The sequence below is a fragment of the Poecilia mexicana genome, unplaced genomic scaffold (genome assembly GCF_051168715.1).
Source record: "Poecilia mexicana isolate PSO_F unplaced genomic scaffold, ASM5116871v1 scaffold_12, whole genome shotgun sequence".
Classification (NCBI taxonomy): Eukaryota; Metazoa; Chordata; class Actinopteri; order Cyprinodontiformes; family Poeciliidae; genus Poecilia; species Poecilia mexicana.
The window spans coordinates 11,122,234-11,174,583 of NW_028263381.1; the positions used below are offsets into that span (position 1 = coordinate 11,122,234).

The 52,350-nt window shown below is 38.4% G+C and overlaps 2 protein-coding genes across 2 annotated transcripts; both read right to left on the minus strand.

The window, feature by feature from the left end:
* Positions 1-4,692: 4,692 nt before the first annotated feature.
* Positions 4,693-7,405, minus strand: LOC148155990 (uncharacterized). The gene is made up of 3 exons (XM_088010920.1): positions 5,475-7,405; positions 5,205-5,373; positions 4,693-5,124 (listed from the first exon to the last, which is right to left on the minus strand). The coding sequence occupies exons 1-3, from the start codon at positions 6,316-6,318 to the stop codon at positions 4,989-4,991; spliced, it is 1,149 nt and encodes a 382-aa protein (XP_087867046.1). The 5' UTR covers positions 6,319-7,405; the 3' UTR covers positions 4,693-4,988.
* A 19,803-nt stretch (positions 7,406-27,208) lies between these two features.
* On the minus strand, positions 27,209-37,094 carry lhx3 (LIM homeobox 3). The gene is made up of 6 exons (XM_014999821.2): positions 36,140-37,094; positions 34,116-34,287; positions 33,782-33,984; positions 32,138-32,289; positions 31,061-31,232; positions 27,209-29,801 (listed from the first exon to the last, which is right to left on the minus strand). Exons 1-6 carry the CDS (start codon positions 36,234-36,236, stop codon positions 29,368-29,370), a joined length of 1,230 nt encoding a protein of 409 aa, XP_014855307.1. The 5' UTR covers positions 36,237-37,094; the 3' UTR covers positions 27,209-29,367.
* Between the last annotated feature and the right edge of the window lie 15,256 nt (positions 37,095-52,350).

A 52,350-nucleotide genomic window follows, 5' to 3' on the forward strand; every position in this document is an offset into this window, starting at 1 on the left:
AGATGCACCTCCAATCTGTTTCAGAAAACTGGTTGATCGTTGGTTGAGCTAATGGTTCATACACTGACCTGTTAGAGAAACTCAGGACTCACTTGGGAGCAATTTACCAATTCAGGACAGATTTAGAAAATAATAGAATATAAATTAATTAATATATGATTCACATTATGACAACTTTAAGACTTATGCATGTTAAGACTTACACAATGAACTGATGCTATTTTGGAAGTTGAGAATTCAACACAGACACGTTGTTGTCCTGTTGTCCTCATTTTCTGTATACACCCTTTATCCTCCGGGTCAAAATGACCCGTCTTCAATAAACCCCCAATATAAGCAGCTTAATTGAATTTTAAACACCAAATTCTATCTTGTATATTGTCACTCACCACAAAATGTGTGAATACTTGACTTTTCCCTCTCCACTTGAATTTCTATAGCTTAAGAAAAAAAATGTGCAAAATGAGTTTCGAATGCATTTTTATTCATCACAGTGACTAATTTTCTTTTACTTTTCTCCAGTGAACAAGAGGATGTACAATACAAAAATATGAAAAATAACATAACCCATTCAACTAATTGGCACATGTAGGGCAGTATGCAAGTGCACAGCCTTTGCAGATATATTTCTTACACCTGCAGCACACAGTATGTGTTTTACAGTCTGAGGGCAGAACTGACATCTCTTCCTCTTACTTGGCTTAGCTGAGGAAGTGGCTGTGGTAGATGGATCCTCAGGTTGATCAGGAGCTGCTGCACTCTGAATAGCTTTCACAACTGCTGCTGAGGCTTCTGTGTGGGGGACATGCTTCCTTCTTTCAATGAGTGGAGTTACAAGTGCCTTTCCTAGCTGCTCCAGGAACACCCTCTTCTTGTTGTGCTTATGAGACATCCAGGTTGGGTTGATCTCTATCCAAATCACAAAGGCATTGTAGGAGGACACATCAATGATGTTGTGGAAGATGACCAGGGGCCAGCGGGCAGTCATTCTTCTGCAGCTATATGCTCCAATCACCTTATCTAGGTTGTCCACACCTCCTTTGTTTCGGTTTTATTCCAGGATGATGATTGGCTTCCTGTCCTCACGGTCACTAATGTCGCCGTCTTTGTGCAGTGTGCTCAGAAGAACTACATTCTTGTTTTTCTTTGGGAGGTAGGAAACTAGAGTGGTGGTGGGTGTGAAGGCAAACTTTGAGGAGAAGACCTCTCTCTCCTTTGACCCAAGCAGTGCAGGTGGGAGCTCAGGCTTGTTCTTTTGAACTGTACCAACCATGGTGATCTTCCTCTTCAGGAGCTGCTGTCCGAGTTCATAAGAGTTGAAGAAATTGTCACATGTCACATTGTGACCCCTCAGTCCCTCTGTCACATCAAGCACAACTCGCAACCCCTGGTTCTTCTCTGGGCATCCACTGGTTGACTTCCCAGTATAGACTTGCATTTTCCAAGCATAGCTTGATTCAGAAGCCACCCATGACTTGATCCCATATTTTGCTGGCTTGCTGGGCATATACTGCCGGAAAGGACAACAACCTTTGGACAAAAGACATTAGCATCAGTGATTAGTATCAGTGTCACAGAAAACAGTCAAAGAAATCAATAGTGAAAATCACTTTTATTACAAATATGAAAACAGATTACCTCTAAATGGAACCAGTTGCTCATCCACTGTTACATCAGGCTCTGGATTGTAGAGGTAGGGCAACCGCTCCACCCACTTGTCCCATACCTCTCTTATGGCTGCAAGTTTGTCTGTCATACGTCTTGCTGGTCTTGATTCACGGTCATCAAATCGCATCAGTCTTGAGTAGGTGTGAAAGAGTTTGACTGGCATTGTGGCTCGGAAAATTGGCCTTCCACTCTCTGCTCACTTCTGCTACTGATTGATCTGAGACACAACTAAAACTTTGTAACATTTTATGGTTTGTAAATAACTCTGTGACCTTGATTTCAACTCCATTTGCCTCACGGGTCATTTTGACCTGAAGACCATCTTTGTACCTTTTTTTGTACAGCTTACATGGAAATGAGAATAAAAGCAACACTGAACTTTTTCTATTGTCTGGGCCAATCTAGGAAAAGTCTTAAAATCTCAAGTTAAAAAAATTACATTTAGGGGATTTTTTGGGGGGGGGGGGGTTTAACACAGTGGCGGGTCATTTTGACCCGAGGACAACAGGAGGGTTAACATATTTTGATCAAGACGATAAAAGCAAATTACAATTATAAAAGCATAGAAGTGTACATAACCAGCTACATGATGTACAAAAGCAAAACTTGCAAAACTAATTTTTTTGATGTGCAGAAGTGACACAGTAATTTGAAGATTGAACAGGTAGTTTTAAGAATTTCAATTCTGTTCTGAGAGATGCACCCAAACTGAGAAAAGCTGTAAAATATTAATATTTAAATTCTCTTATCTTCAAATCCTTCAACTGTCATGGACCCAGTGACTTTAGTGCAAGTATTTTGGGTGTGAGAGTCAAGAGGTCAAAGGAAAATATTAAATAATATCTCTGATGCCAAGCTTTATACTTCTAAGTATTACCAAAGTATTGAAACAAAAGCTAACATGTTCTTCAGAGATTTAACTTGCATGCATGAACATTTCACACTCAAAGTAATTCAAATTAATTATTGAACCAAACTTGGAAAAAGTTGCTTCTGCCATTAACAATAACTTTAAGCACATGTAGTCTGAAGTAGACCAGAAATATAATCTATGCAGCCGTTCCTACAGAAACATTAATGGAAGTGTTGCATCTGTGAAGATTAAATGTTCCATATAGTAAAAATATCTAGCTGCAGTGCATGTACATAAACAGCATGGCTCAGAAACTACACATTTCTTTGTCAGTTGGTTAAAGTTAGCTAACTTCAGTTGAAACCGTGAAAGGGACTCACCTGTGATGTGTTGCCCTTCTCCTCCTGAACGTGCAAAAATAGCAGAAATTTGATTTCAAAGACAGTAGCAGCATCTTGACAAGGACCAGGCCTACTGGGCTCTCAGCACCCTAGTTAGCAACCTTAGTTAGCACAGTGACTTTACTGTGTTGAGTTCAGGACACCACTACAGGAACAGAGTTAAAAGAATCTTGCTGCTGATGCTGAAGGATCAAGCAGCAATGCAAACTAGATAATTATTTGTTTACATGACAAATAACAGTCTCCATTTACTGTAAACCCTACTATTTATCACAATAACAAAATGAAAAACTCTCTAGACCAGGGGTCCCCAAACTACGGCCTGCGTCATTTGGTCTGGCAATGCCGGATCTGGCCCGCCTCCTCATACCAGAGAGCATTCAGTGTATTTTTTCATATATTGTATTTTCTGGTTTGTGGATTTCTCTTCAACCACCAGGGGGCTCTTGAGCAGATGTTAAACTAACTTTCCCTCAAATATATACTAGTCAGTCCCAGTCACCGTTTCACTCACGGTTTTTTCCATTTCCATTCTGGGTAAAAATCTATCTAAAAGCGACCGCGAATGTGTCGTAGTCAGCAACCCCCCCCCCCCCCCCCCCCCGTCGACAGTTTCAAAGACAGAACAGCCCCCCCCCCCCCCCCCCCGCCGACAATAAGTTTCTAAGGTATCTTTCTCCAAAAACTAAGACCGGCCCCCGAGCAGAGAAAGGAACAGCTATGTGGCCCTCGCAGGAAAAAGTTTGGGGACCCCTGCTCTAGACTATTCTCTACTAATAGCACAATATTTAAAACCAAGTGTGGGATTTGTGAAACTTCAATGATGGGTGACTTTACAACTTGTATGATTTTGGATAACACTAGAATTGTTCTTTATTGAAGTTTCACAAATCAGATAAAGGTTTTACAAATCCCACACTTGGTTTTAAATATTCTGATATGAGTTGAGAATAATCTAGTCCAGATTTGAAGAGTCTAGGTGTTGTAGTTTTTTAGCTAGAGTAAATTAAAGATGCTGATTGCAGTGAAAAATTAGGTGGAATTGCCCTTTAGCCATTTCCCAAATTGGAAGCAGCAATTGGAAACCAACTTCAGCTTCATTCAAGCAAGAGGGGCTAACATACAGTTCTCTTAATGTTAATGATCAAATGCTCTCATAAATGATGGTGGCGTTGGCTGTAGGAGTTTGCTTTGCAATCGGTGGATCGCCAGATCGATGCCTGGTCTACTGCTGAGATTTCAGTTTGGTGTATTAAAGGCATTATTAAAAAAGAAACCAAAATATCACACCAGCATTCTGTTCTTTGTAAAAAATTATTTTGCAGTCTTGTTTACGCTTTTACATTGTAGATCTAAACATCAGCAAAATTTGTAATTTTGGCTGATTGCTACTGTTAAGTTTAGGGTAATTAACTGCTGGCAATATTACAATTTTTTAAGAACTTTACAATTACTTATATTTTTACACTATATTTCTGTATTTTCTACATTCGTGACTGTCACAATTATTTAGGATATATGTTTATTCAGTTATGATAATGCCATGTATTTTCTACGGCAGTATAATGCTGTGAATATTCTGGTCAGTAACTGCTGGCATTTTACAATTTTTTACCGTAAATTTACTGACTTACAGTGCAATTTTGTATGGGTTTCAATGATTGTCATATTTATTGATAGCCAAAAGAATCATTAGTTGCAGTCCTGGCTGAGATATTAATGGAGCATCTAAATTAAATGAATCTACAATTTTAAAATAAATAATACAAGTCACTCTTCTCTCATTTTACTGAACTAAAGGAACAGCCTCTCACAATGATGGAAAAAAAAGTAGCTGTTGTCTTGAACTTGTCTACATATTCAGGCATTTATAATTACCGCAAAACATACAGCAAGCCTGTTAAAATAAATTCAATAGATCCTAAAACTAAGAAATATGAAAACTAAATGTAAATTCTATCCATCCAGATTGCAAACCATATTCTTGCAGTGAAATTTGTATTCTGCTCTATAAGTGGTGTGTAAGAAATCAGAATTTACATTTCTGCTGGACTATTATGTCCATTTTAATATGTCCCTCTCCATTCATGATCTGCGATTTCAGAGATTAGGGTAAGGACCCTTGGGTTCACTGACACGTTCTTCTTATTCTTCTTGGTTTCAACTTTTGTCCCCCGGTCTGGATTGATGTTTAGGAAGCACCTATTCAATACATGAAAATCAACCACTGTAATGAAATATGACTTCATCTAAATGAGGGAAGGAAAACAAAAGAATATTACCTCTGAATGAAATCAAGTGTGGAGGCCAGATGAGTCGGATAATGAATGTTGAAGCAAAAGTAACTTGCTAACATTAGACATATAGCGGATGTGAAGGTTGGTATTTGGTCATTCACAACATTGCCGTCAATGCCAAGCATAAAATTCTTGGAAGTATAACAGGAGGTTCCTGACAAAAAATATTCCAGAAAACAATTAGTCTTATACAAACTTTAACCAGTGTAATATTTCTTTCTTAAAATTACTCAGTGAATATTCATATTTACTTACCACATACAATCAAGCATGGTGTGACAGGCAAGTTGTCCACTTTTACTTCTCCTGCTAGGCATGTCTCATCTACATAGTGGAAGAGGGTTTCCTCTTTGTCATTGAAATGAGACAGAAGGAGGAGGACAAGATCTTTCAACTCTTTAGAGCAGCCCTGGACCTGTCCTCTCAGAATATCCAGGTTTCGGACAGTTTGAAGAACTCGTTTAATTTTGTGGGCCGAGACAGTCCTTAAGTAGTCCAGAAGTCTTTTACCCTTTTTTTCGAGATTTTTATGGAAAGTCTCTAGTAGATTTACTCCAGTAAGCTCCTGGAAGTGGATCGTCATACCAATTTCCTGAAACAGGAAGGGCCACTCCTTCACCATAATTTGTAGGTCTTTTCCCTGGTTTATTTCTTTCCTTTGAGTGTAGTAGGTTCTCTGCATAAGATCTCTTATCTCGTCCGAATTTAAGTTATTTTCTTCACTTAGCATTTTCAATTTGACTTTTTTCTCTTTCTGTGTCTCTGCTGTCTCCTGGATTGGCATGACTTCCATGTCCCACTTTATACAACCGTAAATGTCCTGAACAGCTGCATTTTGCTCTGGTGGGACTGTGCCATCTTCATCTAACATGTTTTTACGCTTCCTTATTTTTGGTTTTGAAACCCGTCTCAAATTTTCTATACGATTTTGTAGTTGCTTGACGAGTGAATAATACCCTGGGCCCACTATATCACCTTCAATAATATCTTGGAGTGAAAGTGGATATTTTGCTATCAATTTTTTCGCCACTTCTGTGGTTTCTTGCTTGCGAGGAGAAGCACACACCTCCATCATTGAAGCAACAACAATCCGAATCATTTCTCTTCGAAGGTGGGGTTTCGGCCTTGCCTCATTCTCAAAACACTCAATCAAGTTCTCTGGAAACCTGTTCCAAGGAATTTGAAAAGTGTCAACCCAATCTACTGGCGTGGAATGTATAGAAAATGAAGAGGCAGACGATGTGCTGGTTGTAGAAGGAGATGACAACGACAGAGATGGCTCACTGGAAATTCCACTGGTCTGTGCTATATGATAAAAGGTATATAGTAATGAACAAAAGGTAAAGATAGGCTGCTATATCTCTGTAATAATGTACCTACTGGTTTGTTTCGAAGCTTTCAGTAACTTCCTTGCTTGAATTGGTGTTAGTACAGATCTCAGATCATTTTCATTAATATACTGAAAATCTTCATTGGTCTCCACCCCCAAAGATTCTAGTGTGTCCTCCAAAGTCTGTAGAGTTGAGACTGGGAGATCTGCCAACCCCTCATAAATAACCCTGCGTGTGAGGCTTCGGGAGTCATCATCCATATCTGAGAACAAAACAGTTAAAGAACTCCAGTTAACACAAAAATAACAACCTAAGACTTCTTCCAAAACATCATTAGTATGGCGGTGTCCAAACCTTCTGTCCTAAGGTGCAAAATATTGAAGTTGAAAGAAGTGAAGGGCCAAAGAAAAAAAGTGATAGAAAAAAAGAGGCTAAAAAGAAAAACTAATCAGTTTTTCTTACTCAACTGAGAAAAAGTGATCCACTATGGACATTTTAAAGGTCTCCAAAATTGAATAAATTCATTCAAAGTAAATCTGGGTGCAGCAGGGCTTGCTGGATACATGTGGTCCTCACAAGAGAATGCAAAAAGTTTTGATACTTTAAACTTTTAAATGTGTAGGCAATGTTTTGTGGTAATAGTTAATGTTTTCTGCATTCATTTTGCCTTAATTAAAACTAAAGACTCCATCAGTCATGCTGGATTAGTAAAACTGTTTCATTAGGGGATTATCGTCATTGGCAAAAGATAAAAGAAAAGAAAAACAGTCAAAAGGCTGCAAATGGGTCCTGGACTTAACTTTTCAAAACCCCGGTTTAATGTGACAGCACACTGTGTTTCAGTGGAACCATTTTGTTTCCATTCTTTATGTAAGATGGTAATGGATAGAAATCTATCAAGTCACAGATGTTTAGACACTGCATCTTTTCATCATCTTTCCTAACAGAGTACATGTGATACTCGGGAAGGAATTCTGCTATATACACCGAGACCAGAACATGGACAGTTTCATTATTTATCAATATAAGCTGTAGTTCACCAAACTCCACTGCCTCCATGCTCCCTGTTACAAGAAATTGGCCTTTTTTGTAAGACGTTCCCTTGTAGAGTATTTCAAATGAGACATTTGTGTTGGTCTCAGTGAAGTCAAACTGCCTAACTGCATCTTGAATTGATTTACTGTATAATGTTGAGTAAAAAGGAGAACCAGACTTAATCTGTAAGATAGTCTGACCGCTTTGGCCTGCTGAAACATAAGCCTGCAACATCTGATGTCTTTCAGAGAGGGTGAGGCAGAGATTTTTGAAATTCTTCAAATGTCTAGCACACCTCTTGAAATAACTGTGCTTACTTTCAAAACGCATTGTCCATAGTCTAATCAAGGGTCCAAATTTTATAATCAGAGCTGGATAGTGGCGTAAATAATGGTGCTTTGGTTTTAGATTACATTGTGGGAAAAGCGCTTTTCTTGTCTCCAAATACTCTTGAATAACAACGTCAAGATATGCAATCTGAGCCAAAGAAATTTTCTGAGCACATATCAACTCTACAGTATCTTTCAGCTGGAGAGTCAACTGCCACACATCATCTGCTGTATCTTGTACTTTGTCGCCAATAATGAGGGGCAACAGCCTTAGAAGGTTCCAGTTCTGCGTAGCCTGTCCTGAGAGCTTTGCTGCGTTATAAGTGACTTCACACGGCTTCGAGGAGGCATCAGAGTCACAATATTTGAACTGTTTAATGCGCCTGTTCAAAGTGGAGTAAGTGAACCATCCCTTTTTCTTAATTAAATATTTCAGGTACAATGCCAGGTCATAAGATACAATTCCCTCAAAGAGGTCATGACCTAGACAAGGAGGTAAACCTGGAAGACAGACATGAAAGTATTTCAAAGAATTAAATATTGACCTGAACTTTACACCTTCTACGTCCGGTTCCTCAGCTGTCTGGAGTTCATCAAGAGCAGAGTTGTACCTCTCAATAGTGCGGAGTGGTCCACACACATTTGGGTCCTCACCCTGAAATTCTGATCGGGTTATTAAGCAGTATCTGCAGAAATGCTGTGTGCGACTGAAATTTTCAGAGAACCCACCAATGCAATGTGAGCCTAGATTATCTCCAGCAATGCAAAATACAGTTCCTTTAACTACCGTTTCATCAACCATTACAATCCCATTTTCCTCCAACAGCCTCAGGTCTTCTAGTAACTCAGAAAGAACTTTAGAATGCCCAAATTCCTTGAAATCTTTTTCCTTGCACAATAAAACCAGTGACATGTGGTCTGTGTCAGACCGTACATGAAGTGGCAAGTTGGCAACAGACACATACACGGCTAATATCTTATGTCTCGTCTTTGCTGAGCCTAAAGGATTAACCACTTCAAATGCATCTTGGTACAGTATTAGCTTGAGACATGATGGATTCTCCACAAAAAAGTTGTTGAATTTGTATATCTGACCATCATTAATGTCACTTAAAATGTCTGAAGGAGACTCAGACGTGTGCTGCCTTGATTTCTTCCACAGATCAGACTCCAACAAACATTTCAAAGTCTTCCTCAGAGGAACATAGTAGGCAAACCTATCTGTTCTGTTTTCATCTCTTCCTAAAAATATTTTCTTAGGCTCAACATAGTTGAAGTTTTTTTTGAAGGTTTGCACTCTTGAGTGTGCTGTCCTCATCGGCCCAGTATGGCATATAGAGAATAGATCAGATCCCTTGACAGACTCACAAATGTTGGTGATGTCTTCATCTGATAATGGTGTCTCATTTTTTAGCAGTGACCAAAGTTTGCTCAAACAGTATGTCTGGCCCAACTCGTGTATATTTTGTATCTCCTCAACAATATTCTGGATGGTTGAAGCTGGTAATAGAAACTGCCCTTGCAATTTCAAGTAAAATAGAGAGACATTTCTAAAAAAAAGATCACTGAAATCCTCAGTAATATCATTATCACTTTCATTTGGAGCTGTCTGTAAAATAATCTCATTTCCTTGCGACTCGATGTTATCTGGATCATTGTGAACAGATAATGACTGAGAACCAGAACATTTGTATGAGTCATGGATATTATCTGCAAGATCTCTGTGTTTCCGGGAAATGTGGGCAGTAAACGAGGACTTCACATGAAAAACTTTTTTGCATCCTCTGAAAGGACAATTCACAACACGCCCTTCCACAATATGATGCTTCAAGTGAGCTATTAGAGCCTTAGTAGTTTGACACTGGTGGTCACACAATGCCAACGAGCATTTAAAGTCGGTAACAACCGTTCCGACGCTACTAGGACCAGAGGTGTTGTGTTTCCGATAAAAATGAGCCTTCAACGCTTCATAACGCAAGAACGTGTCTTTGCAACCAGCAGCAGCGCATTTAAATAAACATCGCGGCTCATTTCGATGTAGCTTACAATGAAGTAAATAAAGTCTTAATGTTTTAGCCAAATTGCCACAGAAATTGCAAGTAAACATTTCCTTTGTAGATTAGTAAATTAGGGTTTAATCGGAGCAGGTCCTTACCTGGAAACGGCACGGGGCAGAACCTGAGAGGTGTCTTATTCCCTTTGAGTAAGACAGAGAGCAGCGGTTTTCTGCTCCGGAAGTGGCAGACACGTGATTTATCTCTTATATATTTATTTATTTAATAGGTTATTTCAAAATGCTGTGCTATTTTAAATTTTAAAAATATGTATTTCATTTCGTAATAAAAATAAAATGAAATATATTTTAATTATTTTTTTCAGCACTGTTAACTTGCGTTTGGAACATGCGCACTTCACAAAAGACCCCGTTTAAGAAAGTGGGAGGAGTGAAAATTCTAAGGAAGTTAATAAGGGTAAACACAGTTGCGCAACCACACATTTTTCAGGTGGACGCGAAAACATAAATCGGCGCCCCACCCCCGTCAGAGGAAGGAGCGCTGTCTTGGGGGGCGGGGTGAAGGAGCGATGCTCACTCGCTCAACCCCCCCAGCCCCGAGGCAACGATACGTTCTCATTGTATGAAGAGGGTTACAATTAGATGTTTTGGAATTCTCGGGCTATTATATTTTCAAATCTTATTGTTTTTCACCAGTTTTTTTCCGTTTTATCTATAATTTCAGCCCTCACACCAGTCATTAATACAAGGACATTTGTGCTGCACTTCACTTTAATGCCAACAGGATCCTGTCAGGTGCTAATGTACAGGAGATGTGCCAAGTAGTTGGATCTGAATCTTTCACTCGAGTTGAAGGAAAATAGCACACTGGTGCTTGTCTGCACTTCTCCTTCAGAATACCTGGGTTCGATCGTCGGCACGTGGTCAAGATTAAATCTCTTCTGTTTTTGTCCTATGTTCTTGGTATTAAAGACAACTACGTCCTTATGTAAATTATATTCCGGACCTTTTTAGACAAGAGACCTCCCACCGTCAGACTGCATCATAACTAAACCGCAGTTAACATATCAAGCAACTTGGGTAATCGATTGCAACCGCTGTCCCGCTTGTGCTTAAATACTCAACAGAAAATGGAGAACTCTGTGTTTATGTAAGGATTGACGGTACATGTAAATTCTGTTAGTGGTGTAATATTTACGCACGATTTGATTGTTTTGAACGACACATTTTCATGGACACTAGGACTCAAGTCTCAGTGAGTGTAATGCTCTTCACACACTGTAGCTGCTATTATTCTATTTCTTTTTATTTAATCGGCGAATGAACAAAACACTGCGTATGGTCCTTACTCTGTTTATAAAACATGTCATGGGGACACATGAAGATGAGTGGGGAGGAGCGATCTTGTACGGGTGACGTCACTCAGAAACAATTCTCTGTTAGCCTAAACATGCAGTACCCTTGCGGTGGCTCAGAAGTAACACACAACAGAGAAGGTTCTTGACGCTGTAGTCACAGGTTCGAGTTTAGGTCTCACCACCCAAGATGCATGTCTTCACCCTCCCTCATTACCATTTACTGGTCCTATCAGACCACGTTCAATGAACGGTCACTAGAGCTTCTATTTATCTTAGAAATGTTGACTAGAACAGGATTCCCGAGGTAGGGAGTCGAAAGATGAAAATCATTGTGATGTGACCCCTGAAAGATATGGACAGTGGCGCAAAAAGTGGGTATGCAGTGTATGCAACGCATAGGGGCGCAGCATCCACCTGAATAATGTGCAGTTGCGCCACTGGGTATGGAGAACCTTATGAGTAAAAAGAGAAAGCTTGAATGAATAACTATGAATAAATATATTAATATTTCCCAATAAATGATTAAATAATGAAAGCAATTATTTTGCTAAGCAACTGTGTTGCATTGTTTTAAAATGCTTATGATTGAGTCACCCTATAACTATTTACTAAATACAATATATAGATTTATAAGCAGAACATTTTGAGAACCCCTGCACTACAAGTCAATAGAAGAGAGTAATATATTTTAAGATGTATTTGTAGAAATCAATTATTGTAATGTAGTTCTATGCAACATTTTGCTGATTAACTTCAACAAACTTTGTAATTTGGGAAATTAGTACCATTGATTATTAATTACTGGTAAAGAATACAATTTTTCTATGGATTTTACCATTTCTATTATTTTTACAATCCTTTTTTTTATTGCTCATGACTGTCAAAAATTCATGATATATATGTGTATTGACTTACGGTAGTTCCATGTAATTTCTACGGTAATGCAATGTTTTTGGATACGACGGTCAAAAACTGTTGGTCTTTTACCATTTCTTACCATAAATTTACTGACTTTCTTTGCAGTTTCGACTTACGGTAGTTCCATGTAATTTCTACGGTAATGCAATGTTTTTGGGTACGACGGTCAAAAACTGTTGGTCTTTTACCATTTCTTACCGTAGATTTACTGACTTTCTTTGCAGTTTCGACTTACGGTAGTTCCATGTAATTTCTACGGTAATGCAATGTTTTTGGATACGACGGTCAAAAACTGTTGGTTTTTTACAGTTTTTTACCGTAAATTTACTGACTTTTTTTACAGTGCACCAATAATTTATGTCTGAAATTCATAATTACTGGTGGCATTAAATCACTTAAATCACACATTTAGATACACATTCTGACAAAGTACAGCACAATCTGGATCTCAGGGTAAATACATTATTTGAAGGACTGGCTGTTAGAAGAAAACTATGAGAATGTTAAGAGACAACAGGGAGAACACCAAGAGAGAGAGGGGGGAGGTCTTAAGGAGAGAATCTTCTGCAGGAGAAATTGTGTCTCAGATTAAGAGTGAGGCGATGCTCCAGTGGAGAGGATTAGGTCTGCAAAACAGAAGCAACTCTTGCAGAGGACAATTCGGCAACATGAAAAACGCACTGCCACGTGCCCACCCAGAAATTCACATGTAGCAAAATTCAAGAAAGGGGAGAAAAGAAAAAAAGACACCAATGTAAAGCAACAAGAGAGTTCAATACATAAACCCTTCAAGGTAAATTGGAAACTCTGGAGCAAAAGCACATCCTGCTTTTGGAAGTATTTAATTATGTTATTGCAATCATTCAGAAAACAACAACAACAAAAAAAAAAAACAGAAGAATTGCTAAATGCAGAAATGTTTTGTATAAATTGTCATGAAATGTAGAATAAATAAAGAACAGGATAAGATGCCTTAACAAAACTTAAATTTGAGGTTGACATCCTGCTCTCCTTGGCTCTATAATCCCCATTCTCTGACTGGGCTGCTCAGTATACGCACCAAGAGCCTTACTCCCATAAGACCAATCTCTCTGACATCTGGGCCACTGCCTTTCTCTGGGCTCTAGACAGATGTTTGGATGATTGTTAAGCTCCCAGGGTTCTTAAGAGAGAGGAAGTGAGAGTTGCTCTTGGTTTGACAGCACTCTCAGAACAGCTCTGTGGCAATCACTCATGTAATCACGATGTAGGGTTTGTACAGATGGGGTTCTTTACAGTAGTTTCAAATCCAAAGGCACTCGAGTCACCCAGACCACTAGTATCACTTTGTTTCCAACAGTTAATTTTCTTTGTATTCAAACTGAGAGAGTCGATTCATTTCCATCTTTCACGTTACACGTTTGAGACCAAAACCCCGACCACTGTTCATCCTATATACTAGGCAGCTGGTGGCAGGCGAACAAGACAAAACTTAGCAACAGCTCTTTACTTTGACTAACTTTTCATTCTGTCTGGTTCAGCTTATCAGTTCTGTTTACACAAACACATTATCCAAAACTGATCACCTGACTAAATCTGAATTTTATTTATGTTCAGCCCTAAGTAGAACAGCCTATGGCAAGAGCTGTGAGAACATATTTGCCTCCTGATAGATTTTTTTTTGTTTTTTTCCCAAAGACATAACCTTACTTAATGCAGAATGCTTTTTCCAAATGATGATTCAGTGTATCAAGGTAGAAATCTCTCCAAACAAACCTGGCCCTATGAAAAACGAATTGCCCCAAAACCTAGAGACTACTCATGCCACCCTCAGCAACGACATCAAGCTTTTATGCTAACTAGCAACATGTCTTTTCCATCCTCGTTGGAGTGTTTTTTGCCAATGACTGTTTGCACAGATGCTTAAATACATTGGAGAGTTTGGCCTGGCTACAGCAACCCAATGAGATTTAATTCCAGACATTGACTATGCCACTTCAAAGCTTTTATTTTGTTTCGTTTGTTTAAACATTCAGAGATTGCTGATGTTGGTGTGTATCAGATAATTATCCTGCTGCACACTCCAGGTCAAATTACCACTTCTTAAATTTTCGGTCCAGCAATCCGCAAAAAAGTGGACACAAAAAAACACCACTCAGATTGTGTCTGTGTAATCCTTAACCTGTTATATTTTGCATGCCGATGTTTTCTAGATCACATATTCTCCATTTTATACACACCAGTATAAGTGTTTTCCATTTTTGTTGAATACATTTTCTCCTGTTTTTTTTTTTTATTTTTTATTTTTTAGTTTGTTCAAAAGAAAAGTGTTACCTACAGACCGACATTCCTCACCTCATTCATAGATCGAACATCCACAATTCAATTTAATCATGTTCTTCGGACCTAATTCTTCTTGGATAACCACACTTTTTAAATGCTTTGTCAATGGCTGCCAGCGGATGCAGGTAGCAGTCTTATATTAAGGTGAAATGTTGGTGTCCTGAGCCCACCTTTTTTACCCAATAATGTCCAGTTGTCTCCATATAATGATTATGATGTAGTTTGATTGGTGGATTAAACACTTATCCCTCCCCTCTACCCACCTTATTGATTTTTCTTCCCCCCCCCCAGCGTGCCTCAGCTACCCACCCACCCCCCTTAAAGGTGAGGTGGATTCATGGCCTGATAAATAGCAGAGGATTGATTCGTATTTAATTAACAATTTGTAGGAGACTCTCTCTCTCTTTCACCTCTCTACTCCCTATTCCACCCCTCTCTTCCTCCCTCTATAAGGTCTCGGACGGCTTGTGAGACAAGCAATGAGCGGAGGAAAGGTGATGCATGGATAATTTATAGTCTGATCGATAAGTCCTGGCCTAACATCTACAACGCCTGAATATGGGGGCCGGAAGGAGTGTCAGGGTCCACAAATGGGGAAGAGGGTGAACAGCAAAGAAGACAACAGTGACAAAAACTGGGAAGACTGATCAAGTGTCGCAGTGAGTGAAAAGGCAGAACAGTGCAGACAAAAACACCCCCCACCCCCCTGAAATCTAAAGGAAACAATGGCTTGCATCCTGTTTGTAAAAACTTTCCTCCTGCAAGGCAACACAGCTACCAACTGTACCACCATGCAGCCTGCAGGCGGCATGCTGTCGTAAAATCGGGACACTGTCCATGACAAACTGGTACAAGATGTCTTTGAAAGTGAGGAGAGAGTAGAGAGTCAACTTTTAAAATGTTTTAAAAATATTCAAAGTATTCTAATAATATAAAATATGTAAAATATGTTGTTTTTTTGTTGTTTTTTTTTCAAAAATGATTTACAAAAAAATTAACTGCTGATTGGCATTTATGAAATCTGTGTCGTCATTAATTTTAACTTTGAAATGCAAGCCTCGGATATTTAAACTTTGCTGTGTAGTGATCTAAAAAGCCGTCTGCGTTCTGAAATAATATTGTGGCAACTTATGAGTGTGGTGAGGGATTTAAAACAGTCTCACATTTGAAATGAGCCACGTCTTCTGCTTGCAGATGGAAAACAGACTTCTCAAGGTGAGGACGAAAATAAAGCACACTAGTAGAAAACGATAATCACAATTTGTTCATCTTTCTTTACATAATTAACTGCATTTACTGTCTAATTCTCGTGATATTCCTAACTGAATTACACATTTACTCTTCTGACTGCTCGAGGTGCAAGTATTGTTTTTCTGCAACACATCCATTAGAGGGCAGTGCTGAGACCACATTCACCATGCGCCCCGCTCGGTACTCCATGGAAAGTCCTGTGAAGACAAACGTGGCATGTCTTCCATTAAGCCTGCTGATAAACACTCATCGTAATGTAAACGCCTTCGATGTGATCAAATGCCTCGACAGAAAACAGACTCATAAAACGGATCTTCTTCGAACAAAAAAGGAAAATCTACATAACTTATTTCTCAGCTCTTTCCAATGATGTGAAATAGGACAAAAAAAAAAAAAAATCACCAAAGGCAAAGCAGCACCAAGGTGAAAACAAAGACAATTAGTAGGAGCTGCTGCCCCCCAACTTAGGATCAGTGGACTCCAACCTCTCCTCAATCACACACACACACACACACACACATACACACAGATGAAATGGGCTGCTGAGGGGGCACCATGTGCGATGAGACTCCGGCATTAACAGCCTTCCCCATAAAAGTGTTTTATCACGTATCTTGTAATGCAACACATTAAGGGTTGCTGTTGTTATTTCCAGCAAGGTCATTTTTTCCCCCCCACACTCTTTCCCATCGCTGCAATGCAACGTTCTACCTGTGCATCACCATCTCCCTCGGTTCTCCGACTGCTGGCTGCCCGCAGCTGTTGTGAGACAGTAGCGTTATCACACCAGTAAAAGTGTGGGTACTGTGGAAACCTAGCCAAATTTAACAAAAGGCTTTCAGAATCTGGCCTACTTTTATAAACACTGGTTGCTCTTCATGTCTGGGTTTGCATGTTAAATCTATTTTTACCCCTTCAGCCTCTGTGCACGTTTTTTATTTATTTATTTTTATTTAGGGCTTACAAGTTCTGCACTGTGTGTAATAAACTGTGCTTATGTTCCCCTAGTCTGTACTGTCTGTCGGTGAACTGCTTTTGAGCTTATCTCAGATTTATAATCGTGCTGAACCTACTTTTATCTGTATTTCAAACCCATCTTTGAATCCATTCAGTCATCATCTTAATGAACACGTATATGTATTTTTTTTTGTTATTCCTCTCTTCATATTTAAGTCCCCAGGCTTTTCCAGTAATCTCATCAGTTTGGCCTTACCCCACTGCTAACCCTCTGACCCTCAGGCAGCTTCAGCAGTAATAAAAGAAAAGCATAATCCAGCATTTAGAAATATGAGTTTTGCTCGTGAGAAGCGGGCAAAACCTGCTGGATTAGAAATGGCCTTGACTGGTCCAGAAGTGGTAGCTCTGTGCCCCGTGGGTGATCGGGGGTTGAATGGAAATAGGAAAAAAATATATATATAATACATATTTTCCACCTTTAGTTTGTGATTATTACTTTGAAAAAAATATTTGTCCCATTTCCAGTACAAGTCACTGGTTATGTGTTAAGCGAGTCTGGTGAGTGTGTTGGAGGTGGAGGGGGTTTCTTTCTCTAAAGGGGGTTTGATAGAGAACAAGAGGGTGTGCGTTCTTGTTATTTATGGCACCCAGTATTTGAGACGATAGAGCACAAAATTGGGCTGCTTTTTCATTTTTTTCCCTCTCTATCCCGTTTCACCTCACCTCACTCATTTATTTAATAACCTCTAAAATGCAAATCCGTATGCACGCATGCATCCCAGACAATGCTGCCGATGCGGATTTTATGTAAAACGTGCCCATAACTCTAGTGTACGGGGTAACATATGAGTTTATGTGGTTTCATTACTTAAAAGGATTTTTTTTGTTTGTTTGGGAGTCGTATGCATATGTGTAGCTGTGCGTGTGTGTGTGTGTGTGTGTGTGTGTGGTAATGTCAGTGTTTGCACATGAGCATATGCATGTGGCTGGGGGTTAAGTAGATGGAAGGAATGGTTTCTAGTGAAGCCCTATGTTTGTTTGTGCCATGCCTGCGTGGGGCTCACTGCAGGTAGCAGGAAGTGCTAAGTGGAAAGAGACATTAAATAATAAGAGCGCTTTCATTGACATTAAAAATAACCTAAACATTTTCCTTTGATACTTGCTTGTTGATTTTACTTTTAGGATGATCATTGAATATCTATAAGACTGAATCACAGGTTAAATGATTTCTAATATCATGAGTAAAATAAAAGGTTTTATATGACCACTACCTCAATAAACCTAATGAGAAATATGTTGATAAATTACAGTTGTGCACTATTTTTTACATTGTGTTGATGTTCAAAGCTTATAAAATAGCTAAATGCTGGTAAGGCACACATGTTACAACATTTAATTATTTTTGATATCATACGTTTAAAAGTGTAATTTTTGTTTCAATTAAGGTCATGTTTACCTTCGTATTAATTTTAATCGTGCATGTTTTTATGTCAATCTTTATTTTTTTGAAGATATGACATGTTTATTGTGTGTGAGCAGAAATATACCACTAACTCCAAGCAGACAGCTACATATACAGAGAATAACATGCATGCCTCTGCATCAGACTGACCCAAATTAATGTTGATCATCAAAAATTTTAAACCTCAACTGCATCTTTTCTAAATTGTTGTCAGGATGATTTAGTGCAGAGTTTTGTTATTAAAGCTACAAGTCCATTCCTCTTGATGTACATGGGCATGTACAGATCCTCTTTACACATGCAATGCCGCTCATACGTGTCCACTAATGAGAGGGACAGATTAATAATTAGCTCCACTTTTATCCTTTATATGCTGAACAGAAAAGCTTGAGCCAGTATCTCTTTAGTTTGAGCTTTTTCTGATGTTTTTTTAAAAATAATTTGTTGGAGGAAATATGTGGTTTGCACAGTAGGCAGGATATGAAAGTGCTATTTTTTTTCTTTTCTTCGGGTTTTATTTTCACACCCTTTTTCAAGGATGCAAACAACATGGATCATACACAAGCAAAATGTCTTGCAAACTTTATTGTAATATTGCGGAAATGATAATTATACCAATTTGATCTGAAATCTACTGTATTTGCATGCCTTCATGCTTCTCTGCTGTTCTAGTGTGTACCAGACACTTTAGTCCATTGGATTGAGATTCATTTGCTATTTAAGGGTCAGGGTTCGGGCCACATGTCGGTTGCATGCTTCGCTGATCAATACCTTCATCACACATTCTGCTTGACCCCGGCGTTTTGTCACCGTAAATTCCCAAGCCACCTTTTTTTCCCCCTTCCCTGCTTCCCGCCCCCTTCTCATCATTCTTCTTCCTTCCTTCTTTCCCTTCTCAAGTCATTTAAAGAAGTGATGGAGTCAGGAGGGAGCGCTTTGTTAGATCTAAATACATTTAATGCAGCCAGGGATGCCAGGGATGGGGGTTTGATAGGGAGGGATGGGTTTCATCTCGGGAGGGATGTGCCAAGAAGAAGAAGATATTTTAAGTCCTTCATCTTTTTGGGACCAGATTTGTTTGAGGTGCTGATCAAAGGGAAGAACTTTGATGTAAGAATCAGGGCCGAAGTAAGTCTTGTATTCGCTTGAAACGTCTCACATTTTTTTCCTCATTGCCACCACAATTGTCATTTTAAAGTTGAAATCTAGAAAGGATGATGTGAATTTGTATGAAATCCATTGCAAACAATTATAATCAGAAGTCATTTAATAAGTAATTAATATCCATTTGTGTGCGTTGTAGAGCCAATGTGAATACAGCTTTTAGTAGGACATTTGCTGGAGAACATTGGTGAGTAAACATCATGAAACTCTGGAACAATTCAGATAGGTCAGAGATTAAGTTGATCAAAAACTTTAAGGAAAGAGAGCTTTAATCAGAAACAGCAAAGAGCTGCACGGTAACTTCAGAGGAGCTGCACTGATCCACCTCTCAGGTTGACATGTCTGCGAGTCATGAACTTTAATCCACAAAAATGTAATTTGAAGAAGAATGGCAAGAGGAAAAGCTTGTGTTAAAAGAAAGTCATAAAAGGCTTTTTTTTTTTGTTGCTGTTTGCCACAAACCAAGAAGGGGGGCGCGGCAGTCATGAAGATAAAGATGATTATGAGAGGTCAGACTAAAATTATTTGCTCTATGCAAAATGCTATATGTGGCAGCAGCAGCGTGGTGTGGGTATAATCCTTTTTTTTTCTAGCTGTAACAGGGGTGCTGATCAGAGTTAATAGGAAGATAACTGGATTAAATGCAGGGCAATTAGGAAAAAAGAAACTGCTAGAGGCTGCAAAAGACTGAGAGCAGAGCAGATATCCATATTTGAGCAAAATTGCAACCCTAAACACAAAACTACAATAGAGCAGAGCATATTCATGTGTTTTAGTGTAGTCAAAGTCCAAATCAAAATCTAATCGGGAATCTGTGGAAAGTCTTACCGAATACAAATGCACACCACACTTTTCAGATTGATGTTTGTGGAAAAAAATCCTAAAAATCAGGGGGGGTTTTCTGCTCTGCCTAGCAAATAAAATCCAAATGAAATGAAACAAGTTAAAACTTTGCAAGAATTATTATTATTTTTGTTTTTGCAAAATGTCAAAATCCAAACACAGTACTCACATAGTCCATTTAGTCCAAACCAGGATTCCAGTACAACCAGTGCATTTGCATGTCCCTTCTGCCTTTCCCATACCCTTCATCATCCTCTTCCTCCCATGAAAATTGCAGACCAGCTACTCCTTCATCCCATAACATGTCTTCTCCACGTCCTGCCCTCCCTCCTCGCCTCCATCTTTCTTTTCCTACCAACTTGAGGCTTCCTGCGCTGGATGCCACACTGCTCAGACATCTGTCTGCCTGCCTGCTTTGATATAGTAGCACAAGGTGTGTCTGATGACAAAGGTCAGGGACAAACAGTCTATTCAATCCACTCATCATTATTAGGGGTATCAATAAATTTGGTTGGAAGACTACACCTTGAACTCTGCACCTTTAACCTCCCTTTGAATGTATCTCTTTTTATCCTTTTTTCCTCACCCTGTTGCTCGGTGACAAAAGGTGTCTCTTCCTCAGCATCTTCATCTGCCTCGGGCCTGAGAGCCCAACGGATCCATTAGCTGAATGAGGTTAATGCTTCCACTCTACATATGCAAGACTTGGAAACGCAGAGCATTCAGCGAATACCAACATGACTGTGGTGTTGAGCTGTGGCGTGTTTTTTTTGGGGAAAGCGGACGGCTGTGCCATTTCGATTTACAAAATGCTTCACTTTTGCAGCGAAATGATCAAACAGAAGAAATCCAAAATGATAATCACTGCTGTGCTTGGTCACAGCGTCTCAACTGATAGGTTCAAGTAAAGACTTTACAGCAGGCAAAAAATTTGTAAATATTTGCTTGATTTATTTTTTTTTTATTTGTACATCTCTCCAAAACTCACCACCCTGCTCTGTGCTCCCGTATTAACAATAGCTCTGCTTCTCCCTCTTGTCTTTGTCCCTGATCTCTCTCCCCGCCCTCCCCACCCGCAGAAACTAAATTATAAAATCATCGAGAGCATGATGAGATTGCTGCTCCGTTATTAATCTTCAATAAATACATCTTGACCCAGGGATTAAGTGTATGCCCTCTCCACCCCCTTGTCCTCTCCATCCGCAGTCACCCCCTCCCATCCCAACACACACACAGCACCACTCGTCTCTCCAGAAATCCTGTGACATAAATTATGAAAAAAAAAAAAAAAATGGGGAAAGAAAACAACAGACAAGTGTCGCAGGACAGAAAGAGAGAGAGGAAGAGAGAGAGAAAGAGGGCGAGCGGCTTGAACAGACGTTCCAACCCAGATTGAGTGCTGCTGAACGACGCCACCGACCTCGGTGATGCTGGTTAGGCCTTTTGGCCGGGCGGACGGAGACGTCCGATTCTGTCCGTGAAAGACAAATAGGAACAGTGAAAACAAGATTGAATTAAAAACTAAGTACTTATATTTACAATTCCCATGCAGAATCGGCACAAAGATGATGAAAATGTAATTTCACGTCGCTGAATTTGTAGGATTCTCCTCATTGTTCATTTGCTTTCCCAAAATGATTACCTGTTAGAAAACAAGTTCCAAATGACAGCTCAGAATTAGAACACTGTCATTGTTCATAAAATATGAATAATGAAACTGAAATGAAATAAAGATTAGATGTAAAAGAAGCTATTTCAAAATACTGACCTGATTCACTTCACCTACACATTCATATGTTTTGAACCTTTTTGAAGCCTTATCAAAAAATAAACGAGATTTTCAGTTTAACTTTGGCATGAATGCAATGAAAATGCTACATATTATCTCCCTAAACAATCATGCAGCAATCATGTTGCAAATTAGCAATGTTTTTCCTATTTATTTCAATTTAAAACACATTTTAGAATACATTTTGTATTGTTATGCACTGCATCAATTTATTTTTTGCAAAATTGTTTTCACCCTGTTATTATTTTTCTTCTGTAAAAAATCTGTACATAAAAAAAAGATAAAGAATAAATCGAGTTCTTTTGAGCTTTTGCTCAAAGGAAGGAGCAAAATATAGAACAATGTTACAATGAACAAGTCTGGTGACAATTTATAAACTGAATATTTTTTACAAATATATATATATATATATATATATATATATATATATATATATATATATATATATATATATATATATACACACACACACACACATATATATATAATTTTTTTTTGTATATATATATTTTTTAATAGAAAACACTCATTTATTTTTCCCCTTTTCTCCAACAAAAACCTCCCTTCAACCTGACACTTGAAAACCTGCCTTTAATAACAACAATTATACTAAGTGATTTATCACCTCCTTCAGCTAAAGATCAGAGGCGTCTGCAGCAGGCGGACCCTCTTTGATGACAGCGTACATGGAGGCTATGCTGCTGCTCTTGTTGCTGCATCCAGGAATGTTTTTTTGTTTTTTTTTCCCTCCAACATCTCTCTCCTCTTCCCCTATTTGCCACGTCGCTGAGACAGTGACAGTTGAGCAATGGCTGCAGCAATAATTGAAAAGTGTGGTGGCTGTGCTGCCGGTGCAGAGACCATCTGTGAGTCTGAGTGGTTTGCGTTCGTGGGCGGGGGAGGTCGAGGGTTATGAGAGAGCCAGACAGCCTTCCCCAGGGAGCTGTTAACACCTCATAGATGCCAAAAAGCCCCAAGACGGCCCTTTGCTTGGCCAAACCTGCCAATGAGAAGGAGGGTGATTATCCCTGTGTGAGGCAAATATAAACATGTGTTGCTACGAATCCCAGCGGTAAAGGTGGTAAGTATGTAAAAGCTAAGTAGAAATATGACTTTTTATTTATTTATTTTTATTAAATATTGAAAAAAAAAAAAAAACTTCTTATGTAATCACTGCTGACCTTTCATACTTTGACTGTAGCAGCAGAAACTAAGAAGAGTCTTTATCACAGCAGAGAGCCGGACCAAAACATAAGCAACCTAAGCAGCTGGTTAGGCTCTCTGAGCCACCAGCATGACCTGGCATGAGTCTAAATGTCACATTTTTTTCTGTAAGTCACTCGCAATGTGTCATTCAAGCCTTTTCCTTTGTGCTGGGAAAGTTTCACAGTCATACAGGTCTTACAATGACAACTCCTTTATTAACCTTTCACCTTTTAGATCAAAGTTAGGAAGTAGTGAGTTTATTTTGTCTATTGCATGTGTTTGTTGTAAATATGACATCCCATTTTTAAAATAGCAACACTGACTCCCCCACAAGTTACCTTGTTTGATACCAGGTTGATTTTAATTCATTCTGATTCTGATTTGATTTCACCAAATTATGATTACTGAAAAAATATGAAGGAATCTCCTTATGCTTTATTTTAGTTTCCTTCTAAGGAAACTTGTTTAATGCCTTACCATCAAGGTGGATGGGAAAATATATTACGCATAAAACCAAATAGTGTGGAGCTGAAAACTCACATCTGGTCAACTGAAAACTAATTAAATCTGCATAAAGTTAATAAATGCGACATATTTTTCTGTTGTTTTTTTGTTTGTTTTTCCACAGATGATCACTTCAAAAAATGTCAAAGTAAGCAAAATGTTATCATTGACTGTAAAGTTCTTTTTGTAGTTATAAGTCATAAGTTGAGTGAAAATATAATTTTATCATACTGCAAATTTCACAAGATAATCCAAGCGAAAGGTCATAATTATTGCTCAAATAAAGTTGCTCTTTCTTTAACAGACATGCAATATGAAAATCAGTGTTTTGATGCTTCATGGTTAATGACCATAGTCAATGCTTTCATAAAAAAAAAAAAAAAAGAAAAAGAAAATGATGAGCTCAATGCGGGGCAATATGAGGAAGAGCTGTGTGATCCATTAGCCAATACATTTCTAATATGAAAGTTCCCAAATGAATTTCAGTCAGCCATTGCAGACATATTAATGAATATTGCATTCCTGTCTGAGGACGAAATGAAGAAATAATTATGCAGCTTGTGGGAAGCAATAAGAAGGTGGGGCTGTGATGGATTTGATTAAAGTTGTCAGTGAAAACACGCGCTAATGACCATGTTGATTAGTTACATTGCTCTAATGCAGCTGCAGATGCCATTAATCTGCAACATAAACAAAACTCCTGTGTTGGTGGTCAGTGCTGAGCTTTACACTCCGTCTTTGCACAAGAACCCTGCTTTTCAAACTTTCTTGTCGCATACATATGAGAATGTGGAGAGTTGGCGCCTTTCTCTTAAAGTGTACACAATTGCCTTTCTTAAAGATGCTAAAGTTAAACAACTCTGTGTGTGTATGTGTGTTTAACATTCCCTTGTACAATTCATTGATAGGACGTCGTTCAGTTTAACAAATTCCTTTAACTGACTGAATTCTGCGCCACAGTCCTCTCCCTCCTCTCATCGGTCCCGTCCTTCAGGGATTCCAAAATCAAAATAAGTTCACTCCCTCTTCCATTCATACATTTGCACAGACTGGAATGCCCGAAAAACACACAAGCTAAGCAGTTCCCCCCACCCCCCGCCCTCCTTTGCTGCTCCATTAGGTCTGAATTGTAGCTGTGATGTGTAGGACCCATGGGAGGTGTTATTGTCAGAGCTGATTTACTCAGCACCAGCTGACACGACGCTGGGGAGTGAGTGCGTATGCGTGTGTGTGTGTGTGTGTGTGTGTGTGTGTGTGTGTGTGTGTGTGTGTGTGTGTGTGGGGGTGTGTGTGTGTGTGTGTGTGTGTGTGTGTGTGTGAGCCCTCCATTTGAGAGACAACAGGCGTCCTGCCAGTCTTAGAGTCCTTTACGGAAAGGACAGTTAAAAGCAACAGTTTACTCGACGCTGCTAAGCATAAGGCAACTTCAACTGCCTTATGCATCCAGTGAAATGATAATTTACATGTGTAACGTACGGAACATATTCTTGGAAGTTTTCACAGTAATTTAAATATTTTTCAATTCCTAGGTTTTTTTTTTCTTGTTGTTCTTTACTCTTCTATAGAAAAACTTGATTTAACCTAATTTTTTTGTCAAATAATATGTTGAATTTAAAGACTGAAGGACAAACGCTCAATGATGAGCAAATATTTAACCAAATATTAGGTTGACAAAGTTAGCTATTATTGTTTAGCTGATGAATCTGTGGCTTAAATGGACGGATATGTTGTCTCTGCAGACAACTCCTGTGAATTTTTGTGTAATCCTACCGAAAGTGCACAGTGTTTCATTTTTGGCCTCTGTGGTGGACATTGGTCAAATATAATAAGTGCGTGCATATATATATATTTTTTTTAACTCTTAAAATCTTAAAATCAAATACATCATGATATGGCGTTGCAAGTTTTTAAAACGCCACCAGCACTTATTCATGTCTTAAAAACATACCATCATTAATTCAATTGGTATTATTCATTTACAGATTTTGTTTTACAATGATGTTTTCTTCATAATCCGTTTAAAGTTAGATTTTTGAGCTAATTAGTACTTTGTTCTCATTTGAATTCACTTCCCAAACTTCTTTGTAACCGGATTGTTCTGCGATTCATTCCTTCCAAATGAGATTGTATTGAATTTCCTGCATTACCTTCTCCTTTATTTCTCATGCCAGCTTCCCACTACTTACTAACAGGTAAGATTGTATTAGTTAACCAACCTTGTTCTGCTCATCTGGCAAATTGCATACCTAACCTAATCTCATTTATTTTCTCAGAAAATGGTGGATTTTAAACCCAATCCAAAAGAGTGGAACATGGTAATCCTTGCCTGTTCTTGTTGCGATTACTAACTTCTTACTTCAAAAGCTCATAGATTTTGAAACAATAAAAAATAAAAAAATAGCTTCCTCTCTGTACCAAATTCTCTTTTCTAATCTCAATTAAAAACTGCCTCCACACTGACCAATGTGGGTGTTAGAGTGGATTAATGAGCCCCCTTACTCTCACCTCTTTACAGTTTTTACCAAAGTTTTTCTGGCTCAGTTTACACACCTGCTGCTTTTGGCAAGGCAACAGTGATCCCTGCTATGATCCCCTCATTAGCTGGAAGGAGTCAATTGAATATCCTTTTCTTGTTGTGGGAACCTGAGGGGGGAGTTTGAGGTTGCACTCAAAAACAAAGCATAATAAGGACCGGTGGATCTTGCAATTATAAATATGTAATGTTTCATGGAGGTGGAGTAATACACTTTTCATTATGTAGACTAAAATGTCCATGTACAACTTTTTTTTTTTTTTTTTTAAAGATTTTATACTACTGTTTCGAAATCGTCACTTATCTACGTTGGAAATATGTAATATTGCTCCTCAGCGTTTGTCATGTTTTAAAATGTTACCTTTTAATTTAGCACAGAGTTAACCATCATGATATAGCTTTTTGTTTTAACATAAAATACTATTGTTGAGCAAATAAATATGCAACTCAACAAAGGGACAAGACAAAAGCTGACTGACAAATAAAGACTAAACTGATTACATATAATCTTTAAAGTATTTCTAGTTAGAGCAACTGTATGAAATAAAACTATTGATAAAATAGTTCTCACTTAAACTACTATAATATTCTCTACCCATACCCCATAACATAACTTTGCATAGGTGATAACATAATATGGCCTAAACAATCTTAAAATAACATTTCCATAAACCAGGACATTTATGAGATTTGACCAACTAATCTGATACTAAGAGTTTTTTCCAAGATTGTGCAAAAGAGGCATTACTATCAGTGACTTAATATACAATATTTGAGGTTGCTTTGTTGCAGCGTTACTATGAGCCGTCCTGAAGGCAACAACTGCGTCAAAGCACAGAAGGAACCAGAAAAAACAACAGCGCTTGTCTTATGTTGCAAAGATTTGATAGCTGTCATTATGTCTCAAAAACATAGAGATCTTGCAAAACTTCAATTTTCTATTATATTTGAATTTTCCATTCACATGCAATGTTTTTATTGAAAAACATTGGGTTAAAGAACAATGTAAAATCTTTTTGTGGTGCATACACGTGAACTGGATATCCAGAAAATATTAAAAAGTGTTCTTTCTTTGCTAGACACCCAAACAACAGCTGATGAAATAAAGTCCATAAAGAAAGGGATACAGTCTGTGAAGAACTGTGTTGTGGTTGATACTGGAGACACTAACAATGTCGAGAGGATTTCATTTTAATACAAAATATGTTGCACTCTGATAAAGAACAAATTGTGAATCCAAGTTGTTGAAAAAGATTAATTTTCAAGCTTTGAGCAACGACCTGTGACCCTATAACATCTGGAAAAGACTAAAATCGGACATTGTTAAAATGGCATGTGAAAAATATGTTTATTCAAACAAGAGGCATAAATGGTCGAGATGTGCAAAGCTTTGATTACTTGCAAAATGCTACAACAATTAACAAAAAGAGACAATAATGCTGAATTTCAATAGTTTATGTTTTATAATGTTTTTCTGTATTTTGTTAATTCTGACTGAATGCATTTAGTACATTTATTCCTGTTACATTTTTTAAAGCTATGTTTAATTTTAGTTTTAAGTAAGAACCTGTCACCTTTGATTAAAAAAAAAAAATACTTTTATAAAACACATTTGACGAATAAAAACAATTATTTTTCCTGGTTTTTAAAGCACGTTCAAACGTCTCGCCATTGCTGATAAATCTAACAGCCTGTAAAACTCATTACCTAAAGATTATGTAAGAACGTATTCATGAAAACATTAAAAAAACAAACAAAAAAAAAACATTCACAGAGCCTGAACGCTGACTACACTAAAAGGAAATGCATAAACATACAAGCGCGCGCACGCTCGTACTGGCACGGGCCACTCACGTAAACACGGTGACGCAGACATTTACTGTTTAATCTATTTAATTGAACCCGACTTTGAATAACTAAACAAATGAGGAAATTCACGAGGGGCACTCGATCCCTTCTTGGATAATGGATTGGAGATTCCTTTCCCATCGGGGCATTTGGGGGAAACAGGGCCCAGTAATCTCTGAATTGATGAGTTGACTGCATCAAATTTCTCCACTAAAGAGCTGTTGAACCCCTGATACAGTGCTGGTAGGTAGCCAGATACTCAATTTGCAGACATAGGCACAACTGCAGGCTTTCTCTAGTTTCACTATCAGAATGGCAGGGAACTGCAGATACTTTGAGGTGAACCGGATATCCCCTGCTTGTAAGATGCGCCGTTTCGCGGACCAACAAAACAGACCTAAGCTCCGTGCTCTGTAAGGTGTGAAATTTATTAAAGTCCTGCTATTTATATATGAATTGTCATAATTACAGTAGGGAATAAATAATACATAAGACATTTTCCACATAAACAAACATATACACCCCGTCCCAATTCCCCAACTCCGATTTCTACAGCTCATCTTTGAGATGGTTTCCGGTACAACAAAGCAAACGAGACACATTTGAGAACACACCAAATGCATAGAAGTGATTGGACCCCTGGGTACCATTTTAACATGATATCTACATTTTTCAAGAATGTACAAAGTCCCCATGCCCAGCGCCTTCTTTTATGTCCAAGAATCGGATTTGTATAAAAATAAAGTCTCCACATTTATGGATCATAAACGTTAAGTGTATATTTAAGTATATTTTCTTATATACTTAAGTGTAGACATTTGGCAACAAACAGACATTTAAAGAGGTTACGCATTGAACTGGATTTTTCACCTGATCATGCCAAAAGTGATAAAGTTAAATCAGAGAAGTAATGATGGGATTTGAGCAAAATATAAAATAAAAAATAAATAAATAAAAAATACAAGTGTCTAACGTCTAACCTTATCAGTTCTTCCTCCACTAGCTAGTTTTTGCTTTAAAAGACTCCAGAGTGGCATTTACAAAGAATAGATTTAGAGACAAATTGGTAATTTGCAAACATTATGTTATAATGTTTTAAATGGATAGTTTTTTGTTTGTATTTTTCTCTTATTAATCTGGCAGCTGCAAGTGAGATCTGACCAGTGTTCTGCTACTTCACACAGACACCGCCCCCTTTGCACGACTCCCGCATTTCTTCAGTCCAACAGAACACGAAAAGAACGCCAGCAGGAGACAACAAAGTCAAGTTTCTCGCTGTCAAAATTAAAACTGCCCGTGATCCACTTCGTCTAACCAAGACGCAGGGCTTGCGGGAAAATCCGGGTACCCACCGCTGCTGCCAGTGGAGAGGTCTGAGCTGGGGCCGTTGGCGGCCCCCATGGAGACTCTCACAGAGGGGTTGACGCCCGGTCCGCCGCTCTGAGTCATGATGGAAAGGCCCGAATCGGGGTAAACGAGGCTGGTGATGAGAGGCTGGTGTCTCGGCAGGGCGTGAAGGGACCCTGGCGACTGGGGGAGGCCGTAGGGGCTGCTGGAGCGGATGTCGTGGAACTGGTCCTGGGAGGGAAGCGTGCCGTGGTCCAGCGGGAAGGAGCTGTGGTTGTTGCCGGTTTGGCGTCCTCCTACAGCTGGAGAGGACTCGCTCAGGCTGCTGTAAATGCTGTTGGTGTGGCCAAGCTCTGACATGGGAGGTTCATCTGTGCAACACGAATGGGGGGGGGGGGAAAAAGAAGAAATGGTTGGTTTTACCTAATTTTAAGTAATTTTAAGTAACTGAATACCATCAGTTTCTTGTATATTTCTCCTATACACTGAAGTGTAGGCAAACACATGTTCATTAGTCAATCCGATCATTGGGTTCAATCACAGGCTAAACTAAATCTGTAAACTAAATTAGTTTGAAGTCATTGAATATACTTGCAAGACTTGCAAACATCAGGTATTCATAGAAGTAAACTTTTGATACAAATTTAATTTATTTTAGAAAAAATATTGGACTGCATTCATGTTGCTGGGGGTGGATATTTTTAACATTTTTAATGTAGATTCGTATCAGAGTGGCAAATTGCTTGGCTACTGTAGCAGCTTCTCTTACATGTTTCTGTCTGGCAAAAGCAGAGTCGTTGATGATTCCCTACGTTTGGGTATCGTAACTTATCTGACAATACGAGCTGCGTTCTTCTGCAATTATGACTGACACTGGATGAAAAACTGGATATGCTAAAGAATATGGCAAACAAAGTCACTGTTTGGTCAGTCATTACATTATGGATTATGCTACAAAGAGCAGATTTTGCATATAACCCTTTCATTTTGTCTAAAAATGTTAAGAAAGGTCATGTTTGCTAGTTAAAGTAATTAGAGGAGGTGTTATTTTTCCCCCTTTAATCTATGTCTTTGTGTAATTAAAATCTCTTTTTGGCAAAAAAACACAGTGTTGAATGCACTTTTCTTTGTTTCATGTGATGTTTCACAACATCTCACATCTTCTCTTTACTCCAACAACACGAGATTTTTTAAGCCGACTTTGACTTCATGACGATATTTGAAACAAACAAAGAAAAGATAATCCATTATACTACAATGCTTATTCTCACTACTGCCTTTTATAACTCCATTTGCTCTACATCTGCACTTCCGCGACGTTGTGCGAGATGCTTCGTAGCTGGTGCTGCATTCTGTTTCAAATCATTTTTTATCTTTAATTGATTTCTAGGCAAATGCAGCGATGGACTGTATCTACGAACCTTACGGCATACGTCATACACAATAAAATCGGTGAAACAGCAAATATTTTGCATAACCCTGAAAGAAAAAGGCAAGTCTGGATATTAAAAGTGTTCACTGTTAATACCAAAGAACTTCAATGTAAATAACGCCTATGTTTCAGTCTCCTTGTCTCTGAGATATGCCATGTGTCTGTACCTTATTCTTATTTGTAAGAGACTAAACATACCTGTGAAGGACACCTCAGCGTCGCTGTCCATGCCCTCCTCCTGAATGCTGTTATTGTCTGACTTGGAACTTCCTCGTGACCTCTTCATGTTGCGGAAATATTGGCCCCACCTTTGCCGCCCGGCGTCCTTCTTCAGTCGCTTTTCTTTCGCTCGTCGGTTCTGAAACCAAACCTGAAGGGCGAAAGAAACGCGATGTCAGGAAATGGCAAATGTAAAGGTAGATGACCAAAAGATACATGGGAAAAGGTCACTTGATTTTCCAGTGGTGATTTATCAAAAACAAACAACAAAAAAAATGTAAAAAAAAAATTATTTCATTCCTTTTACAAAATGAATCTCTTGATCTGAAAGAGAAAACAGTCAACCTAGTGATTTTCACACCGTAATGATCACTTCATGCTTAAAAACCAAGACAAGAATATTGACCTTTGACCTGGGACCAGTTTCCCCCCTAAATCTGCTTTATCACATCATTAATCTTGACTCCTTCTTGACTCCTTAAATCATTTAAAACTTTTTTTTTCCCGCATTTTTGATCCTAACTCATCCCTGCTTTCGCTGTAACGTCTCAATTTGAACTGTCCTTACTTGAATCCTTAATCTCACACTTAGCAGTAATTCATTCAGGTCACTTGCGCACAAAGCGTGCAACTCGACATTCTTTTTAATGATATTCCACCCCGCGTGAACCCTCTTCACCCCTTCCCTTTTACTGAATAATGAGGGGCATTTTAGTGGCTTCTGTCCCCAGTTTTGTCCTTGCAAATAAAACAATATATACGACTAACACCTACAGCAAGCGGCGGCGAGGCTCCGCAGTAGCGGACAATATGCGAGGGGCCCTCTCAGTATTGTTAACGAGACTGCACTTAAACAACGCCGACTTTCATGCCGACTTCATTTTACTACATCAGGCCATAAATCCCCCCCTCCCACACCCTCAACACTTCCTCTTATAAGTTTATACGCACACTTGTTCGTACAGTGAGCCTGTGCCAGATCAGCCTCAATTGTCCCTTGATAATGAAGTCAGGACACTAATGGAGTAGCTCTTAATAGAGAATAATGTACTGTACCTGGACAACCCGCATGTCCAGGCCCGTCTCTGACGACAGCTGCTCCCGGACGTGGCGGGCCGGTTTTGGAGAATTGTTGTAGGCATTCTTCAGCGTCTCTAGTTGTTTAGCAGTGATGGTCGTCCGGGGCCTTTTTGCCGTGGAGTCTGCTTCTGTAAGAAACACAAGCGGTCTTCCGGTAACTCTAAAAGTAATTTTTGCTTTGTAAGATTTGTTTTTATTTGCTCCAGCATGAAACTAATGGAGACGAATGCAACAGTAAGCAGAAGAAAAATAAGTAGACACAAAGTGAAGCAGACATAAATGCTCTGTGGGATTTATGTTTTTTCAGTGCTGCTGTCACAATGAAAAGCTGCCGTTGAAGTTGACGTGAGAAACTCTACATGGCCATCCTTGGTGTGCAACATGCTAATAAAAGCATATAATCTCTATAGCCGCAAGAAGATAATATGTAATATACAACTTTGAGAATTTACAAAGCAGGATAAGTGTCTCCCTGTTTGTGAACTATAGTAATGCAATGCACACACACTTGCTGCTTGTCTGAACATCTGTTCCAAAGTGCCTGCAAAAACCATCATCCCAAATGGACGCCGCCTGAATAATTGCACCATGTCATTAGCAAAATAAACGTGTGTATTTTTTGCAAAAACTTGTGTTAACTCCCCGCATAAATCAGCAATGTAAATTACGGACAAACAGATGGAGAGATAAAACCCTGACCACGCTCAGCCTGCCCAGGCCTGGAATGAGCCTGTTGGGATTCACAAAAGTGTGAGCTAAAGAAGCGCTGCTGAAATGAAAAAAGGGATATGACTGAGAACCTGCTCCATTTTAAATCACGTTAAATAAAGTATTGATCAGCGCAATGATGTGTTCACAACCGACCACAGGAAAAAATAGCTTATTTATAGTGATCTACGGGCACCTAATTACAGTGTGTGTTACTTGTAGAGGTTCTTGGTAGCATATTTTGAAGGTTGGTTTGAGTTTACAAATTATTTGAAAGTTTCAAAAAATATATATATTTGGTGCAGCTTGTTTGAAACTGTGCATACATAAACTTTAATTGAGACACAAACAACAGAAATAATTAAATTAGCTCGAAATTGAAACTCTGTTCATGTCATTTTCAAAATATGAGGGATTTCCTTTAGTGTATTCATCAACACTTCCTGTTGGACATGCTGGTTTTTTTCCCAGGCGCCCCAGGCGATCAGGAGTCCCCAAACAGTCGCAAAGCTTGCTCATAACTTGGTCAAGTCTTGCAAAAAAGAGATCATCTTTGTGCCCTGGATGAGCCAACAATTCCCCTCCCACGCAGATCAGCCTTTCTAGGCTGTACTTTTGACTCCCTCGCAACCTTATTTGGGGTCACAAAAGTTATTAGAAGATAATCCTTAGAGCGCAAACTTATAACTCCCGCTCCCTCTCGTTCCCCCTTTCATATTTTCTCAACTTTCTTCTGTTTAGTAATGACTGATTTGCTGAAAATGATGCAACTACCGCCGGCAGGTCGCAGTTGCAAACGAAACTCTCCGCCGCGCCAAACATACAACTCCAGGTGCGAACATCGCCAAATGTGCAGCACAGTATTTCTGACGGCACCGTTTGCGCATGCGATTGTGGAGTCTGTCGGCTCACCTCTCTGCTTTGCGGTCTCATAGTCGGCCTTGCAGACCAGCCTGCTGTCCTCCATCAGGTAGTACTCGTCACCTGTGGCCAGCTGCCTCTTGCACACGATGCACGCAAAACAGTGCAGGTGGTAGACGAAGTCCTGCGCTCTCCTCACCACCTGGGTGGGCGGGATCCCCTGCTGACAGGCCGCGCATTTGGTGCCAAATCTCCTTTTGGACACGAGAGGCTTCCCATTAATTAATTAACTATTTAATTAATTAATAATGACAAAAAATTATATCAATAGTTATACTCATCATTTAAAGGAAAAAAAAAAAAGAAAACAAGGTAGGGAACTCACTTAAAGAAATCGTCTTTGCAGTAGACGTTGTCGCCCCTGCTGAAGCACTTGTCCGCAAGCTGCGCCTCACAGTCGCTGCATTTCAGGCACTTGCTGTGCCAGTGGCGATCCAGCACTTTGAGGATGAAGCGATCCACGATGTGCTGATTGCAGCCTGCGCACAAGGGGATTTCTGTCGGAGAAAAGGCAAAGCGGGAATCACGGGATGTCGGGTGACAACGGCAGGGAATGTCTGTAAAAGAAAAGACGTCCGTTTCTATGACATGGCACGGCCTTCCACGGTAGATCGTGACAAATTCATTCATTCATTCATCTTTTTGTGAAATAATACAAGGATACGTATGAAACTGCATGCTTTATATAGGAATTGTATCCCGCAAATAGGTCTTTGTCAATGATAAAATAAGCCTGAATTCCTGCATAAACGTCAAGACTAAATAATAGAAAAGGATAAATAAATACATAGATAAATAAACGAAACCCAAAGTGCATAAGACAATATATATTATGTCTTAACTATTTGTTTTTGTGGCAGGTGATCGAGAGAAGCTTTTTCGATGATTGGTCATGTTTAGTTATTTACTACGTCACTGGCCTGCGATATGACTAAATATATTTTTTTTCCAGTGAAAATAGCCTGTAAACTCTTCGAATGATGTCTCAGTTGTTTTTATTGAGAGATGAAATCAGAATAATTCAGTTAATGCTGGGATTACCTCAACGTTTGTGACTGCTTCATGTGTTTTAATAATAATAATAATAATAATAATAATAATAATAATAAAAGGGATAAAGACGGTTAAACAAATAACAAATAAATAAAATTCAGATGGGATACTTTCTAAAACGTGCAGGAAACATTTCAAATTTAATTGGGCTTGAGGATACACTGTTTGTAACTTATATTAAATTAAGAACTGGATCCGACTAAAACCATAAGGTGGAGATTTTCACGGTTAAACAAAACGATCAATGCCTTTAGGAACAAGTCACATTTTCCAAGGTTTAGTTTTGTAAAAGTGCCGGAGGAAAAAGTCAATACCTTGCAATAAGCAACCACTTCAAACCTTGATACCGCCTGTTCTTTAACATATAAATCTACACCAAAAGAACTGAAGCAAAACAAAGATGCCCGAAATGCCAGATACGATGTTATTCGGCCTCTTTATTACTAATTAAAAGAAGCTCAAGCACTTCGTGCAGCCCCTGCAAGGAGTCGCGCCGCTATTGTTCTGCGGGAGGACAGGTCATGAAACATTGAGGAGCCATTTCTACTTGCATCAGCAGCAGCAAGCGGCGTCAGGAACAGGTGTATCCAGGTCATCCATAATTTAGAGCAGCTCGGTAAAACTAGAAAGCTGCAGGCCTGTGGTCTCACGGCTTACACCACTACAGGGGGGAAAGCAGTTTATTACCCTATACATGCAACACCAAAACTGGAAAATTAGGAGAAAAAAAAATTATAGTAATATATAGTTTTTGATCTGATGTTGTCGTGGTAAGCCGTTCTGAATTGCCGGAAGAACACTAATTGAAATTATAAATGGTCACTTTTCTACATGACTGAAGTTGTGCATCATATAATAAACTTTTATTATGCAAGAAAATGATGATAATAATAATAATAATAATAATAATAATAATAATAATAATAATAATAATAATAATAATAATAATAAAATAAATCCGGAGATTCAAACTGTGACCAAACTGACTCATCTGAATTCAGGTAGATCAAAGGTCAAATGTTTATCCTATAAATATTTTTGTCCCAACGTGCAAAATGACATGTCCTCTCTGCTCTTTAAGCTGTTGTAATCGTACAAACTGATCCTCCGGGAAATGAAATACCCGAAAATGTACAATATGAAAGATGTACACACCAGTTTAATAAACTAAACGTATCAAGACGTCTCCCACCAACCCATGTCAACAATTTAGCAGATTGAGTCATACTTTACAGAGAAACGTTTGTTAAATAACGAATATTTAAAAGACGTAGAAATCGTGCCTGTAGCTTTTACCTTTCCGTAACTCCTCACTGTGTGACAGCAGAGCGAGGAGCATCTCCGTGTTACTTGGTGCCTCTTTGGGACAGTTACGCTCAGGATGCCCTTCCATACCTCATGATTTACGCCAAAAGTAAGGCAAGTCTGGCTCGAACATCCACACGCACACGCAGATATACACGCCAAACCTCGCGCGGCAGGTGGTTTCAAAATTTGGCCAGCAAAGAGTCCCGCACCAAAAGCTCGCCAGGGCGCAGCGGAGTTTTTTTTTTATGCTTCACTGACTTTGAGCCTGTGCCGGATTACGCTGGCTGCGCCGTTTCCTGGGCGACAGGCTGATAGATCAACATCATCCACCGACTACCTCAACCGGAAGAGGAATGAGCAGGAGGCAAGAGGAGAAGAAGCTAGCTTCGACGGTCAGAGACGCGTCAAACCAAAGCTGCTGATGAGAACAGTATGGATCAATGATTCTTTCTTACATTCACATCTTATTTTGATTTATTTGCCTAAAAAAAAAAAAAAAAAAAACAAAAAAAAACGTCGACGAACAATCTATTTTTCTTTAAATGTTCAAGGTCATATCGGGCTAGTTTGATTTGTAATCAGTTTCACTGTGGGGAGTTTTACCTGGACGTAAAACAGAAAGAATGAATTGTCCCATGTTATCGTTTGAAGAAATAAATCAGTAAAAAAAAAGTGTCAATTTTGTAACGTCAAAAAATGACACAGTTTCATGCCTACGAAGCAATAGGAAAGGCAGAAAAAGGTAATCAAAACATTATCGAAATTATGTAAAAAATTTAAAAAGAAAAAAAACTAACTAACTACTACTACTACTATTATTATTATTACTACTACTACTACTACTACTAATAATAATAATAATAATAATAATAATAATAATAATAATAATAATAAATAAATAAACAAATAAATAAACGAATTAACTTTAGAAGGAAATATTGCAAATTCAACCCACAGGACTTGTTTTATGTTAGCATTGTACAAACTGTAAACAATTGGTCCAAACATCGTGAGAGCAAACTACTTATAAGCGAAAAAATAAAAACGCTAAATAATAATAATAATAATAATAACAATAATAATAGTAATAAGTGCTATTATTATTATTATTATTATTATTATTATTATTATTATTATTATTATTATTATTATTATTCAACTAAAACCTTTGACATAATCTACAACAAATATATATTTTTAAATCCAACCAACACTCATGATGCTACTTCTTCACGCAGGTGAGCCGAGCATTCAGAGACAAGTGTTTGTTTAGGGGAGAGATTGGCTGTTCAATAACATGTTGATCGGGCCAGCACCCCAATGAATTTTATTGACACTGATCTTTGGCACAAAAGAGAGCCTTGGGAAATCACGGGTAGAGCCACAAACCGGCCGGGCCCGCTGATGAATCTAAAATCAATGCCCCATTTGCCTGCATTTCCGAAGTATATGAAAGGCGTTTTGGAGAAAGGTGTGGGGTTCATAGGTCCCACAGTTACTTTTCAGCTTTGTGATAAGATATTTCTTATGTCATATTGATCGGACGCTGTTGAAGGAGGAGGGGGTGAGTCAACAGTAATGTGACAACAAAGCCATAAAATGGCCATCAGAGTAATGGACAGTCAGTTGGGGAAAGTTGCAAAGACGATCAAATACATCCGGCTGTTTTATTTGGTTTTTGTTTTAATTCAAATCGACTAAAAAGTGATATCGTTCAAATCGTTTCAAAAGTCGGTGTCAGAGTGTATTTTCCATTCTTTTCGTATTGTCATTTACTTTGACAAACAAATATATATATAAGTTTAGCACGCGAGGGGATAAAACAAGTGTCGAACACACAACTTTGATGGGAAGATCATACGTCTGCAACAACAAATAATTTATCTCTTTCCTTATTCATCCCAGCAGACCTCAGGTGTTCCACCTGTCAGACCAGAAATGGGACACCTGTTGAACATGCGGCCTGGCTGCTGTGCGGATGGGAGCGGCTTTCTGCGTCTGCTCGCTGTCTGTCGCTTATGCTGTCCGGCTCAGAGCCTGCTGCCTTTAACCGCAGTGGGTCTCACTGCGCTCCCGTGGCGACTACAGGCTGTGGTGTGAAATGACAGCCGCGGCGCACGGCATCTGGTCGTGCGATTCTCCAACAATGATTGCTCATTATGGATTCATAACGTCTATTTTTTTTTCTATAAATAAGTATCTCTCAGCATTTTTATTAATTTCTCTATTTGTACAAGTTTGGTTTCTTTGGATATAATGAAGTGAGACGTTTGTGGCCCATGTGTGATTTGCTGCATTATTCACTATTTCATATTCACTTAAAGACTTCAGTAGGCCCAAAATGAACACGTGAGCTTCAAGAATATAAACCTTGTTTCTAATTAAATCTAATCCTTATCAATTGTATAAAGGAGATGTGACTTACCTTGACCCGAACTGTACCGGGAAAAATTTCCAGAATTTTGACAGCTTGACCCTGGGTGTTCAAGCAGCATCTTTGAAGAAGTGTTAAAAAAATGTCTCAGAAACGACGCGCCCTGTGATTAAAATAATAATAATAATAATTAAAAAAAAATCAGAAAATCTGCGAAAGGGATCTAAAAATCATACTTTCTTTGCGGCGTATCCTCTTTAGACTCGGTTAAAGTTTCTTCTCTTGTGGGTAGAAGAAAAAAAAAGTTTAAAAGGAAAAGGAAAGAGAAACAATAAGAAAAAGATGGCCTTTTTTTCCTTTTCGTCACCCACCCAGAGCAAGATTTCTTCAATATTCACGAAGTAACTCGTTGGCGCTAAACCCCGGATGATGGCTGGGCTGGCAGCAAGAAGTGTCTGACCACGAGCGGCGTCAGCTGACACGACTGCGAGCCTGCGCTTTCCCACTTCCAGTAAAAATCTCCGGCGGGCAGCGCTGCCTCTGTCCAAGGTGCTGAAGGAGGAGATCCTCCAACCTGACTGCGGGGGCGTGTGTGCTGCTCCATCACCCCCCGTGGCAATCTTTAAAGCTCGCTCACACAGAGAGCGGTCTGCTCTTGCCCTCCCTCTCTCTTTCTCCCTATCCTTCTCTCTCTCTCTCTCTCTCTCTCTGTCTTCTTATCTTTGTTTTGTTTCATGTGTCAGTCTTTCGAGACGCACGACGTGAAGGCTGGACGTTGTCGTTATGCGTTCCCATCTTCCCGTTTTGTTTGTTTGTTTGTTTGTTTTTAATACTACATGGCTTATTAATGATAGGAGTGTGTTGTGTGAGTATGCTGTCATCTTGGCCAAAATTACCAAACCGGTGAGCTATAATGACAATAAGCTTTGTCGCATGTCTTTTTTTTTTCACCATAATGATTAGATATTGTCAGAGCTCGTGTAAGTGAAATCAGCCCATGCTTAAAAGCTCTGGGCTTAAATAGGGCCCCCAAGAAACCATCCAATTCTAATTACTCCTACGGAAATCCATAATAGCATATTGCCTTTTCATCTCTCCTATTTCTATTTTCTAACAAACTATTTTTACACATACACTTACCCCTATTATTCATTTATTTTATTTTATTTATTTATTTATTTATTTATTTATTTATTTATTTATTGTTGTTGAAAATTGTACAGTAATAAAATGAAAATAAACTAATTTGGCCAATTATTATAGTTAGTTTGAAGTTGAGTGTTTTTGATTAAATGACTATTGAAATACGAAACATTCAGACTTTTGACTGAGCCAAAACAACTACGAGCAACACATAGCCACATTTTGGTACAGTAGCCTATGATTAGCATGTTGATGGCAAAGCAGCAAACTGTTGATTTACTAATTAACTCTGAGACGTGCTATTTGCAATGCAAGCAATATTTAGGTCTGCATTCTTTAAGTCGTGTCTATAAATATGCGCCAAAATCAAATTCTGCTCAGGACCCCATTAAGTCTTGGGCATGCCCTGTACTGTAAACAAACACACGCGTACTCAGAGCCGCCTAGTTGGCTTTGTGCCATGTTTTACTCATTTGCCAATTATTATCGTAATACTGCTTCTTATGTACAGCTTTGATTCAATTTTACTCGCCCAGCACCCCAGCTCACCATTGGTGTAAGCCAATTATAGAAGTACTATGCTGTTCATTAGTTCGCTCAAAGCAATTAGGGCACCAGTCCTGCAAAAACATGAAGAAACTTAATTCTTTGTCATCAGTGGATCTCTCTCTCTCTCTCTCTCTCTCTCTCTCTCTCTCTCTCTCTCTCTCTCTCTCTCTCTCTCACTCCCTCTCTCTCCCTCTCTCTCTCTTGCATGAATGGCACAGGAGGGTGATCCTCTCTCTCTCCCTCCACACTCCTGCCTGAAATGATGCTTTATTAGTTATGGACTCTGGACTCAATATTGAATAATTAAATCCAAGTTTGCCCATCATTTGTGACTCTATTTTAGAACAACATCAAAACTACTTTGTTTTCACAGGTAAGATAACAGTGTTACAAATCTAAAGAAAAATGTCTATTTAAAAAAAAAAAATTCTGTCAACTTTGAAACGATGCAGTTTAGGCTTAAAAATGTGACATCAAACTGTGAAATGGAAAGTAGAAAATGTAATACAGATTCCATTAACAACAGTGCAATAACACTAACTAATAATTAATGCTAATATACTTCAGCATTACAATCCACTTTTGTTCTAGCTCTACAATAACATATTTTCACTTTTCCAGCCACATGGAGGATCATCCAAACTCAATGACTGGAAATATAAATAAACAACTGGAGTGCTTGGGGGCATCCCCTAGGCCATGCTGCCCTGGGTGGTGAGCCATTTTCCCAGTATAATAAAAAAGACACCATCATGTCTGCCATCATGTCTTATGGCGTTGTCACGTTGTTTAGAGACACTTCCTCTTGATAGCTACAAGAAACAATAGAGTAAAATGATTTACTCATTTACAATAAGCAAATCTTACAGGTAATATTATATTATTAGGACTGTATCAGTGTGTTTTATTTTTTTTCAAGTACTAGGAATAATTTTTGTTTTCAATTTCAATAAAAGGAAGAATTTTATACAGTACATTTAATTTTTGCATTAACAGCTTGGAACCGTGGTTTACGGTTATACGGTTGTTGGGAAAGTCATTAAAGTCCATGCACAGTTTGAAATATTGTTACTTTTATAACTTTCCTTTTTCCTACAATTAATTGGTTAAAACCATAACAAGACTCTGATCCTTTCTTGTTTGTACACAGCGAATTATTTGGAGCATCATCCAAAATGATTGGCAAGGTGCTAACCCACCTGTGTCCCTCTTGAGAACGCAGCTGCGTTGGGCAATTAATTGTCCTCCATAAGGACTCTGCCTTTTGCACCTCTGAGAACTTGATTTCTGACCCCGATGAGCTGGATCAGCGGTCTCACGAGTGTTGTGTGGACAAGGACCACTTCAAAAGAACAAGCGGCGTGTCTGAAATTGAACCTCTCGTCCCTGTTCTAAGAAGAGTCACTTGCTATGATCGAAATGCTAATATTTAATAAAATCAGGAGGCTTCTGGGGTAAAAGCAAATATCAGAAACAGGATTGCATATTTCCATGAGTGCATTCATTTAGATAAAACTTGTTTTTTCATGCAGGAGTAAGAAACTCTATGTTGCCTTAAAGTAGAAATTTAATAATGTATTTCTGAATTATTAGTTGGTTTTGTAATAAAATAAAACAGTCTGAACTATCCCTGAATTGACAGGAATGGTGAACATGGGTTAATTATTTGCTACGTTTGTAAATGAAAAGAACTCAACTGTAGATGTGCCTTTTGGAAATCATTACAACTAAATATTTTTTCTCCAAACACACACACACACACACACACACACACACACACACACACACACACACACACACACACACACACACACCCACACGCACACACACACATACAAAAAAAAAAGAAGAAACTAATAAGCTGGGGGTGTAAAGACAAAACAGTTTTACAATGACCTAACTTTTATGACATTTCTGTCTTTATGTATATGGTCAAAAACAGTGATTGTTATATGACTTACTATTAATTATTTTGTATTTAGCTCTTAAAACAGAATGCCTTAACGTTTTGTGTGCAGGCCTTAACATTTCCTCTTGCATACTTAACCGTGCACATGTACCGAATGTGCAAAACATGTTGTGTGTGTAACCGCTCAAGACTCACCAAGACGGGGCGAGCTGGGGGCCGAGTGTTGCTGCATTGGGGTCTGTGTGCACCCATGCCACCCCTCTGACACCAGGCAGCCATTGTGCTTCTGTCATGATCAATCATGTCCTCCAAAGAGTGGTCTTGTCCGGGAGGGAGGGGACCAATCACACGGCTCATTACACAGGCTTGGTCACTCTTACGCGGAGTTCAGTCCCCAGACACCTCGGCCTGTTGCTGTTTTGGGGAGGAAAAAAGGAGGAGCACAAATATGTGTGAAAGGTGGGGTAAAGGAAACTGAGAAAACGTAACACAAGTTCTTTATTTTATGGTGACTCTTAACGCATTGATTTGACTGAATCAGTTTTCCTTGCGGTGTCAGATGTCAAGTGGGACACAATATTCCAGCGTGAAGGAAATGCTGATGATTTTAGTTTTGTAAACACCCACCCTTCTTTGTCGCCTGAGTAACCAGCACATAGTTTTCAACTATAGCGGGCAACTCTCATTGTTTTAAAATGGCTCCATCTGGCAAGGTTTCACTGACCAGGCCAGCCGAGGCTGGCAGCCCGGAGCAGCTGGCTAAACTGTCCAACCGCTTCTCTGCTTGGCCCTCGCACTAACCGATACTCTGCTGGCTTCGGCCTGCAAACATACACAGACAGACAGACACACACACACACACATGCCCAACACCACACAAGGCTAACTGTCCACAAGCCTACCCGTCTTGGGGGTCAGATGGCTAAAGCAGAGGGGAGGGGATATAGTTGGGACGGCTGGTGTGGGGTGGGAAGGGTGACACCATTGTACGCTTTTGTTATTCATACATGACAACACACACACACACAAAAAAATGGGTCAAAATGCTTAACTTGTTGGACAAATATCCAAAATGAATTTTGAATAGTTGGAGAAAAGACTTCTACCAAAGAGTGATCAAAAGTTCCTCTACTTTTAGATCACAGAGGATTCTCACTAACTATTTTATCAACTGAACAGCTGGCCCTTAAAGAGCTGACTGCCCAATAGAGATTTGAGGACTTGTGCATGAGGGTGTACTTTCCTCTGAAAAGGCTGCCACCTCTGCCCAGTGTTAACCCCTCTGAATATTGATATGCTAATGATTAACAACACAGGGAACAAAGCTGGACTGCTACCACTGGAAACCACTACAATGGATCCTCAGTCAGTCTTTGACACTTTTACCACCCAACATGTGCCTTTTGATTCATGCGCAGACAAAAAGGCCAGCAACTGCTGATCTATTTAGCCATTCACTTCCGATGACCAGTTTAGGGTCCAGACCTGTTATCCTGTTGATTTATCCACCTTTTCTCTGCATGACTGCCATTACAGATGTTGACTTGCTGTCAGGTCTTTCCTGTTTGTAGGTGGAAGATTTTTATCTTGCCATCTACACTGAATAGAAATAGAAGATTTTAACATTTCCAAATTGGAATTATTTTATCCACGAGTTTTGTTTGAAGAACAAATAAAAGTCAGTGATTACCTTCATTTGCGATGGGATGAGTGAGTCAAGTCTCATTACAGAGAGCTGTGTCTTCTCTTTTGAAGAGCATGAGCTACAGTGTTGTTATAGATAATAGTCATTTATTCATTCATTTAGTCATTTTGTCATCCCTACTAGCATTAACAAAAAGGAAGAATAAACAGCTTGTAAAGTTAAGAAGTACTTTGCTTTCAACACTGTGCTCATAAGCTCTGAATCTTAGAATAGACAAGCTGAATAGAAAAGACCAAATATTTTAAAGCCTTCCTTCACGACTTACATAAACAAGTGCTAATTACTATCAATTTCATCAAATGACCACCTATTGTGTGTTATGCTTACTTTTGGTCTTTTTGTGGTTGCTTAAAATTGTACACCTTCCTGAATTGTAAGAAATACTCAAATTTTGCAAACTTTTCATTTTCTTAATCTATTTGTGAGACACATTTACAAGAAAAACAAAAGCAAATATTTTAACAGACAATAGTTCCTTCAGGTAACACAAACTTCATTGATTTAGGTGAGAATCTGTTTTTGAACAGCTCCGTTAAGCTCCTGTCTCAGCATTTCAATCAGGTTGAAAATGAATCCAGGACCTGTGGCTGCATAACAACCCCAACCATCACACCCCCACCGCCATGTTCAACAACTGGTTCTGTTGATATGCCGTACTTTTGTCAAATGTGGGGACGTACATGATGACCAGACATCATTACTTTGATTTCATGTGTCCAAAGTACATTATTCCAGAAGTCCAGTAGTCCAGTCAGATACATTTTAAAGCTTTCAGCCTTGCTGCCTTACATGTCAATCATTCCAGACAATCAATATATACTTAAACTTTAACATCTGAAAACCTAGCAGAGACCTGTACAGTCTCGATGAAGTGTTTTTCTTTAATTTCACTGCAACTTTCAACGCTCAGAGAAAACAATAAAGGAACTGTTGTTTGTTGGTTCAAAGTAAGATTTGCATTTCGTTTGGAAAATATGCTACTTTATATATATATATATATATATATATATATATATATATATATATATATATATATATATATATATATATATATATATATATATATATATATAAAGCAAAATGTAAAAAAGAAAAATCATGACATTTTCTATAAGGGTAAGATTTGTTTGAGAAGGTGGCCTACTCCTATCATCTCGAGAACTCCTTTAGTAACAAGGCTCTTGCCTTACCACCCACTTCCCCTACACACACACACACACACACACACACACACACACGCTCACACACACACACACACCACCACCACCACCACCATCGCACTGTGCATTACTTTTAGCTGTACAAATATAAGGTCCGGTGATTAATTATTTCAATTAAAAGTCTTCTCTCTTTCAAATATTGGCTTTTAATGAATAAATTCTTGGGCTCTAACCAAAGTTTTTAAGTTACTTCAATTAATCTTTAAAAGAAGAATATAAACATACATTACAGACTCCTGTGTGAAATTATTTATTAGACTCGGAATATGTCGAAATGGAAAATTTAAGTCTGCTAAAAACACTACAATGTCTTGGAAAGGTATCAGTACTCCTAATGCTTTTCACAGGTTTTCATATCACAAATACACACTTTGGAGTAATTATTTAATAGTAATCATCTTAAAACATTAAGAAAGGTGATCAAAGAACTAATATCAATGTTGTTGTTTTTTTAATTTATAAGAAATTAATTTGCAACAGAACGTCAATGGTTATATCTGAACTCTAATTGACCCTTCCCATCCCTCTAACTGAAATCTGCACCCATCCTCCTCCCCTCCTGAGGATCTCCCACTTCATAGACTGCTGGCTCCCCAGTTTGAATTCAGATAACAATGATAGATTTTGCTTTCTTGAAAAAGATGTTTCAACTTGCCCATTCATATTTTTGCAACAGCGCCACCACTGTCTGTTGTCACTAGTTTGCTTCCACCATCGTTATGGTTTTGACTCTTTTATCATTTTTGTTTTGCCATCACAACGTGGAAAAACTGATTAGTGGCTCTACAAGCCAGCAGTGACCTCATGGCTATAATCTATCCATTGGAAAATTAATGGATTTAATATCAGTAAATTACATGCTGATTAATCATTCTCAATGTCAGAGCCAGCAAGAGACCCCAGAATGCCATTAGTATCACAGGGGTCAGGTGTTTTAAAGGCGGCATTTATCATGATGTCGGGTTTTGATGTTATTGCCAAGCAGGTTGGTGGACTCGATAAATGAGAGAAAATTAATCGTAAAAACTGTTTGCAGTCGCTGGGTCTGCTTTTTTTTATTTATTCCTGTTGTTCTCTTTGTGTGCTGACCACGGCTGCATCAGCTTCAAGCTGTCTTAACAGGTTTAGTGATGTTCGCATAGCTCTGATGAGGGAACACATGTTTTTCTCTTTTTCTTTTGCCTTTCTTTCCTGTACTAAACAGAGGGGGAGGCTGGGTGGGCGGTGTGGGCTAAACATCGTGTGGATAAGAGGCTGCCCGGCACACGCCTGCATGACGGTCAGTAATCCCACAGTCTCAGACTCATGACCCACTTTCTTGGAGGAGCATACTGCGGCAGCAGCCTCCTCTGACCCAGGAGGTGCCTCCAGACGCAGGGCGAACGGGTGGTGTAGCCCTCCAATCCCCTTTAAGACAAAGAAAAAAAGCAGACTCCTTTAAAGGATCCTAAAAGCCACATAAGAGGTTCAGCGACACTAATACCTTAACTTGATGCTCTTATAATTTATGTCTGTTAAATAATCAGAGGTGATAACAATCCATTGCTTTTAATCAAATGGCATTTAAGCTTCAGGATTTTGGTAGTTGTATTGTATGCAGATGATGTTCTGTTTTAGAGGAAGATTCATAAAGGTAAGAAGAAATAACAGGTGCTTTGTTAACCTTGTGCTTGTTGGTACATGACTCTTAATCAGATGATCCTTGATTCGATCTTTTGTGTCCTACAACTAGATATCGTTAAACTAATAACAGCACGTAAGCTTTTTAGACATTTACTAATTAAAGCAATGACTTAAGCAAAGATCATCCATTAATGCAAACAAAAAAATATATATAAAAGAACAGCTTCTTCACTATTGTGTCTCATCCCTTAAAAACATGCTGACCGGCATCCTGGCACGAGCCACATACAAATGGGTCAGCGAATGCTCAATTAGTGAACTGAATCATATTAGCACCACGCATCTTAATTTTATATATGCGCCACCTGCCGCGGGCCTTGCTTTTTTCGTGGCGTGAAACACCACAATACACACCGCTCTTACTTCTCTCTCTTTATCTTAATCCCTGGCAGACTTTAAGTGTCTGGCATCGGGGTAAAATCCCAAACTGGAGAGGAGCGTGTTTGGAGACCTAATCCCCTTACCCATAGACTCGAGTTGCCCCCAATTCACCTCACACAAAGTAGGCCAAGAACAAGGAGGCACAACAGAGAGGCACGCGGCTTCACAGGGCACGGCTTTATCGCAGTGCTAGACAAACGGGCAAGAGGGACACAGACCTTTGCACACACGCACAGAAGGACTCACGGACAGATGATGCGTAATCTGGGTTTCAGAAACAGAAACAAATGTGACCTTACGACTTACAAACACACACATTTCCTGCTTTAACCTACTTCAACGCTCATGAGGGAATAAAACAGATCATCTACTCTTAGATGTGTCCGTTGCTCTTTTCTCTTTATTGTGTTATAACTTTGAGCACACACAACCTTAGAGGGAGACAATGGCATGACGGTAAGAATTTAAGCTGTGAACACAAATCAGTAATTATTACTGTCAAGCCTACATGATGTTGGAACCTGCTTGTTGAAGGTGTTGTTAGTGTATATCTGAAACTCACTAGTTGCTTGGTAGGTGATCAACTTAAACCATTAGCCTCAAGGGGTCTAAACAAGTGGACACATGCGGTTTTCATAATATGTTTTGCTAGACATGTGAGCTCTTATGACCCACTGGTAAAGCTTTGTGTAACTGAACATGGTTCAGGGGCGGACTGGCATGAGGGACGTTTCTTCGGCTGGTGGATTAACCCATGAAGAAGCTGTCTGAGAACACTAATTGTTTTGCAGCCTCACTGTGCTTCGATTTTGTGGCATATAAATGCCTTCTTTACCTCTCCTCCTCCTCCTCCTCCTCAGAACAGCAGATCACCTCAGCTCAGGCAGGGTCAGCCGATTGACAATGAAAGGCGAAGATCAGAAAAACTCATCTTATAAAAACTGCCAACAAAAACTCTGCAGCACTTATGAAAGCTGAAAAGCCTTGTCTATCCCTACTAGTGCCACTCAATTTTAACTTTTCAGTTGGTTTCTCACATCCAGCAGAGAGATGCGCAGTGCTGTGGCTCTGGCTCGTCATGCATGGCCAGCCCATAGTGATGCGTGGCCTTAAGCAGAAAATTATTTTCCGTTAATACTGATTTGGTGGAATTTGGGAGAGGAGGCCAAGTTTAATTGGTTCAGTTTAAAAGCAGTCACTGATAATTGGCTATTATTTGCTGCGATTTATTTGTGAACATTCTGAGCTCAAACACAAAGATTAAGTATTGCATCATTATGTAGCTGTAGCAACACAACAATCAAACTATGACTCATACTTTGCACTTTTGCAAAAAACAAAAACAAAAAAAAAAAAAACTAATTTTTTAATATGGTTTTTGTAAAAAAACAAACAAAAAGAACAGAGCAGAAAGTATGACATGGTAATACAGTAACACCCTAATACAACAAATTCACCACAAAAACTAAAGATGCAAAATGACAGAAAGATAAGTAGTAAAGGAATCCCAACATAAACAAGGTTGAACAAAACTCAGATTTGAGTTCATGTTACATTTTTCTCAGAAAAATTTTGTTTTTAATTCAAGATAGATAAAATAAGATGATTAGCTAAAGAAGATATATTTACAGTCAGCTTTCCCTCCTCATTACCTAAGGAAGTGAATAGGAAAGAATACTTCCTCAAACCAGTGCAGGTGGGTGGAGACAGAGGACCTTAGGAAAAACAGCATTACTCTTGGACATTGTCTCCCAGCTTATGCATGAAGTTCTTACTCCTTCACAGACAGGAACATCTGCATCCTAGGTGTACAAAAGAGCATCAATGCAGGTCCTTCCTTCCAGCAGCTGTTAGACTTTATGACCATCACTGCTCCCAACAAACTTAAACTACTACAAGATTTTTTTCTTTCCTTGGAAGTACTTCTTGTTTTTTTTAATGCACAAACTATCTGCACATGTTGTAACTGTAAAGTATTTTTTTTCTTACATTGTAAATTTACCCTTATTGTAGTTTCTTATTCTTAGTTTGTCTATCCTTAATATTATCATCCCATTTTGCCTGTTGTTTGCTGAGTTTCCCCAATGAGAAATAACAAATTCTATTCTATTCTATTCTACTTCATGTGAACTTCACATTTTGCACTGTCCAGCTTTTTCATCCTGAAACTGGATGGATTCTAATTTATTTAAAGATTAAAAGGTAAAACAAAACTAGTTTAGTGTTTAGCTTTATCTGCACATGATTTAAGTCTTAAATCGTTAAAAGGTAAAATGATCTCCATCGTTTTCTGAAAGGGAGAATTTTATTTTGTAGGTGAAGAAGAAAAGCACTGAACTTCCACTCATTTGAAAGTGCAAAGATACTTTACTGATGTTCTTCTTTTCTTTGCTTTTGTTTTGAATACATTTTCTTTGTTTATGTTTATTTTTTAAATTCTTTTATTATTACACTACATTCAATAAAGTCAAACTCAACACTGCCACCACCTGGTTGTTTGTGACAAATTTAGGCAAGAAATGTTAAATTGACACTATGGTGAAAAAAGTTTCCACAATGTATTAGCTTATATGCCATGTATGTTTATTTGTCAAAATACAGGAAAAATGTGTGTGTATATATTGTAAACACTGCAAAATCTGAAAAAAATTCAAACACTTCCTAAATGCTGGGGTGAAAGGGATTGGTGGAAACTGAAGCATTGTGTTGGGGTATTGCTGGAATATAAAGGGCATCCAAACAAGGTTTAAGTGCAGGGATAAGAGACGTCAAGTTGAACTATGAAGTAGAGGCTTATCCATTTCTTTTCCTCTTCCTTTCGCCCCTCCCTCTTGCCCTCTTTTATTGTCTTCTCAAGCCCCCTGTGGTGATTTCAGAAAAGATTAGGGCTGATTTTTCATTAGGCAAATTGTTTTCTTCTTCCTACCAATTGTTAGACTGATTTATAATGAGTTAGCCACAGATAATAATATACTGGTAATTTTGTCTCAGTTGTAGCTCTGGAAAGGAGTTACCTCTATATTTTTAGAACAAATGTCCACTTGTTAAATATTATGTTAATTTTTCATCTGTGACAATACATCAATTTCACGACAGCCTATGTTTGCCACTTTTTAAATTAGTTTAAAGTGATCTTGAAAATACATTTCTAAGCTCATAATGTAACCATTCCTTCAAAATATGAAAAAAAAATAACCATTGTTTTCCAAAAAAAAAAAAAAAAAAGAACGAGCTGATGACAAGCGGCTTACAGACTGATTTCACAAAATAATTCCAATGTGAGTGTGTAATTTATATATTTTTTAAATTCAATTGTGTTTTCTTGTACAATGACAATAAAGGAATTCTAATTCTAAGAAAACATATTAAGCTACACATAACCATTTGTCTTCTTTTACAAGTTACAAGTTACAAGTTAAATCTGCTCAAAATGGCAAAGTCGTCTGTTGAAGCTGAAGAGAGAGTTTTCATATATATATATATATATATATTTTATTATTTGTTGGCTTTTTAGAAAATATGTTATTATTTCGACTGCACAAAAACACACACATGCAAATAAACAGTTATTGGAGGGAACAGTAAGACGTCTTCAAAGGGCTGATTTAGTGTAAAAAAACAACAAAAAAACAAAACAGTATCATTGTGAATCTCAGTGCGAGAAAGCAAAACAAGTCTTACATTTGCTAAGCAGCTGAAAGCAATATTTTCTGCCTCGGATGCCAAAAGAATCCCTTTGGGTAATATTCAAAGACTGAGAATATCCTGAGAAAAACAATAAAGACAGTTCAACTTCACCTTCCATAAAACCAGATGGCTTTGTTTTTGTAAGCTGAGCCGCCCACAAAAAGAAGAATAAATATGAGTTGCTCAGTTGTAAATCTAAATCAGCTTACCTCAATCTTATTTTCCTTTTTTGTTTTTTCTTTGTTGCCTATAATGAGATGTTACAAACACTGACTAAGCACTCAATCCATCTAGGATTAGAGAGGGGAAAAAGGACAAGTGAAAAAAACGAAAAAAAAAAACATGTTTTTGTTTTTGCTGTGGGAAAAATTATTTTGATGCAGGTACCCTAGGAAACTACTGCCATTATATTAGAAGAACATAAACAAACAACTAAATGTAATCATATTCAAAGCAGAATATGGTTATATTTATCCACACTCTGAAAAAAAAGAACAAAATAAAATAAACAAAAAAAACAGCTTTTCAGGAAAGATCATATCATTTTACTCATTGTGTTGCGCTCAACATTCTTCAAATAAAGTATTTGCCATCAGCTGTCCATTTACTCGACAAAAACACATTAAAGAAGAAGTCGGTTACAGCTATGGCAGTTCAGTAATGTGGATTTGTAAACGAACATCTTTTGTTATTTTTAGATTTCACTGCATCTTTTAAAGTGAAAAGAATTTAGCCTCGATCAAAACATAAAACCTGTCCAATACTACCCTCGTGTGGTAAACTGTAAGTACTACAGATGCTTGATATGAACGAATATATTTATTGAATTTGCAAATGTTGTTGGGATGATTTTTGCGAACAACATACATATTCTTTTCGACCTTTTATTACAAAACATATAGTTTATGGACATAACCTCAACCTTTAACATGTATTTGGAAGAGTTAATTGACAAAGTAACCCCTCTAAGCATGATTTAGTAAGAGCATAATCTGTAGAGAAAAAATGCAACTCTTAAAACTTAATATTCAAGAAATATCTTAAATTTATGTGCAAAAGAAAATGTATTTTTTACCTTTCACTTATAAAAGTATTTTAATTTGAAGAAGAGGTCAATATGTTTTGCCATTTTCTTTTGTCTGGTTTTAATTGTTTACTTTTAACATGCAATTATTATTATTATTATTATTATTATTATTATTATTATTATTATTATTATTATTATTATTATTACATTTTGTCCAGTGTATTTTTTTTCCACTTATTGTGCTCAAATCATAAGAAAGGCCAAGCTAAAGGCGAGTTAACATTCACAACAGTTCCCAGATTCTTCTACTTCTGTCAGTTCTGTGCTTTTCTACTGTGAAATCCCAAACCAGCTTGTTTTTGTTAAATGTAACCACTGGCACTAACTGAGTCAGAGATTACATTTAATTAAAATCACTCCAAACTCTGAGGAGTTGCAATTGGAATAAACTTTGGAAAAATGTCTCCCACTGACTCATTTTTGAAGACAGGATAGGTTTAGAATTGCAACACTACCTTCAG

Excerpts from the sequence above, each read along its gene's own strand:
- LOC148155990 (XM_088010920.1), bottom strand. The coding sequence starts at position 6,318 with ATGATTCGGATTGTTGTTGCTTCAATGATGGAGGTGTGTGCTTCTCCT. Across the intron at positions 5,374-5,474 it reads ACCATGCTTGATTGTATGTG|GAACCTCCTGTTATACTTCC; the intron begins GTAAGTAAATAT and ends ATTTTTTGTCAG. Across the intron at positions 5,125-5,204 it reads ACACTTGATTTCATTCAGAG|GTGCTTCCTAAACATCAATC; the intron begins GTAATATTCTTT and ends TGTATTGAATAG.
- lhx3 (XM_014999821.2), bottom strand. The coding sequence starts at position 36,236 with ATGGAAGGGCATCCTGAGCGTAACTGTCCCAAAGAGGCACCAAGTAAC. Across the intron at positions 34,288-36,139 it reads CAGTGAGGAGTTACGGAAAG|AAATCCCCTTGTGCGCAGGC; the intron begins GTAAAAGCTACA and ends TTTCTCCGACAG. Across the intron at positions 31,233-32,137 it reads TGGACATGCGGGTTGTCCAG|GTTTGGTTTCAGAACCGACG; the intron begins GTACAGTACATT and ends TTCGCCCTTCAG.